Source organism: Prunus mume, linkage group LG1 (genome assembly GCF_029339155.1).
Source record: "Prunus mume cultivar Tortuosa linkage group LG1, ASM2933915v1, whole genome shotgun sequence".
NCBI lineage: Eukaryota > Viridiplantae > Streptophyta > Magnoliopsida > Rosales > Rosaceae > Prunus > Prunus mume.
In genome coordinates, this window is record NC_142698.1 from 30,098,581 (window position 1) to 30,168,593 (window position 70,013).

Consider the following 70,013-nt stretch of genomic DNA (forward strand, 5'->3'; position numbering starts at 1 on the left):
TATATATAGTATAGCCGCACGGCTATACCCTGGTTTTCAAATTTATTTTTAAAAAATTGTATTAGCCGCGCAGCGGTACTCAGTTATATTAATGTTTCTTTTAAAAATAGTATAGCCGATCGGCTATACGTATTTTGACACGTGGCACCTAACTGTAGGCGGGTCATCTCTTGTTTTGTTTTGATAAATAGAATAGCCGTGCGGCGACACCCGTTTTTCCTATTTTATTTTTAAAAAGAATTTAAAATGAAAAATTACGCCTCCATAGACCTGTAACGACGAACTTTCGTTGGGAGAGTTTTTTATTTTTATTTTTATAATTTTGAAAACAAAAAATTAGTTTCTTTACTTTTTTTTTGGGCCAACTTCTTTAATTTAATATATATAATTAAGTATTATCTTAGGCTTTTTAAATTTTAATTAGTAATTATGTTTTAATTATTATTTCTTTAGTGAATATTTAAATATGTTAAAGATAATTAAATTTCTCCATAGGCCAGGAGCCATGTGGCTATATTCTATATATATATATATATATAGTTGGATTCTTTTTTTCCCCGATTACTCGAGTCTCTATTGTCCCCTTTTGATTTTTTATTTTTCTAGAGTTATTGCCACATAAATATTTTAGTACTTTCACGTTTAATAATGTATTATATACGTATATACGTATTTTTCAATAATACATCCGTGTTCTGCAAACGTCTTAAAGACTCTGTAAAGTTCACATTTTTTAAAAAGCAAACATACAATACTCATATTATATAAGTACGCACGTATTTTTCATGTTTAATACACATATTTTTTAACATGGCAAATGGCCAGGGAATTCTTTCTTTCAAAGTCTCACCACCTTGTTAACCTCCGCACCCAAGCCACTTTCCCCACCTCAAGGCCCCCAATTCCCCAAGTCACACCCACCACCTCAACTCCAATCCACCCCGCCCCAAATCTCTCTCTCTCTCTCTCTCTCTCTCTCTCTCAAGAACAATCCATACCCACAACCAGCTCCCAACAACATCTTCCCCAACCCAAGAATTCCCTGGCCATTTTGCCCCATCCCCAAGGATTATGGGCTGCCCTTCAGAATTAGCCGGGTTTTCAGATGGGTGACATGGGTTGGACTTTGATAGAATTTTTGGTTGGTGTGAGGATTAATCAGATATTCAATCTTTTCAGAAACCATTTTCAAGGGAATGATCATAGTGTTACCGTGATTTAAAGGCAAGTGGGCATATATTCTTAATTATTGGTCTGGAAACTGTTTTTTCCTACACGAAGGGACTCGCGACTTCTTAGTTTATAGGTCTTATAGAGATATTTTGTGTACGTTTGAGGAACCAGAAGATCTGGTTGTGTTGTAATCTTAGATTAATGTATCTAGTGTTGAGTCATTGGAAAAATAAATAAATAAAAATCAGATGGGACCTTTTTCATGCGGTCAAGTGATCTTCATGTATATGCTTTTTTCTTTTGTTTTCTTTCCATGATCAGCTTAGACCTCTACTTTCACGAATGTTGGATTCTCAATGGAAAAAGAAAAAGAAAGTATTCACACCGAGTGAGTGAGATCTGCAAAGTGGAATGTTGTATTTTCTTTAGTATTTAGATGATCTCTAAATATCATGATTGTGAGATCTATTTTTTATCATTTCTTTTTAGTAGTGAACTATTTGTGCATATATTCGGATCTATTTGTCTTGAATTTATAACGTTTGAACTTTGTATGCATACATGCCTTTCAATGATGAGATGAGTTGTATATCTAGCTTTTTTGAAAACAAGCGATAGTCTAAACTACAAGGAGTAGGGGTGTTACTAAGATGTCATAAGAGTTTAAACTTAAAACCACTTATCAGCAAGTCAATGTCTTTTTTCACCAGGTTAGACTCCATTAGCATTGCATATATCTAGCTTTTGGTTGAAAGCTTGGAAGTTCTTATGTAGCATTGATCGGCCATAGTGTCTTAGAGCCCAAAAAGGTCAATTGACTTGATGAAAACCCTTAGCAGAAAAATATTTTAAATGTAGAAGAAGACTGTGAAGAATGGGTTCTTAGGCCTAGTTTGGGATTGTTGTCACTTTTAAAAAAAGTTGTTTCTGCTGTGCTTTAAAAATAATTAGCTGTAAAGTAAAGCAGCTCTATGTTTAGTAAACACTATTTTTAAAGTGCTGTTAGTACAAAAACAGTGTTAAAACCGTTTGATAAATTTTAATATAAAATTATTGTAACTGTGAATAATGACTAAAATAGACATGATGTTAAAAGTGTTATGCACTAATCATGTGGTGGTAGTGGTAGTGATAGTGATGGAGTGGAGTTGAATGGTGGAGATGAAGGCGAAGTTGATGGTTGTGGTGGTGGGGATGGCAGTTGTGGAGGTGGTGGTGGTGGTGGTGGTGGTGGCGGTGGCGGCGGTGGTGGTGAATGAGGAGGAGGTGATGTTGGAGGTGGTGGTGGCGGAGGATGAGGAGGAGTAGGATGTGGTGGTTGTGGTGGTGGTGGTGGCGGTGGTTGTGGAGGTAGTAAATGTGGTGGTGCAAGTGGTGGAGTTGGATGTAAAAGTGGAGGTGGTGTCATTTTTTTAAAATAAATGATGATATTTTGAGAATTAAAAAAATTCATTAAATGTTTATCTCTCTTCTTTTGAAAGCAGCTTTAAAAGTCACAAAAGGTCATTGCTTTTAAAATAATCGGGATATTTTAATTTTACCAAACACCTTAAACTGCTTAACTTTAAAGTTAAGCAGGTTTTTGGCCAAAAAAAGCAATCCCAAACGGGGCCTTATAACCCTGGAAATAAGTTGGAAAATAGGAATTTAGATAGATGGTTTTTGAATAAAAGAGTAATTTAAAGGGGCAAGCCCAAAAATTTACGCAAGAGAATGAAAGTATGGTAAGGATACAATCGAGCAAGAAAATAAAAGAATTAACCAAACAAAGAAATAAAAGTCAAATAAATAATAAACACTCGATGAGTGGTGATTGAGATAATTGACAGGAATTAAACAAAGAGCCTTCAACTCAAATTTGAAACTCAAACTCAAATTCAAATTCTGCAATTTGAGAGTAGGAAAAAAAAAACTAAATATCAACTCCTATATTAATTTAATTATCCCCCTCTTTATTAAAATTTAAAAAAAACTTAATTGCAACAAATTGATAAGATCATAAATTTTTTAGGAAACCCAACTCAAATTATATTTCGCTTGGGAGACACTCCAAAATTAGTTACCTATTTTTTTGATAGAAATTTATTTACCTATTTTAGCATTTTAGTTACCTTACACATGAATCCATTCTCATAAAATTGTTTCCAATTATGAATTAATATTGTAGATAATTGTTCCAATCGAATATTAATGAAGGATAGCGTGTTGACTTGGGAGACAATCCAAAGAAAAGGAAACCAGCATTGACAGGGCACTTAAGAATTTGTATGTACATATGGTCACAACCTATTTTTCAGCACTGTTATTTATTCATTTTATTTAGAGGAAATCGAACCCTCTGTCTATCTTATTTCCCCAGTTTATAATGGGGAAAAGGAAGATCGACATCAAGAAAATAAACAACAAGAACTACCTAAAGGCCACTTTCTCAAAGCGGCGCAAGGGACTCTTCCGCAAAGCCACTGACCTTTGCTGCTTGTCTGGTGCCCAGATTGCGATTATCACCTTTTCGCCTGGTAACAAGCCCTTCATCTTTGGACACCCCTCCGCGGAAACTGTCATTGATCGATTTCTTGGCGAACAAGCTTCATGTACAACGGATGGATGATGATGATGATGATGATGATGAGGGCATTGGACCCGTTGAGGGTGAGGATGGTCATGAAGATTTAGAAGCCAATCATGATGAAGAGGATATTGGATCCGTTGATGCTGAGGATAGCCATGAAGATTCAGAAGCCCATCAAGAAGAAGAGAAAGAAGAAGAGGCTGGTGGGGATGGAGAAAAGGTCAGTGTATGGTGGGATGAGCCTATTGATGAAAATTTAGAACTACATGAACTTAAAAAGTACAAGGGTTTGCTAGAATGTTTGAAAGAGAATGTGGCTAGTAAGTTAGATGAGATGAATAAAAGAGAATTTTACACCAAGGATTATTTGGCTATGCTTAATTCAGAGATCGGTTCTACTTCTACTACTTGCCAAGAAAGAGATCTATGTGATTAGTTTTGTTAGTTTTGTTTTTGTTAGGAAACTCTAAATCATCAACCCTTGTGTTCTTGAATAGAGAATTTTGTATTTACTCTTGAAGCCTTTGATTTCATTTAATTTTGTAATATTGTTCTTTCATCTTCTAGTTCTAAGGTAATTTAAATTGTTAGGATTCTGATAGTTCCTGTCCTTTTGTTGTTGAAGAAATTAATAGTACTAGGTCCCGGTTTGGGATTGTATTTTTTGGTCAAAAACCTGCTTCACTTTAAAATTCAGTAGTTTAAGATGTTTGGTTAAAATATTCTGTTGCTTTTCAAAAGAAAAGAAGCAGAGATGAGCCTTTAATAAAAAAATTTAATTCCCAAAATACCATCATTAATTTTTTTAAATGACACCACTTCCACATCCAACGCGACCACCACCACCACCACCACCACCACCACCACCACCTCCACCGCCGTCACCACCACCACCACCGCCGTTGCCACCTCCACCATCACATCCTCCTCCACCACCACCACAACCACCACATTCTCCTCCTCCACCACCAACAACACCACCACCACGCTGTTACCGCCACTGCCACCTCTTCCTCAACCTCCACCACCTCTACCATCACCACCACGCAATAAGTTGCAGGTTGTCTTAGTTTTAAATTTAGTTGATTTCCAATGACCACACAATAAGCTGAAAAACGCCATTGATGCCCCAACGCTGATGCACGAAGATCTTCTACATTGAACATATGGAAATTTGAAACTTTAAAATTCCTTGGGAAAGGAATCTCGTCTATGTATGCAAGATAAGGTTTCCGATAAGTTGGCCTTTGTTCCAACTCCAGCTTGATCATTAAGCATAAGTTGCTTAAGGCCCTCAATTTCATTTTTGCATAGCCAAATTAGGATTTGCTGCTGGGGTGGGAACGATAGCAGCTATTGGAGGATCAGGCCTTGCTTCTTCTTCATCATCTGAATCCTAATTAGGCTCATGTTGTAGTGCATTGTTCCTTCTGCCTCTTTCATTGCCTCTATTATTGTCATTATTGTGCGCATTAAGGACATTGAAACCTGCAGGTTGTCTCCATCTTTCAGCATTTATATTTCTTCTTGGTGGTTCTAGAGGTAAAGCAACTTCACCAGTCTTTGACGCCTAATACCTTGAGGGTAGTGCAGCAGCCGTTGTACCAAGAGCTACGAGTTGGTTGTTATTTACTTGTTCACCTGTATTAGTCGCCACTTGTGTAGTTGGAATGAAGATCGGGTCCATAGTTGCTGGCTGAACCGGTGGTGCAGGCACCTCAAATGGGCCTTTGATCACTAAATCTAGTGATGAAGAATTAGTGTGACCACTAGTTTGCCCTAGAATGTGTCATGCTGCTCCTATTGGCATTATGATCTTTCTTGATGCCATTTCCAAGCTTCGGGGAGTTTTGACCTCTGGAACGGCTTGTATAACTTGCTATGTTAATTGCCCCAGATATGCTCTAGTTTCACTACCTTACAGGTTGGTGTTCAAGTGTCCTCTGTCAACACTTTGTGTAATGTTGTGAGACATTTGTGCCATCTCAGTTACTGCTTTGAAGCCTTCTCTCATGGTTCTTTCAAAATGATTGAAGGAACCTTTAGAAGAAATTTCTGGCAAGCATGCGTTGGCCATTCCTTTATTCCTATCTTTTGGACTTGATATGAAGTTTACCATGTAGACCTTTCGTCTGGTTTCTCTAACCATACACAATTGAAAGTCCCACTGGGCATGCCATAAATATGTTAATGTCTTTTTCCAACAGACGTGTAGATTTTGCAACACCAATGCCCTGAGTGTGTTTGTACATTGACACCGCTAGTTTTGGCAGTGAGTGAGCCTCCAAATGATCCAATTGAAAGTTGAATCGGGCTTGAACGAGAGAAACAGGCTCGACCTTGTTGGAGAGTGAGAATCAAGCTACTTCTCTAGGTTCTGAGTTGTTGGATTGCGTAGGTGTGCCATTATTTGGATTGAAAACAACCCCATAGAAATGTGTGTATTTGCATGATTATGTGTTGGATTTGTGCCAATCTTGACTTCTAATCAAACCATTGTGCTCCAAGGGGGGTACTGACTTGGATTAGTTCTTTTCTATGCCTCAATTAAGAGGACTTTAACATTCTTTCACTTGTGAGTTGACAGTATGATAGGCATATGACATACCTAATCAAACAGAAAAACCATGTTGGTCAGAGAATCCCTCGATCGGGCTCAATAATCTTGATCGGACATAAAGAACCTTTACAGTAGGCTTGTTTATGCTGATACTAGTCATGATAGTATTAACCAGACATTAATTACCCTTTATCGGGCAATATGTATTTTGACCGGGCAAGAGGAAAACCCCTGATTAGGCAAAGTATTGTTTATTGGACAAGAAGAAAACCCTTGACCAGGTTGGCCTTGTCGGATAAACCCTATATGCCCTTGATAGAATTTCAAGTAAATACTAAAATAAATTGCTTTCTAAACGTAAATAACTAAATACTTGGAAATGAAAACTTCTTAATTCAATTCTAGTACAACATGAAATGAATGAAGACGCAAGATCACTTGTCTTAATATAATACAATTACAAATAAAAGGAAATGAAAGTTGTAGATGTCTTCATCCAATTTGAATGTTTAGCTATTTGAGAAATATGAGTAGTGATGCTAATGAATCATACCAAGTATTTGGCAAAGCAGCAAAGAAGATGATCGCAGGAATTGTCGACTGGATGATATTTGGGGGTGAGATTGGTTTAAATTAAGAACTCAATTTAAGATAAGGTATTGATTGGGTTGAAGTCTGTAGTGTTTAAAGACGTTGTATCTAATTTGGAGAGAGAGTCCTCGAATGTTGCTGCATAGCTTTCTATTTATAGGTTGAATATTTAAACCCGATGATGATGAACATATAATAGAATTCTGGGTTCAAATAGCATCATTACGAATTCTCTCTTTTTGTTAATTAATCTCAAGTGGAGAAGAAAATGCAAAAATAACGGATAAAGCACCACTGAAAGCTCACGTTTAAGCCTTGTTTAAATCTTGATCGGACGGACCTAACTGCCTTGCTTTTGCTCCAAGTGCTGAGAAAAATAGTTTGTTTTGGTCTCCTCTCTAATCAGCACGTGCCACCTGTGAAAAGACCGTTGCCTTTTAACTTATTGAGAGGTCAAAGTGCTAAGAAAAATAGTTTATTTTGGTCTCTTCTCGAATCAGCATGTGCCACCTGTGAAAAGACCGTTGCCTTTTAACTTCTTGACAGGTCAAAGTCAGATATGGATACGAATAATGGACTTGAGAATTAAACCAAATTATGGGCCAATTATGAAGTGAAGAAGCCCTATACTGCGAAGACATAAATGCTTCGGTCCGGGCATTTTTGAGAAAATAAATTAGGGCATGTTTAGTATTCAACTTAAATTCAACTTTTTAAATCAAAAACAGAATTTGAGTCAAAATCAAAGAAAACCAGTTTGATAGCCCTATTTTTAAAAATTCAAACTCAAGAACAACTAAAAAACACCATAATTATTAAAAAAATATGTATATGTTTTTTCAGTTTTTTTTCTAATAACTCACAAGTTCTCAAATTTTTAAGATTTGAAAACAATTTTCAAGTTGTATACCAAACAAGTTTTTGAATCTTAAAAATAGATTTAAGAACTCCTTGTTCTTAAGAAAAATCAAAGTTTTTTAGTTCCATATTTGAATAGGATACCAAACACCCCCTTAAGTTCCTCAAATTAAACACTTATTGCTCTTTTTTCCATTTTTGGTACAAACAGCAACAAATGAACTACTAAGGTCAATCCAAACATACAGAACTGCTTCCTCATAATCTTTACATAATTTGTACTTTTTCTAGTGGAATATTATTAATCAAACACAATAATAATAGCAGACTACTTGCACATGTAGGGTCAACTACTATCATACCATGTTTCAATAATTGTGTTTTGAGCCATTCTTTAAAAACAATTTCAAAATCGCCCCTGCCATGTCTTGACCATAAGTTGACCATGTTGGGGAGTGTTTTGACCGAGTGTTCGACACTCCGACACTTCAGCTAATTGGTGTCCGTGCAACACATAGGACAATAGTTGCTATAACTATTTGTCTCATCTCTTAAGTGACAAAATATCGAACACATTTTGATGAGGCAAATATTTGAGGTAAATTGCCTCATCTCTTGGAGATGCCAGGAATACCATAGAAAAACTTGTGAAACAGATTTGTGAAGGGTTCAATTCCTGCAGCCAACTATTTGGTAGCATATCAATAAGCTCTCCCACGCCTCGACATAGGAAACCACGAAGGACTAATGTTTTTATATTTTTGGACTTGATGTTATGTTGTACTATTTTTCACTGGCTCATACTTCCCAAAAAAATGGAACGCAGAGACATACAACATGCAGATTATCAAACACATATACATACATACAGATGCACCTAAGGAGATTAAGATGTACCACTTCTTGTCTGGTTCATAGATCACTCCCTTGAATGTCACATTGAGTAATTGAAGAATTTCAGGACGTAGCTATTTCACTGTATTTATAGCCACCTAACCCAGATGGATTGACATCCACCCAAACCTCATTCACACGCCCAATAACTCGGAATGGGGAGCTGTACTGCGCGATTGAATAAGCATAGCTGCTTTCTTCTGATGTAGAATTTGCCCATGGAGACCTGCTCAAGCTGGTAGCAAGCTTCTCTGCCTCTTGCACTATGTTAGTATCTCTTGCAAATCCAGAGAACTTCCTGACGGCAACGTAATGACTGTCCCAGGTATAGGGTTCCAAGCCGAGTTCAGGGAGAGGTGTGGGTGGAGTAGTTTGGAACTTTGAAGGCAAGTAGAAACTAACAAAATAGGCCGATGAGTGAAGGGGGCCAGCTCCTGGGACTATGCTTGTCAGCACGGGAGCTGTCATTGCAATTCGAGAGAAATTCAAATTGGCACCTTGGATGTACTGGAACAGCCTGTGAGTTAATCAGGAAACTATTAGCATAGACCAACGACATCTAAGTTTAAAATTGAAATAACCCAGGCAAAGTGCAGACGGTAGCCATCGGTTGAACAAAGTTAAGAAAGGCATATCATGCATAGCCAAGTTTATCATTAGCAAAAGCATATCCAACTGAGTTTGTATAATATGTGCCCCTGAAGCTCTGCCATAATATAATGTTCACAAGAAAACTACATATATTTGCAGTGAGTGAGTCTCTATTTTGACGAAACAGTACACGTAAAAGCTTTGTTTTGGACAGTCACCCATGAATTAAGTGGCTGTCAGCCATTGATGTACACCAGACTCGCAAGAGGATCCACATATATCAACTTCTTACACCAACCGGCACATATCGGAGACTGTCCAACAGATTCATCTACATGTAGAAGGCAATGTATCTATTGCTAAAAGATGTCGCAGGTGATTGTGATGATGATTTCAGGACATCAGCGAATCGGCAAACATAACCAAGCTAATTGAACCCAAGAAAGGGGCATCCTAGAACTATAATTTTGAAGAAATGATTCACCATAGCATGCTTTCTATTGAAATATCAAAACCATCTCAATTAACTTTGCATTCTTTCAGCACCTCTCAGATTTTTTCCTATTTATCCATAAAAAACTTATTGTTTCAGAAAACTACACCCATATTCCCAGAAAGCTATCAATAACATCATCTGCTACGATTTCCTGTTTATCTTATATCAATGAGGAAACACATGGGGCAAAAGATTGGATTTTTCTACTCAATCAGGAGGTAATTGGTGGGTTCAGAGAGAAACCCATGGTGGGTATTTCACAATTTTTGTTCCAAACAATTAGAAAACCATCACAATGATGGGGTATTAGACTCAAATAAAGAACCAAATTCAAAGATACAAAATTTCATGGTGGTAATTCATAATTGTTTGATGAAACTAAAAGCCCAGAAGATAAAATCAAAAGCTAAGGTGAGTATATAAGTGGAAGTACCTGTGGAAGCCATTTCTGGTGGCCTTCTCAAAGGAGATGTCTTTAACAGGAGCAGACATCCATGAGGTCTCTCTGTAAAGTCTGATATCAAAGTCTGATTCTGAGTGAACCACCGAGTACTGTGGTGACTCAATCGCGTTGCATACACATAGAAAATTTGGCAGAACCACTATTGCTAGCAGCGCCATTGACACCCTTGGCCTCTTCGTCATCTCTGCAGCTTCTGAAAAGCCTTTGATCTAAAATGTCTACGGCTCTACGTTTAATAATTTTATAACCCCTTCATTATAATTCTGCAATCCAATACAATAATAATTATGCACTGAATCGGACGGCTATCAAGGACTCTTCATTATAACCTCTCGTTGCATCCAAAGCTGTGGTCTTGAGTTTGACTTGTATATAAAAAATAAAAAACTACACTTACTCATGCATATGAGGTCTTAATTCGATTTCCATTACTCAATTATATATAAGTAGATATATATATATATATATATATGCCTTTGAGTCTCAAATCCATCTTTCCCCAAGACTGCTCTATGGACCGAACTCGAATCAACTACTTAGTCCAAAAATTAAAAGGGAGCTTCACTAATATACTCAAAATAGGAGTTGAAATTATAAAAAAACCTTATATGAAATGCACTTTAGAAACACACCTAAAATCCATTTACTACATAAAAAATGAGTGTTGAAGTTCCTATAAATTACATGGTTGCCATTAATAAACTTAAAACCAGCCCAACACAAAAAACTCAAAAAAAACCCAAATAAGCCCAGCAAGCCCGAAGTACATTGTTAATACCATATCATAAAAGTACATTGTTAATACCATGTCATAAAAGTACATTATTAATATCATATCATAGAAGTACATTATTAATATCATGTCATAGAAGTACATTGTTAATACCATTTCTTACAAAAAATTCAAAAAAAATTTTAAAAAATCTAACAAGACATTCGATATCCTTTGTAGAAACCACCTCCAATTGTCCATAGTTTCACCAGAAACAATCACAAAGGCAAAAGGAAATACCTCTATAAAAAAAAAAAAATGCACTGTTAATACTATGTCATAGAACTATATTCCTAGTAAGAATCACATTTTGCATATCATAAACTTCAAGTGCACAGCTATATATACAGCAAAATATAAAGCATGCTTTGTTACTGCAAATATGTTAATATTATCTCATAGAAGTACACTGTTAATATTATGTTATAGAAATCAACTCAATTGAATAGGATGAAAAATATAACAACTGTTCATACCACTTACTGGAAGTTAACAACTACATCATTTTATTTGCATAATAGGTACGATAAATGTTTACAACTCCATACCACTCAAAATCAACTACATCATTTCAAAATCAACTACCAAGTGGCTAAGGCTTCTATAAATTCCTTGGTGCTACCCTTGCAATGGTACTAAGGTTGTTCACCAAATCTGACAACAAGAAATAAGAACAAAATAATTAAGCATAATAAAATAATTGGAACAACATAGATAACAATCATAAGCCCAAAGCGCATAACTGATAAGGTGAAATAGTATATAGAATTTCATTAGTCTACTATTTCACTACAAACTACAGGGATAATATGAAATCATTCACTCCCCGCATCAAAATTTCAATAGATATATGCTGAACCAATAAGAGAATGACATAGATTTTCTAAATTGAACTAAGAAATCCATATTCATAATTCAACGGGGCAGAAAAAGCAAAGAAACTCCATATAGTAGATCAATAAAGGAAAATAAAAAGAGGATATCTTGTTTTTCATTCAATAGTAAGCTCTGTGGGTTAAGTTGTAGAGCATTGCGCTACACTCGGGTTAGAGATGCATATTTAGCAAGCATTTCATATTGAAAATAGTCAATTTGATCATCCAATAAATTAATATAGGTCTTTGGAGTCATCAAATAAGTTCATGTGTATAACAAATTCTAGAAACTTATTGCTTCAAATGAGAAATTGGTTTGGTTTCAAAACGCAGAAAACAATTCCTTATAGCTAAATCTTACAGCCAAATCAAAATGACTAGTGCTACTACATCAAACATGAAACAGCCTCACACACTTGGGTACAAGCTCTTGTAGGGATTAAATTGAACAACTACAGACGAGAGACAACAATGCATGAATTTTCTGCCAACACATATGACCAATTCAAAATCAACCAACACCAAATAGCAAACTAAAGTTCAGAAAATATCTACAAATTGTTTTTTTAATCAATTTTCCACATTTAAACTAGAGATAGAGAAAAAGAGAAAAATCAAACCAAATAGGCAATGCTCCACTGCCACCTCTGCAGTTGTAACCTCTGTTACCACCACCGCGACTTCCACAAGACTGAGCTTCGTTGACGGTGATGTTTGGACCGTCGAGGTTTTGGTCATTCATGCCTTCGATTGCATCTCTCATGGTCTTCTCATTGCTGAAGGTGACGAAGCCAAAGCTGAAGCCCTTAGACCTCTAGATCTCATGGTTGTTGATATTCTGGAAACACAAAAAGAAACCAAATCAAATCAGATCCGTCCATCAAAACCAAAACGTTGGAGTATAATCAAACAAATACACAATAATAATAAAAAAGGAAAAGGAATCGATCGATCTATCTTCAATTTTTGGGAGAGAAAGATCAAGTAACATAGAGAAACAGAAGATCAAGTAGGAGATAGAGAACATGCGTCAAACGGCCCTTCGATTCGATGATCTCATCGAACGGAGAAAAGGCTCTCTCCAGCGCATTATTGTCTGTGGCCCAGGCGAGCCCTCTGACGAAACTTAGAATGATGAAGTTGAACAAAAACTGAGGTGGAAGAACAAAAACTGAAAATTGGGGTTGAAGATGAAGATGAAAGACTGGAGGTCGTGAAATGAATTCTGATATGGTGTTGATTAGAATTCCAATTTTATGTTAAAAGGGTAATAAAGGTACTTCCTCTTAATAATTAAATTAAAAAATATACAGCTGTTGATTTTTGGGTTTATTTTGGGTGTGTCTCTATATTTTAAATAGTGTAGGGTATATTTATAGTTTCATGTCTAGAAGTGGGTGTTTCACTAATTTTGTAAAATTAAAACTCTAATTAAACTACACATTTATGAAACCCTAAACTTGTACCTCAATTTTGAATATATACATTTGTTCAATACATCCAACAAAATTTGAAAACATTTGAAAACTAATCCTTTAAGTTGGTGGAGACCATGTACACCTTCCTTTACATTTTATTTTTCGATTTAAAAAGTTTTAGTTTTAAATGTTTAAGTTTCGTTCTTTCTTGCCCTTTCACAAGGAGATAAAAACTTGTCATGGGACAAATTCAGCACCAAACAAGAAAAAAATAGTTGCCATTAAACTACAGATGCGCTGATCAATTCCTTGGGTGTATAAAACAAAAATCGTTAAAGTAGCTTCCCTATGTAAGGGACTCGTAACTACTTGAATATTTATTCCGGCACTTGAAATCCTCAATTTGATTCTTCTCTTCTAATATCGCTTGTAAAAACAAAAAACAAAAAACTGCCCTCCCTTGCTGCTCCTAGGCGTGTCCATAAATTTGTTTCATGATGGGCCGAGCCAATCAGGCCGGACACTGTCCCAAAGTCCAAGTCAGTCGGGCTCCACAAATTATCCGATGGTACTTTCAAACAGTGGCACTACTCGAAAATTTGATCAACCGAAGGGCCATTTCCGTCATAGGAACCAAATAATATAAAGGCGTAGGAGATGCAAGCGCGGGAAAACGCTTTGATCCCTCTAAAACCCTCTCTCTTCTCTCTCAGTCTCAAAGTCTGAGAGCAAATCTCAGACGGATTTCCATTTCACAGGCCAAACACAATGAGCGGCTTCCAGAGCCGAAAACGGGACCGTGGAAGCTCATGGAGCTCCAAGAAGCAGAAGGTTATGCGCAGCGCTGAGGAAGAGCTCGAGTCGAAGCTAGGGTTCGATCTGTTCTCCGAAGGCGATAAGCGGCTCGGATGGCTGCTCACTTTCGCATCCGTAAGTTGATTCTGTACCAATCAATTTTTGCCCATTTGTTCTTCCATTTTAGAAATCTGCGTTTTTTCTTGGTCTGTTTGGTTACTGAGATAGCGAAGGAAAAAGGGGGAATATGGGATTTTGAAGGCTTAAGCTGTGTTTGGAGCCATTTTGTAATGGAAAGTTGGATAAAATTACTTGAATTTTGTTATTATTCTTGGGCTATGTGAGTGAGAATTTTTGCTGACTTTTGAAATATCTCTATCTTGGTATTAGATATTTTGTGCAATTTATTCTATGCTTCATATAAAGCCTAGCCACTGTCATTCTTTGAATAGTTTGCTTACTGGTGTAATATTCACCTTCTAGGACACAAAAACAATATACTGCAAACAATTGAAAAACTCAACTTTGTTTACCCTACTCAGTTGCATTATACTTCATTTCTTTTTTATGAAAAGGAAAAAACTTACATAGGAGATCTCCTTGGGACCCAATAGTACATCAAAGTAGATTTTAATTGTCACATTAGTAGGAAAATTGGAAAACCAAACACAAGGTTGTGAATACTTATGTTCTATATTTGATAAGGAATCTGTAACCATGTTAGCTTTTTGGAAAACTTGATGAAAGTCAAAATGCTCTGTTTTAGAAGAAGTCTTCGAATATCTCTAACCTATGATAAAATACTCCAAGGAATATTAGTAGTACCAGAATTTAAAATATCAACTAAAACGTTAGAATCCGCTTCTATAATAATTTTTATTTATTTTATAATTTAACCAAATGTAAACCATACTTTAAGGCTGCAATATCAGTTTGAAGGACCGAACCGTAACCAATAGTAAGTGCCACCAATCTTAACATTTCCTTTGAAGTTTCTAATTACAAATCCTGCTGCTGCTTGACTAGAGCTTCTAAATGAACCATCAAATTTGAAGTTTTATTATTCTTTATTGTTGTTGTTGTTGATGTTTTTGTTTTTCTTTGTTAATTTTTGATATGGTATAACCACTTGGTGGTAAGTTTGAGTTCAAATACCTTAATGATTGGCATTTATAAATGATGGATGCTTCCTTATACATTTGCAGTCATCTTGGGAGGATCAAGACACCCGTAAGGTTTATAGTTGCGTCGATTTGTATTTTGTTTCACAGGTAAGATATTCTATAAAAATGTTTAACATAATCAGTTTTATTTTATGGTGATTAATTATGTACCTATTTTCTAATTTAATTGCAGGATGGTTCTGCTTTCAAGTCAAAATACAAGTTCCGCCCTTATTTCTATGCAGCCTCAAAGGTCTCAATCAATCTTATATGTTTAATTCTGAAATTTTTCCTTCAACCATCAGTTACCTTCACAGTGATGATGACTATTTTATTTTAGGAGAAAACGGAAATGGATGTTGAAGCATATTTGAGACGACGATATGAAAATCAAATTGCTGATATTGAAATAGTGGAGAAAGAAGACCTTGATCTGGTAAGTACCTTCCTCCATCACCAGCTTTATACAGTCACTCTACCTCCTAAAATTTGGCAATGTTTGTTAATCCTCGGCAGTTATTTTCCCTTATTAACTCTTTTCATGTTCCATTCTACAATTCCAAGTTAAATCAAGATATGCCTGGTTGGGCCACATGTTTTACTTTACACCCGTAAACCAAGAAACATTTTTTTATAGTCATTTTCTATTCAAAGGTGTCTTTTCATTCCTATTTTTTAGCAAGTATTTTCTTGAACAGTAATTATTTGTACCCATGAGAAATTTCGTCTTTTTATTTAGAACTTTTCCATTTTATGATATGCACCCTTGGCCTATTTCCTTTCAATTCAAGTTTTTCTGACAATTGGATCACCAATTTGACATAAAAGCTTTTACTATTCAGTCAAATGCGGAAAAACTTGCTTTCATGCCGACATAATCGTGTCTTACTTCTTCATTTCTTGATATGGGTAGGTGGCTCATTTTCTAACAACTTCACTTGAGCATGAAATTATCTTTTCCTAGACTGTTTCCAAACTTGCCTCAAGCATTGGACATGACTTTGACTTTGACTAGTGTGTTGCTTCTAAATCTCTTAACATGGACCTTCCAAAAGTTACTTTGATGAACTTCATACATAAACATGGACCCAATTAGAATATTTTGAGCTACTTTGCCACACCAGATTGTTTGATATCAAGTGTGATGGAAAGATTTCAATCAGTGGATTTCCATTCTTGACGTGATATGTTTGAGCAGTTATGTTCTCTCTAGTTTCTTGCACTTAAGCTTAACTATATTCTTGCCTAGCGTCAGGACTATTGTCTCATCTTCCAACATTAACTAGATGTTTTGACAACCTAATTTTCTATTGCCATTTTTAGAAGTGATTTCTACAGACTCATCTAAAGAAATTGCATCTGATTAGTTGTCTTTATATTTTTATTTTTTTGTGTGGCTATCGGCAAACTCTGTAATTGCTAGCAAGATTTTGAGATACATTCATTTAACTGGAAATTTTTTTAGTTATGGTTTGTTCATCCTTTACACTTTTTATATATTAGAATGGTATCATGAAAGTGCGGTAGTGGTGAGATGTCTAACACCATCTAATTTAAATTCAAGATTGAACATCCTATAATTAAGTATGTTGTTTCATATATTATGAATATAGTGGGTTTACTTAGATTTGCTGTTCAGTTTTCCAATCTTTGCTGATATTATAATGATTGTGGTGCTTTATTTGATTGCTTATTCAATTATATCTCCCAATGCGTGCTTTCTAATATCCTTCTGTACTCCCTGACAGAAAAACCATTTGTCTGGCCTACGCAAGTCCTACCTAAAGCTATCATTTGATAATGTTCAACAACTAATGAATGTCAAGAGTGACCTATTACACGTTGTCGAAAGAAACCATGCCAAATTTGATGTTGCAGACGCTTACGAGTCAATAGTAATAGGAAAACGGTGAGGTTATGTTATTGATTCTTGTTCCTTTTGGATTGCCTGTAGATAGCTTATTTGGTTAACAGGTACCTTGTGTTGGTCTGCTGTTGCGTTGAACTGTAAATTGTATTTGTTTCCTGATCCTGATACTCTTTTGTTGCTTGATTTGTAGAGAACAAAGGCCTCAGGATTTTCTAGATTGTATTATTGATCTTCGTGAATTTGATGTTCCCTACCATGTCCGCTTTGCCATTGACAATGGTGATTTACACTACATCTGGCCGCTTTCTAGACCTTTATCTTTTGTTTTGAATTTCTGAATTTGAAAAAGTTGAACCCCTTTCAAATTGTTTTGCTACTCAGATGTAAGATGTGGCCAGTGGTATGATGTTAGTGTATCCAGTACTGGTGTTATGCTTGAGATGAGGACAGATCTTCTGCAGCGCGCTGAAGTTCATGTTTGTGCATTTGATATTGAGACGACTAAGCTACCTTTGAAATTTCCAGATGCTGAATATGATTTAATAATGATGATTTCGTACATGGTTGATGGACAAGGTCACCTGATTATTAACAGAGAGGTAGGATTCATGTCCTTCTAGTAATTTCTTACCTTGTTCAAATTTAGCTTTTGAGATTCGTCTTGTATGTTGCCAAATAAGTATGCATAGTTTTAATAAATGTTTGCAGCAGATATGTTTAGTTGTTTAGATGCTCCATTTTAAAGTCCTTGGTTTTGGGACCTTTTGAGTTAATTACCTTCAACTTTATCCAACAAACTGGTTGCATTCTCATTTAGCAAGGATGTGAAAGAATTTTATAAAATTTTATTTGAAAAAGATGCCAAGGTCCTGTCTTTATTTTCCTTTACTGGGAAGCTTAGTAATTGTTCATTTGTTTTGCATCTATTTAAGCCTATTGTTGCAAACTTGTATTTTCATGCTAGACGTGCTATTTTGTTGCTTTCTTCACCGTCAATATTTTATTTATTGCACATCTAAGTTAAATGTACGTATTAAATTTGAAATTTGAAGGGTTAATAGGTTTAAATTTCATATAAAACCATAAAAAGAAGTTAAATGTATGTATTGATATGTTTATGTATTGATATGTTTAATTTCCTTTTTAGCTGCAATAGGTTTAAGTTTCCTATAAAAAAAAATGTATGTATTGATAGGTTTACTTTCTTGTATCTGCAGTGTGTTGGGGATGATATAGAGGATCTGGAGTACACTCCCAAACCAGAATTTGAAGGGTTTTTCAAGGTGACAAATGTGAAGAATGAGGTATTGACATCCATAGAAACTCCAGCCTCACCCCCATACACACACAAAACACATCCCAGCCCGCCAGATACGATATTTTGATTAGTTTAGTTTGTACAAGGGGTTTTGGAATGCTAATTACTTGTTACTTTTGCAAATTATATGGCCATTGTTGCAGGTAGAGCTTCTAAGACACTGGTTTGCTCATATGCGGGAGGTGAAGCCTGGAATTTATGTCACATACAATGGTGATTATTTCGACTGGCCTTTCCTGGAAACCAGAGCTGCATATCATGGGTTAAAAATGAGTGATGTATGTTGCTAATTCTGCAAGTTACATTTACTTAAACAACAATGTGTTCCCAGACTTCTAGGTTGTAAGTCTTAAATAACTACCAAAAAGACTGGAACTTAAACATTATCATCTTCACTGCTTATGGAAGTTTCTTATTCCTTTAATATTAAGTAAATAATACTAATGCCATTTGTTCATTAATGTTTATTGATTGACATACAGGGGGCTCTGAATATTATTGTTGATCTAGAGTTGGTTATCGGGAGCTGTTATTGGCACCCAAAAAATTCATCCTGCACTCCTCTGTAAAACCATGAGGGTCTACAGGATGCCTTTTTTGGAGTGCCAACAACAGTTTACTTTTCTTAATAGATTTAAAGCATTAACTGCGCGTGACATGTATATGAAGCTTTTTACCCTTTGTTTTATTCAGGGTCATGTGCATCATCATTATAACTTTTGTGTACATGTGTAATTTATCTTTCTGCATTCGCATCATGTATAAATATTGCAATATAAGCAGTGGAGACATAATGAAATATCACCCAGTTTAGATTATTTTAGGTATAGTGATGACATGAAAATATTGAATTAACTCTCAAAAATGTTGTTATCTATATATTTGTACTTCCTACCACTTAAAAAATTTCACACACAAAGGGATTGTGTGACACTGATATTGTCGTTCTACTGGAAATTGCAAAATGTAATTTTTGTTTTTTGTGTCTGCATGATCTCAGAGATATTCTCATTTTAGTTTTGCACTAATTTTTGCTCTTCTTTTACCTCCCCCCCTGCTCTTGACCTTGCAGGAGGTTGGATTTCAATGTGACAAGAACCAGGGGGAATGCCGGGCTAAATTTGCTTGCCATCTTGATTGTTTTGCTTGGGTCAAACGTGATAGTTATCTTCCTCAGGGGAGCCAAGGCCTTAAGGTTTGATTGTCCAATTCAAGCTCATTGTTTTCTTCTTCTTCTTCTTCTAATTGGTGTTTGCTGTTGTTGTTACTCTTTTAGAAATTTTTGTTGTTCCATATTAATTTCTCATGGTTAACCTCTTATTCTTTATTACGGTTTCACAACAGATGGAGCAATTAATTTATATTGTTGTACACTAATTTCTCAAGGTCTTTTTGTCACTGCTGTATCAGAAGACCCTTAAAGATCTCCTGAAAGCAGAATTGCCAAAAAAATAATCTTGTACCATTATAGACTGTTGAAATCTTTTACTTAACATAGCTCTATAAGGAAACAAATGCTACACGTTCCTAATTATAGTTTGGTTGTATTGGGTTTAATAACTTTACCTTCAATTATGCTTGTGTAAACCAGATGAAAAAGAAGTATGTTCATTTGTTTCCTAGTATTTGTTATGTAGATGAAAGCATAATATTATTATATATATAATCTTATTTCAGGCTGTTACAAAGGCAAAGTTAGGTTATCATCCCCTGGAGGTGAATCCGGAGGATATGGTTCGCTTTGCAATGGAAAAACCTCAGGTATGGATGAGTGGAAATGATTTTTCAGTTGTTTGCAGGAATGCTTTGGCATGGGGCACTAAGATAGAAAAGGTTAATAATTGATAAGGGAGACATGATATATGAACTGGCAACTACATTAAGTACTGTAGAGACTACTGCAGCTTACATGCCCATGTTCATTGATTTGGCAATGTTTCCTTTTTGTCTCAGTGTCGATTTTGCCCCTTTCAGTGAAGGATGAAGTAGGGTATAGAGTTACTAGCTTGATTGAGATTAGCATGTGAACCATGCTTAATGTATGCAGAGAGGCTAATTGAGTAGTGGATGTATAAACCAACTGTGGGGTTGGAGAAACATACTCGTGTGGGGCACTGTTTAACCTTCAAAATTCAATACTGAACCTTAGACTATCTCAATAGATTGATACGAAGATGATCGTACAACTGTAAAAAGTCCACAGAAGAAAATTCTTTGTTTAATCAAATTATGGGTGTGTTTGTCCGTATTGTGATTACTGTTACTTTATGTCTGATGGGGCACTATGATGGTATCTGGTTGCCATACCAAGAGCTGGGTAGAGCGACTCTTTTTTATGAATTTGGATTGTCTTAAATTTTGACTTTGTGAACATACATGCTAGTGCGTCTGAATATTGAGGTTGTGTTTGCTTTTGTACATTCTTTTGCAAGAACAGTTCTGACAATCTTTTTCTATTTGGTTGAATATGTAATCACAGATGATGGCATCATATTCTGTCTCTGATGCTGTTGCAACTTATTACTTGTATATGACCTATGTTCATCCATTCATTTTCTCTCTTGCAACTATTATTCCAATGTCTCCGGATGAGGTTTTGCGCAAGGGTAGTGGAACCCTTTGTGAAATGCTTCTCATGGTCCAGGTGTGTTGTCATACACTCATGCTGATGCTTTTTTGTGTCTGTTTGAAGAAAACTCCTCTACAGTTCTCTTACTAAAAAAACTAGTCTTGATTTTCAATTTCAACAATTAACTTAATGAATAGTTCTGTTTCTTACAAGAAAAAAAAAACAGATATTTCAGCTCTTAAGTTTCTCCGGGTTTCACATTTAATTTTGCATTTTATGCAGGCATACAAGGCAAATGTTATCTGCCCTAACAAACACCAATCTGACCCTGAAAAGTTCTATAAAAATCACCTTTTAGAGAGTGAGACTTATATAGGTGGCCATGTTGAATGCCTTGAAAGTGGTGTGTTTAGATCTGATCTTCCAACCAGTTTTAAGCTTGATGCCTCTGCCTATGAGGTATGCTTTTCATCATCTTTTATCACTACCAATGTTTATTTCTATTGTTTTAAATCGACTGGTTGTTCTGTTTTGATCGATTGGCATACCATCATTTCTAAATTTTTACTGTGGACTATCATTCTTTTGACATCACTTCTAATTAAAGATTGGTGCGTCATCTCTGTATATTGATGGATTGCATATGACTAGAAGCTCATATTTTCAATGTTAGTTATTCTCTATAACATCCATAACCACATTAACATCTACTGAATTTGATTTATTTTCACTGACTCAATTTGTCTGAAACACATTATAACATTTTTAATGGTCATTTTCTATGGTGCCATGCCATACTGGATTTGTCTTTAGAACACAAAGATCAATTACATTTCTTTTTCAGAATTTGATTTTTGCTCTATGAACAAGTGGCTCATTGCTACAAATTATTTAGTCCACTAACAGAGAAGTGGTTGTATTGTGCATAATCTGTGATCTCAGCCTGTAAATTTGGTAGTAGTGAGTGTATAATGGGCTGAATCCAATTGATCCTCTCAAAATTTATATCCTAATTTCAGTAATTTGTTTGTGTATATCTGTAGGATAACTTCTTGTCAATTCCATTGCTATTTGTAATATTTCCTGAAAGTCATGCAAAATTCCCCATGGTGATCCTAGCAATGCTACTCAACTACAAATGCTAAATATCGCATTATATTGTATACTTAATTTGAGAATTCTGATTTCCAGCAATTGATCAACAACCTTGATCGAGATCTTCAATATGCTATAAGAGTAGAGGGTAAGATGGACTTGGAATCCGTGTCCAATTATGAAGAAGTGAAGAGTTCTATATTGGAAAAGGTGCTGATCATTTGTATTTTCAAGCGGATCTGTTATTTTTTTCATTCTTGTATGTTTAAGTATTTATTTATTTTTAATATGATTTATATGATTTATCAAGTCCAAAAAGTTGCAGGTTATTTTGGTGATTGATGTAAACTTCCTTGGGGATGTTCATCGGTTCGAAACTGTTAATCTGTATTCTGTAGCCAATTTTCATCCATTCGAAACTGTTCTGTATTCTGTAGCCAATTTTCATCCGATCCAATGTAGATTGGATTGTAGGTTGTACAAACCAATCCAATCTGAGGTTAGGATGTGATCTAATGCGATTCAATCCAATTGACATTGAGCCAACTACATATCGCATTGGATTTTCACTGGAACATCCGTCATGCGGTCCAATCATGTTGGATTTTGATTTTAGGGATCCAATCCCTGATTCTCATCGGTCAAATTCATTGAAACCGATCAAATTTGATTGGATTTGATAATGAACATCCCTCTTCCTATTGCGTTGGATTTAAATCTTTTACTATTTAGTTATTCACTTAGTTTTCAAGAGGTAATGTTCATTTAAATCTGAATAAGGTCATGAATATTTTTTTTGAACTTTATTCATTAGTGATTTCCTTTCCTTGTTTGTAGCTTGTGAGGCTGCGAGATGAACCTATACGTGAAGAAAGCCCCCTTATTTATCATCTGGATGTTGCTGCAATGTATCCCAACATTATTTTAACAAATAGGCTTCAGGTGTGTTGGTTAATAAATTATGTTCAGTAATTGCAGATATCGATTTTATACTACTCATGTATTTCATCTTTCTTTTTTCTTTTTTTTCAGTTTATAACTGCCATTTGCTTTTTATATTCATAGAAAAGTGTCCATTAAAAGGGTTGTTGATCTAGGTGGATAATAGTGCTTCTGGTTGTCTTGTTTCTATTGGAGTCATGTTAACCAATCAAAGTTTTATAGAAAATTTTATAGTCTAACTGTAATGGTCAGCACCAATATTTTCAGCAAGAATGTACTCTTCCCCATTTGCATTGTCAGATTGTCGTTGGGGCTGTTCTGTTTGCTCATTTGAAGATTCCATGAATGTATATCATAACAACTGTTGTTATTTCCAGCCATCCTCAATAGTTACAGATGAGATCTGCACTGCTTGTGATTTCAACCGTCCAGGAAAAACTTGTCTTCGCAAACTTGAATGGGTTTGGCGTGGAGAAATATTCATGGCAAAGAAAAGGTGTAGTTTAATAATCTTTCCCTTTTCCTCTTTTCCCCTTCTGTCTATACTTCTTCGGTCTATACTTCTGGTCTGTTATCAACAGACTTATTAATTATTGTGTATGGACATCATTTTGCTCAATTTCAGTGACTATTATCATTTGAAGAAGCAAATTGAGTCTGAATTTGTTGATGGTTCCAATTCCAAGCTGTCAAAATCTTTTCTTGAGTTGCCTAAAATGGAGCAGCAATCGAGGCTCAAAGAGCGTCTAAAAAAATACTGTCAGAAGGTATTTTCTACACTATATTTGATCAAATATTTTCTCAGAGTAATGCCTAACATTCTAATTTTGGTTCTCTTTGACAGGCATATAGACGAGTAGTGGACAAGCCAGTCACTGAACTTCGGGAAGCTGGGATTTGCATGAGGGAAAATTCATTCTATGTTGACACAGTTCGCAGGTGAGAAGTTTGCATGTTCATCTGAATAAGGGCAGTCATAACTAAGAACAAGTAGAAAAATCCTTTGGAATGGAAATATATAGATTTTACTCATGAAATTTTTGTAACATAATTGTTATTAGAAAATGTCTTTGTGACGACATGGTGATTACTTGTTTCCTTTTGTTTCTGCTCTCTTTTCTCTTTTGTGCTGAATCATATGTTCTATTGATGTGCTTCAAGCTTTCGAGATAGAAGGTATGAGTACAAAGGGCTTAATAAGGTTTGGAAGGGGAAGTTGTCTGAAGCCAAGGCTAGTGGGAATTCTATAAAAATCCAGGAAGCACAAGTATGAATTTTTTTAAACCTCTCTCTCTGTGTATCAATTTTGTTGTGTTTTTTTAAGACAATTATTTAAAGGAAATAAGCTTGTTGAACACTTTTTTGTATTATTCTTACCAACAGTCTCCTGTTTCTAATGTCTTTGTTTATTGATGTTTGCAGGATATGGTAGTGCTTTACGATTCATTACAACTTGCACATAAGTGTATACTTAATTCCTTTTATGGATATGTCATGCGCAAGTAAGTTTAATGACTTTCGTCTTTGAATTCTTGTAAGATAGATTCTGTTGTTCATGTGATATCTTCTAGTTACCTTTTTGTGATGCTTTTGCATGTTAATCCAGGGGTGCAAGGTGGTATTCAATGGAAATGGCTGGAGTAGTTACATATACTGGAGCTAAAATTATTCAGAATGCTCGCTTGTTGGTTGAGAAAATTGGAAAACCTCTTGAATTAGACACAGATGGTATCTGGTGTGCGCTCCCTGGATCTTTTCCGGAGAACTTTACATTCAAAACAAAGTATGATTTTCATCTTAATAATTCACTTGGTTACATGTATACCATAATGACAGCCAGATTGCTATTTGTATGACCACTGATTTTACTTAAACAACAACAGTCTATGTTTCATATGCAATGCTACTTTCCATTCTAATAGGTAAGTCTATGTTTCATATGCAATGCTACCTTCCACTCTAATTTATGGGAAACTCATATTCAGAGACTTGAAGAAGAAGCTGACTATCTCATATCCATGTGTTATGCTTAACGTTGATGTAGCAAGGACCAATACAAATGATCAATACCAGGTCAGCTTGGAACATTTTTCTAAATTGTTTATTTCCATTGCACTGGGAACGACTCTGGCAGAATGCATTGTATACTGCAATTTGGTTTGTCTTATTTGCACAACTTTGCCTTTCCTTCCAAATTCTCAACACCATTTTTACCAGACTCTTACAGATCCTATTGGAAATACTTACACAACTCATAGTGAATGTTCTATTGAATTTGAAGTGGATGGACCCTACAAGGTAACACAGTGATATGTTTTTATTTTATTTTGACTAGTGCTTTCATGTAATTTGATAACAAACTATTTCTCTCATGTAGGCAATGATTCTTCCGGCTTCTAAAGAAGAAGGAATTCTAATTAAGAAGCGATATGCTGTTTTCAATGATGATGGGACCCTTGCTGAACTTAAAGGTTTTGAGATCAAGCGTAGAGGTGAGCTGAAGCTCATCAAAGTTTTCCAGGTATCCCTTTTTCTTGTAAATTGTAATATTTCCACAAATATGTAGTGGACAATCAAAACCTAAAAAAAGGACAAAAAAGTCTTGAACTTAACCGTCCAATAGAGGTGCCTGATGGATAGCATTCCAGTTCTTCAATTGTTATCAGACTGACTCCTAACTTGTTGAAGCTATTCTGAGTGAAAATGATCACTTGGAAGTGGACATTTTATGTGCTAAATGCTTAATTGTTGACGTTCTTCAATTGTTATCAGACTGACTCCTTGTTATATGTTTGTGCTTCTTGAAAATTCGAGACAATGCTTGTCGTTCCCACGCATGAAATACCTTTCTTGTTTGCAGGCCGAGCTTTTTGATAAGTTCCTTCACGGTTCTACTTTAGAGGAATGCTATTCAGCAGTCGCTTCTGTCGCCAATCGCTGGCTTGATCTCCTTGATGTATGTCAATGTTTAATGTATTGTCTCATCGCAATTGCTTTGTTTAGAATATTTCCCAGCATGTACTTGAGGGACTTTCGTTGTCATATTGTCTTACTCAAGGATGTTAAAAGTTGTTGGTTAAGTGAAGATTCAAAGAGATGCTTATTTGAAATTTCATTGTTTTTTATCCCCCATTCTCTCAGAATCAAGGAAAGGATGTTGCAGACAGTGAGTTGCTTGAATATATATCAGAGTCAAGCACAATGAGCAAGTCTTTAGCAGACTATGGAGAGCAAAAGTCATGTGCAGTGACCACTGCAAGACGTCTTGCTAATTTTCTCGGTGATTCAATGGTCAAAGATAAAGGACTGCGTTGCCAGTATATAGTTGCATGTGAACCAAAGGTAAATGGAAACTACTTTATTTGGATTATTATTTTCATTGTGAAATTGAGAGAACAGCGAGTAATGCATTTGGGTGGGTAAGGTATGCCCTAAGTTCAAGTATTGTGATAAGCGGAAGTTAAAGAAAAGAAAAAAAAGAAGAAAGAAAGAAAGTAGGAGAAAACAATTGAATCATGACATGGTTGTTTCCTCTTTATCTTCCTTATCTTCACCTTAATTCTTGGAGCTTAACCTTTACAGGGAATATGAATGATAGGGAGTTAAGAGAGTTTTCAAATTTATTTTCTCAGATTAATAGTATCTCGTTGAATCCAATCCATTCCGACACCTAGGGGTCTTCTTTTAATTTATTTTTTCATTATCCAAGTGTCCCTTGTTTAGTAACTACATAATATGATCTGAAAGACTGGTACACCTACTAAAGTTAAAATTCTTGTTTGGTTGGTTGTACATGATGCACCTATTGGTCTGTTTTGTGATGTGGGGGTGAATGTTGATCATAATTTGCTGCACTTCTCCTTCTCATGATAATTTAATTTGCTTATTATGGACTTCTTATTCATCCTTTCTTGCATCCTATCTATAATTTTTCAATAAAAGGTTTTCTGGACTAGTATTTTGCAACAGTGAAAGTTGTGACTCTCTTGCAATTTGGTTTTCTGTGTTTGTGGTCTCTGTTAGCCATCTTAGATAGGTCACCCAAATGACTTAGAAAAAGAAAATGGCATCACCTTTCTAATGGTTTTTGAATTTCTTTTCAACTCTGGTCATCTGAATCTGAATTTTTTATTTTTGTGGTGTTGACTTGAGTAGGGCACACCTGTAAGTGAGCGTGCTGTTCCAGTTGCAATATTTGAAACAGATGCGGGTAACATTCAGCCATTATTTTTGTTGTAGGGAGCTGGTATTTACACTCCAAAGTAGTCATCCTGCAATCCTCTCTTGTTTCTTTACAAGGGAAAAATGTAACTCCCTTAATCTTTTTACAAAAGAAGACTGCATGATGACTATTGCGAAGTGTCAACAACAGCTCCCTTTTCATTTTCTTGTTTGTATTCTAAAGAGAGATTGTTTTTCAACTCATCAGAAATCATGAAGTTTTATGTACGGAAGTGGTGCAAGGTTTCATCAGATGTCGGCATTCGATCCATTATTGACTGGTCCTATTACAAGCAACGTCTTGGTTCAGCAATTCAGAAAATTGTCACCATTCCGGCTGCAATGCAAAAGGTTCTTTTGCTTGTGAACTGTTGTTTGTTGCATCTCTTTTTCTGTCTTTCTCTAGCTGTACATGAAATCAGTTGAATTTTTTTCAGGTCGCAAATCCTGTTCCTAGGGTAGCTCATCCTGATTGGCTGCATAAGAAGGTTCGTGAGAAGGACGACAAATTTCGACAGCGCAAATTGGTTGATATGTTCAGGTCATTGAACAGGGATCATTTGCTGGAAAAGAACAGTGATGCTATGGGCTCTAATCATGCGATTGATGAAGAGATTGTTGAAGATTTGGAAGACTTCAACAGAAAAAGCAGTTCCATAAATGGACCCAGACCAATTGTCCGATGTTATGAAGTTAATAACAAGAAAAATTCAGTTGAGACAGCTGGTCAAATAGATTCACAGCAACAACAAACTAATAATAAAGAAAATGAGCTTCAAGAGCAAAATGCCGTCTCGTCTGAAACTATTGATAGAAATGTAGATTATCATGGCTGGCTTCAAATAAAGAAGAGGAAATGGAAAGATACTCTTGACAGGAGGAAGAAGCAAAGGTACTTTTCTTTACCTACATATATATGGCCTAGGGAGCTTACTTGTGCAGATTGACATGTGCTAAAAGTTCACAAAATTCTAGAAATCTGCCTAATACCTCCCTGGTATTAAGATAGATATCTCACTTAACAGAAGACAGCAAAAGTCAAAAGTATTTCCAGAGCAAATCAATATGCTGTGTGTATATATGAATGGACCCTATGGTTTCATTGAGGCTTTGGAGTATATTTGACAAAAAAATTTTGCTTTGTAGTATAACAAGTACCTAGATCGCTTCTTTTTCATCCCATATTATCCATAGGATCTCGTAAGGGTCAATTGTGTTTGTCAGTCTCTATGGTCTGGGAAGGCTAAAAATTGAATGCCAAGTCAGGACCTGTATGTTATACACGTTTGTAATAGGTTGTGAACAAATGCATGATTCCGAATGGGAAATTCAATGGGAGTAATCAAGATAAAATAGTCTATATAATCTTTAAATCCGATCCTCTTCAATCAATTATGGAGTCACTTTAACCTCATCATCTCTGTTATCTGTCGATGATGTTATAGCACTTGTCAGTATGTGTTAATTTGTGTTCATAGGTATGAGTTGTACTTATGTTGAGCGCAGAACAGCTTTTCTTAATGGAGTCTATGAACTAACATTTAGGAAAATTGTTGTCCAATTTGACAGATTGAATAATGCGAGGTCTGCGCACCATGCTAATAATGAGGTGCTTGGTGGTGGTAGAAATCGTAAAGAACCACAGGGGAAAGGTGTTAATTCATATTTTAGGAGGAATGAAGAAGCCCTAACACGCTGTCACTGGCAGGTATTTTTCATTCAATTCATGTATTTCACTGGAAAGCCCCGGATAATTACCTTATCACTGCTTAACTTCTGTGGTTCAGATATTACAACTAGTTCCCAGTTCTCAGGGTGACCAATTTTCTGCTTGGGTTGTTGTGGAAGGAATCATGCTTAAGATTCCCGTTACCGTTCCAAGAGTTTTTTACATCAATTCTAAAGCACCTATAGAAAAACTATTTGAAAAAATGTCTGAAGAAAAACCTCAAGGAAAGAATGTCAACAAGACTCTTCCTCATGGAAGGCGTGCCTACAACCTGTATGAGGTACTTCTGGTTTTCCTGTTTTCAAGCTGTAATGTGGTTCTTAACCTTTTATTGTCAGAGAGGCTTCTGAGGTTTAATATTCATTTTTCTTTTTTTCCTGACTGTGAATAGGCTATAATAGATGAGGGTCGGTTTAAGACAATAAGCAAAAAGCTTGCAGCTCTTCTTGGCGATCCAGAAGTTGAGGTCAGTACATAATTTCATATGAACCATCCCACTGACACTTTTTCTTTAGCTACCGATACTTTGCTATTGGTCATGATATACTTTTTTAATGAGTTGGATTTCTTGGTTTTCCTTTTCAGTCTGGTTAACCAAAGTTTGATGAAGATTTATCTTCTACAGTTCTGAATTGGTCTTATGACTTTGCCTTCCAACCAAATTTGCTTAAGATTTCTCTTCTATAGTTCTGAATTAGCATCCCTCTTCTGGGAAATAAATTGCAGCATAGAGCTATGCATTTTAACCGTTCTTGAACAATCATTTTTTGTGGTATTACTTGATTTGTTTCAATGCAATCGTTTAGTGAACTTTAGCATTCTTGCAAAATCATTTACTGCTGTATTTCACTGATTTTTCAAAATTTTATCTTGATACATATAAATCTTGTTATTGGTGATGATTTTGAAAGAAGTTTGGAAAGATAGTTAGAATCATTACTTCTTGGTTTTTTTTTTTTTTTGTTGTTGTTGAGATGAGGAGGAAGAACTTGCATATTCAATAAATGATTCATTTTTTTAAATAAGAGCTATGTTATAGTGATTACTTGATACATTTCAGCTTGATTCAAATTCTTTGTTCAGGGAATATATGAAACAAAGGTGCCTTTGGAGTTCAATGCAATTGTTCAGATTGGTTGTGTCTGTAAAGTGGATAAAACTGCTAAGAAGAGAAACGTCCAGGATGGTTGGAGTGTGAGTGAACTGCAAATGAAGACAACTACTGAGTGCACATATCTGGACGAATCGATCTCTTTCTTTTACTTGTACCAGAGGTAATTTTTTTTTGTATGTTACCTGTAAATTGTGGCTCCTTGATTGTATGAAGTTATGAAGCATTTTTTCCATGCTGAACTTTGGCTTAGGAAACAATTTTTTACAGTTTTCACATGCAACATAGCATACATTTCTGCAGCGCTAATAACGCAACTTCTTTTTCTTTTTCTTGTTAAGTTATCCCTACAAAAATTTATCTGATATTGGAATGAGTAGTAAATTAATAAATTTAATTTGTTGATCATTTCGATAGTCTCTTAGCCTTCACATGAGACATATAGCCATTAATGTTAATGTTTTTAATGTCAGCACATCTGAAGGGCGAGCTATATTTATTGCCTATTTTCCTGCGTCAAGAACAATAACTGTTGTGGTGGTAAATCCTTATCAAAATAAAGATTTGTCAGCATCTTTTCTTGAGAAACAATTTCGTGAAGCTTGCCAAGCGTTATCAATTCAGCCACCCCCGAGGAATGGTATCATTATTAAGGTGAACTTGTTTTTTGGGGTGAAAATTTCCTGCTGTTTTTTCCACTTTCAATGGCTCATATATTTGTCCTCTTTTTCTTATGTACTAATTTTAGGTTGACTATGTTGGATTTCCCAAGGATGCTGAAATGATTTTGCACCGTGCAATTAATGAGCACAGGTTTGATTCCATATTGGTTATCATTGTTGCAATGCTTTTCAAAAAAAATTGTCGCTGTGCTATTTAAAGTGCAATTCTTTTTTCTTTTTTTTAATCCAAGATAGTTGCCTCCTATTGAAGTTTCTGCCTGATGCACAAGGATAGGTTTTGCGGGCACTATAAATTTGAAATATTTTCTGATTTGGCCCGAAGTAACTGTATACTGCCCCTGACAAAGTGAAGGGCTAATATTAGTTATGTTTACAATGTTGCTAATGCACCGTTGTTTGTGGGTGTAGGCTTGTCTTCACAAGTCATTTGTTAATTATGTTTTAAAGCTGCATGTAAGATAGTGTTCTATTGATCAGAGAATGCACTAGTTTTCTCATTGTTTCAGAGCATTTGTAAATTATCTTTCACGTACTATTTAAAAGTCGTTTTTCAAGATTTCCACTTGGAGCTATATTTATATGTATTCAACTGGGTAGGTTGCAAATTTTCTTGCAGTGTATTATGGAAATAACGCCCTTTATTGTTTAGATGCTTGGTTAATTCCTTATATGGTTTTGATGCCTGACAGACATGAACATCATGGACCTACAGTTGCTGTTATTGAATGCCCAAATTTTCAGTTGATGAAGTCGAGTATAGGAGCTCTTGATGATTTTCCTTGTGTGAGCATTCCCTCTAATGCTCGCGATAGTAACTATCAGGTAGTCTATTTAGACCTAATAGACCTTCACTCTTCACATGCATTTTCTATTTTTATTAAGCATCTGATTCAAAATATTTTACTGCTTCGTACAGGTTCTTGGGTGGCAACAAGTGGCAGCAAAAATTGGAATGCAACGTTGTGCTGCATCACCTCAGTGGTTGAGGGAGAGAATTTCCCTCTCAAGATATGCCCATGTATTAACTTTGTTTCCATGCCAACAATATTTTTCTGTTAATCTGTTTGTTAATAGTAAATAAATCAATTTCTCAAATTTATTGGTGCAGGTACCATTGGGTAATTTTGAACTTGACTGGCTTATACATGCAGCAGATATCTTCTTTTCAAGAGCACTACGGGATCAGCAACAGGTTTTTCTTTCAGCTAATATCTTGTACATCTTTGAGTTTTCAGATGTAAGTAGTATCATAGCAGTAGGACTGAAGCTCTTATGTTGTTTGGATGGTTTAATCAGTCGAGGCCATGTATTCTTTTTCACTGGAGGGTTATTTAGATCTGTCCAAGATAAGACCATTGGTTTAGATCTTTGTTAGCTTGATATACATCATTGACTTATTCCCTAGCAACTTAAGCTTTTGGGATCCCATAGTTGAATTAAGATGGTATCAACACTGTGCTTTGTCAGAGCTTCGGGATTCTAAACCTCCATGCCAATTTTCCATTCCTTTTTTTCTTGTTGTTTTCATTTTAAGGTGCAGGGTGGGGCTGTACCTTCCTTTCCATGTGCCGGATGGTGCTGTACATGAGAGTGTGCTAGTGTAATAAATATTGGCTTTTGAGAGTGTTAGTTTCTGGAGTCTTGTTGATGTAGTACAGCCCATAGGTATTAGATTAAGCACTCAAACACTAGAACAGAGAAGAATATAAAGAGACCGAGGAGAAGAAATAGAGATCGAAAAGACGAGATAAAGGACAGAAGCAGTAGAACAAAGAAGAATATCGGAGATCGAGGAGAAGAAATATAGATCGAAGGGACGAAATCAGAGAGTTCTAGGAAAAGGTTTACTCAACATTAAAGTATAGTAGACGACGGTCTGTTCAGCGGAATTGCGACAAAGTTGGAGGGACAAAAACGAGGTGCTTGTTGTCCAAGTTGAATCTTTCCTTGGTTCCTCTCAAGAGAAACCTTTTCCAAGGGAATGGCGGGAAGAAGTGGGAACGTGCTGATTATGGAGGTTTCGATAAGGCAAGGAACGGTTGTGGGGATCCCGTAGTTGTTTAATGAAGATCATAAGTTGGAATGTCAAGGGGCTTGGAAGCAGGTCTAAGAGGTTGGCGTTGAAAAGTGAGTTGAGGCGTCTTAAGCCGGATATTGTTATTCTGCTTGAATCGAAAAAAATAGGGGTTGATCGGAAGTTGGCCGCCTCAGTTTGGGGGACTAAATTTAGATAGTGGGTTTTTTCCCCTTCATGGGGAAGTTCAGGGTGCATCGTTGTCTTGGAATTCGCAAAAGTGTCGGTGGTGAATTCAGTTGTGGGTGTGTTTTCGGTTTCAATCCAAGTTGAGGAAAGAGAAGGGAATTGTTGGTGACTTTCAGGTATTTATGGTCCTTATAAGCAGAGGGACAGAAGAAGCTTTTGGGAAGAGTTGGCGGACCTTTATGGTCTGTGCGGAGACAATTGGTGTTTGGGAGGGGACTTCAACGTCGTTAGGTTTAATTCTGAGAAATCTAATGGTGGAAGAGAAACTGCGAGTATGCGCGATTTTAATGGTTTTATTCAGGATACCAGTTTGTGCGATCCTCATTTTCTAAATGCCTCTTTCACTTGGTCCAAACTCAGAGCGGAGTTGTTTGCAGGAGGTTAGACCGTTTTTAATTTTCGGAAGGTTGGGAGAATTCTTTTCCCTCGGTTCGGTACAAGGCTCTACCTAGGATTTTTTCGAATCACTGCCCTATCAAATTGGATACTTCTAAGCTCAAATGGGGTCCGGGGCCTTTCCGGTTCGAGAACTCTTGGTTGCAGCATCCGGACTTCAAGAGATTACTTAAAGATTGGTGGAAGGAAGATCAAACTTTTGGCTGGGAAGGCTACCAATTTATGACTAGACTCAAGTTACTTAAAACTAAGTTGAATCTTTGGAGCAAGGAGGCAATCGGAAATTTGGAGATTGCTAAGAAGGAGGCTGAAGGTAGATTGGCGGACATTGATGCGCAGGAGGGGCGGGAAGGTTTGGATGATGAGCTGAGGAAAGAGAGGAAGGAGCTTCAATTTTTGGTGGGGGATATCATTTACAAAGAAGAAGTGAAGTGGAGGCAGAGAGGCAAAGTTAAGTGGGCTAGGGATGGGGATGGTAATACCAAATTCTTTCACATGATGGCCTCGGGTTTCAGGAAAAGAAACTACATCGAGCGGTTGGAGAAGGAGGACGGTGTTATTATTGAGAATGATAACGAGATTGAGTCGGAGGCTATTAAGTTTTTCAAGAATCTTTATAGCAGCAATGACGAAGCGGGGTGGGGAGTGGAGGGTCTAAACTGGTGCCCCATAAGCTCTGTGAGGGCAGCTTGGGTTGAGAGGCCTTTCAAAGAGTTAGAGGTTCGTAATGCAGTTTTCGATTGTGGGAAATATAAGTCTCCTGGAGCGGATGGGTTTACTTTATTTTTCTTCCAATCTTGCTGGGATATTGTCAAAGGTGACCTCATGAAGGTTATGGAGGAGTTCTATAATTCCGGAATTATCAACGCAATTACTAATGAAACCTTAATCTGTCTGATCCCCAAAAGGAAAGATTCTGCCAACCTTAGGGACTTTAGGCCTATAAGTTTGGTGACGAGCTTATATAAAGTGGTTTCTAAAGTTCTAGCTTCACGTTTGAGAGGTGCTGGAGGAAACTATCTCTGCTTCTCAGGGTGCCTTCGTGAAAAATAGGCAGATTTTGGACGCTGTTTTAGTTGCAAATGAGGTTGTTCAGGAAGCTGTGAAGCGGAATAAGGTGGGCTCGGTTTTTAAGATTGATTTTGACCATGCTTATGATCGTGGAGAATGGAGAATGGTTGATGAGGTTTTGGAAAGGAAGGGTTTTGGTGGAAGATGGAGGAGCTGGATTAGGGGCTGTTTACACTGTCAGTTTTTCTGTCATGATCAATGGCCGGCCGAGGGGCAAATTTTCGGCTACTAGAGGGGTGAGACAAGGGGATCCGTTATCCCCCTTCTTATTCACTTTAGTTATTGACGTTTTGAGTAGGCTAATGGAGAAGGCTCAAGTGTGTAATTTGATTCATGGCATGTACACTGGGAGGGACAATGTGGAGGTTTCTCACCTCCAGTTCGCAGATGATACTATTTTTCTAATTGGGGATAAAGAGGAATACTGGTTTAACCTGTTGGATTTATTGGATTTTTTCTGCCTTATTTCCGGCATGAAAATCAACAAATCTAAGTGTTCTCTTGTGGGGTTTGGGCATAGCCCTTCTTTCATCAATAGTCTAGCTAGCGGTTGGGGGTATGCTGTGGGGGACTGGCCTATGATGTACTTGGGTCTCCCTCTTGGTGGTAATCCTAGATCTATTGGTTTTTGGGATCCGGTGCTCGAGAAGGTTCAAAGGAGACTTCAAAAGTGGAAAAGAGCGTTTCTCTCTAGAGGGGGAAGGTTAACATTGATTCAAGCTGTGTTGAGTAGCAGCATCCCTACTTATTATATGTCGTCGTTTAAAATGCCGGTCAGTGTTATTAATAAATTGGAGAAGCTTATGAGATCCTTTCTTTGGGAAGGAGTGGAGGAAGGAAAGAGGGACCATTTGGTTAAATGGGAGAGGGTGGCCAATTCTAAGGAGGAAGGTGGGCTTGGTGTGGGTTCTTTGAGGGAAAAGAACGAAGCTTTGCGAGCTAAATGGTTATGGCGCCTTCCTAGGGAACCTAATTCCCTATGGGCTAGGGTGGTTAAAAGCAAGTATGGGTCAGCTTCTAATGGGTGGGATGCTATTCCCGCCACTTCGGTTACTTCTCTTAACCCTTAGAAGGATATTTCGGCAGGTTATCAATCCTTTTTACAGTGCTGCAGATTTGAGGTGGGAAATGGGAATAGGGTTAGGTTTTGGGAGGATAGTTGGGTGAAGGAGGGGTTGTTGAAGGACTCTTTTCCGCGCTTGTTTGCGTTGTCTTCAAAGCAGTCCTTAAGCATTAACCATTTTGTTGATTCTCACGTTTTTCCTCATAATTGGGACTTTGGGTTTAGGAGAAATCTGAATGATAGGGAGATTGCCGAGGTGATTAAATTGCTGGAAGTTCTGGAAGGTTTCAGATTGTGTGCTTCTAAAAGGGATAGGAGAAGGTGGGATCTTGAGGTGTCGGGTTTTTTCACCTGCAAGTCCTTTCAATCCTTTTTACGCAACAAGGGGAGTGTTGTGACCTTTCTTCCTTTCTCTAGTATGTGGAAGGCCAAGTCCCCCTCTAAGGTCAAAGTATTTGTTTGGTTGGTGGCGCTTGGGAAAGTTAACACTTCGGATCTTGTCCAAAGGAAAAGACCTTTCATGTATTTGTCTCCTCAGTGGTGTGTGTTATGTAAGCTTGGTGAGGAGAGTGTGGACCACCTTTTCTTACATTGCCCCTTTTCCTTAAGTCTTTGGGGGCTTTTGTGGAGGGAGGTTGGGACCGTTTGGGTGATTCCAAAAGGGTGCGCTGATTTCCTTTGTTCTGATTTTGAGGTGTGGGGTTCGGGGAAGCGCGCCTCAACCTTGTGGGCTTGTCTGGTTCACTCTGTTTTCTGGAACATTTGGATGGAGCATAATAGGAGAATTTTTGAAGACTACAAGGGAGTGGGAGTGAATGATTTGTGGGATAGAGTTAAGTACTGGGCAGTTTTGTGGGCTTCTGTTACTGAAGATTTTAAAGATTATTCTGTTTCTACTATTTTGAGGGATATGGCAGCAGTGGTTATGTGAGGGTTGGGGGGTGTGTTGTTTCAGTGGTTTTTTGGCTTTGTTCCTCCCTGTTAGTTTGGGAGGGGTTGGTGTTGTTTGTTTCTTTTTGTGTTGGTGTTGTTCTTCGGTTGTGGTTGCCTTATCCACGTCCGTGTTCTTTTGCTTTATAAATTTCGTTTCTTCTCAAAAAAAAAACATTCAAATCTGAATTTTAAAGAATTACATGGGGTTATTTATAGAAAACTAAAACCTAGACATAATAGGATAAAAATCCCTTGCTTAAACTGAAATCCTAACCCAAATAAAATAGGAAACTTAAAACTAGAAATCTGGAAATCTGGAAAAGTAGAAATCCTACTAGAATTGGGAAAACTAGAGAATCTAGAAAACTAACAAATACATTAGGAAGCAATAAATTTCGGTCCTATGCGTCCTGCATCACTTGTGGTTGTGTAACACTTGTAAATGTTAGGTTTTCGATTATATAATGCATTACATGGTTCATTGCAACTTTCCCTCGTCCTTGAGTCTTGAATGTTGATTCTTACAGGTGCTTTGGATATCTGATGATGGTGTTCCAGATCTAGGAGGCATTAATGATGAAGATACATGTTTTGCCGATGAGGTTAGTCTCAAACTAACAACTAAATATACAAGGGCATTAAGGTGTTAAGAAAAGAAATTGGGATCCATCTCTTCTAATCATGGAATTAACTAATTCAAGTATTAAATGTCTCTCAATAAGCAAATTTTAATTTTATGTTCATTTTACTTATGAGTGCCTTTTATGGAACAGGTCTATCAACATGACTTTTCTTTCCCGGGAGCATATAGGAAGGTCACTGTGGAGCTAAAGGTTCTGAATATTGTCAACCAATTATTTCCTGAGTTTGTATAATTTGACAATTGTATTAAAATTTGCATCATGCTTCTATGTAGATACATCATCTGGCTGTAAATGCTCTTCTGAAAAGCAACCAGGTGAATGAAATGGAAGGAGGTGCTTTGCTAGGATTTGAATCAGATGTGAACTCAGGAGTACATACGTCTGATCTACATGTTGGCTTTGATGAAGCTACCTCATGTGCACCTACCCTCCGTGTCTTGAAACAGTTGATCCAGAGGTGTCTTGCAAATGCAGTAACATCTGGAAATGTGTATGCTGATGCACTATTGCAGCATCTATATCGATGGCTTTGCAGGTTGCTGTCTCCTGTTTTGTCTCATATAATTACTGCTGTACCTCCTATAAAAAAAAAATAACTGCTTCCCACTTTACTGGATATACCTTCTTGTTTTCAACCCGAAGGCCGTTTCCCATCTCTTGTTAAATGCACCTCTAATTTTGACTCATATACTTGTTGGTTCCTTCATAATGCAGCCCCCAGTCTAAACTTCATGATCCAGCTCTTCACCGCATACTCCACAAGGTAACAGTTTTTTTATAACATCACTTTTTTTTTTTTGTAAACATTGTATAGATATTTTAGGATCAAATTAGGGTTGCAATGCAAGATATGTCGTTTACCTAAATAATATTAGCCTTTTCACAATAGTTAAGTGGCCTAGTGATAGTTCTTATTCTTTTCAAAGTTTGATGATTAGACACATATATCTATTTTGTGTTTGAAAATGGGCCTAATCAACTGGTTTTTGGTTTCTTTCTGTTAAATTTCAATAGGTCATGTCAAAGGTGCTTGCAATTTTAATGATCGAGTTCCGCAAATTGGGTGCCAAGATTATATTTGCAAATTTCTACAAGGTTATTATAGACACAGGAAAGTTTGATCTGTCAGGAGCCAAAGCTTATTGTGATAGCTTGCTTAAAACACTGCAAGCAAGGTTGGTTTTCATTTAGGAGTTGTATCTGTAGGGGTGTGCGTGTGTACAGGTAATGTTTTCTTCCCAAACTGTGAACCTGGAGCACAATAACAATCAACTTATTCAGTGGTCCAGATTCACAATCTGGCAACATAAGCATCTTATGTTGTGAAATTGTCTGGGAAGTGAACATTTGTTTGTATACTTTTTCTTCTTTCTTGTTGAAATCCCTTGTGTTTGATATGCAGAGAACTATTTGAGTGGATTGAGCTTGAACCATTGCAATTCTGGCATTCCCTGCTTTTCATGGATCAGGTTTGGTCGTTGTTCTCTCTTCGTCTCCTTCTTGTTTACACAAACACACACTCACACTTTAATTTGATTAATTTTGTAAAGCTTTTGGAAGTAAATGTTTAGCAATTATAATTACAAATTACTTAAACAGAAGGATATATATAAAACTTTTTGGTTGCAAACCAAGGGATATTTGAATTGGAAGGAAAACTATCAATTTTTGTAATTTACTTGAAAGCTTCAAGTGTGGATGCTTGCATTTAAGAAAAGTGCAAACATCCTGTCTCTAGCATGCAATCAAATGATCAGAACTATCCATTTTTTAGGTTCTCCTTGAAAGACAATCCATGTGATAGAAAATTGTCATATAATTTCATTTTGATGTGACCGACTCTGTTGGTCGGCACAATGTAGATGACCTAGTAGTTTCTGATGTGGCTGATCTTTCATGATTGGCCCTTGAAAGACCTAAAGAAGACAGTTCTGACTTTTGAACTGCATTGTGACTTAGTCCTAGGAGGATGTTCGCATTCTGTTTTGAATGAGTGCATCCTCACTTGAAAATTCTCCATTAATCTACATAAGGTTAATGATACTCATTACTAATAAATAATTTACGTAACTGACACGAATTTCCATTATTAGGGGGCATTCTATTTTTTTGGGGGCTGTTAACACCTCATAAATTGTGTGTCATGTTGACAGATAAATCTGGAATTACTATGGAAACCATTAAATATACTTCGGGATATTAAAGTATTGAACATTTAATGCAACTAGATCACTCTAAGTTTCCTAGATAGCTTAATTTTATTAATTTAAAGCTTCAAGTAACAAGTTTGAACCATTTTGTAGTCACCTTACCTTTCTTCTTTTTATTTAATCTGAGTTTCCATGGCTTTCTATGATAGTATAACTATGGTGGAATTCCGGCAAGAGCTGATGGAAGCATGCATGGTGAAGCTCAAATGGATATTGTATCAAGCTGGAATATCGCTGAATACTTACCCAAGAAAATTCAGGTTAGAATATAAATCTGCCAAAATTTGCGTGCTTAAGGAACATAACTATAATTATAATCACACTTTAGATTTTAATTCAGGCAGTAATCATGATGGCTGCATGATCTTCCAGGTTTCTAATATTTTCTATCATCTTTCTGGTATTTTGCAGGACCATTTTGTTTATATTGTCTCTCAGTTTTTATATGTTCCCTGGGATTATGAACAAAAGCAGGCAGCAGTTAGAACATCTTTACAGAATGACAGCAATTGCACGCCATCAATCACTGTTGCAGCTGCTGAGACTTTTGAGTCTCATATGATAGATTTTCTTAAAGGACAGGTATGATTGATGATAATATTTGGCAATTCTTGTACAACTTATTGTTTTCTTCTCTTATGTTAGTACTTGATCTGATTTATGGAGTTCCGGTTTATGTTCCACAGATCAGCTCATACTTTACAGATAAACTTCTGGGAATTGTTCATGATACCATACTTCACATGAAGGAGCTGAACAAATCTGAGGATGGCCATCACACATCTCCTGGGCTGCCACAACTTGCTGGTGATATCCACAAAGGGGATGCAGCGCTGGAGTTCATTAAGCATGTCTGCGGTGTTTTCTCCCTTGACCAAAATGTTCACCATGACGTTATGGTATTTACTTGTCCTTCTGAATCATATGCCATGTAGTCTTAGTGACATTTGCACAACAATTGGATTCTTTAATCTTAGGGAAATTCTTTTCGCATCTATTTACTGAAAAGACAAACTTTCCCCTCGTCTTACCCACCCACCCACCCACCCACCCACCCACACACACACACACACTCTAACACGAGACCTTATACTCATCTTTTTTGATCCACTGACTTGTCTTTTTCAACCCACTCTTGCCTTAATTTTGACCAACCTTAGGTATGTTTTGGTGTTCAATATTAGTTCTTGTCAGCGAGTAATGCTTTTGCTCCTATGTCTTAATTCTACAGGTTATGAGAAGGAATCTGTTGAAATATTTGCGTGTGAGGGAGTTTGCACCTGAAGCCGAGTTTCGTGATCCCTGTGCATTCTTCACCTTACCAAATGTCATTTGCAGGTACAAAAGTAAAAAAACAATGGCCTATAATATTTTACAGGGGGTATTTTACAGAGGGCACTGTTAATTTGGTTTCTAATAGGTCTCATGCATTGCCTAGTCATAAAACTTGTTAAGAATTTTAAAAAGTGCTTCTGAGTTTTCTTTGATTTCCTGCATCCCATTAATAATATCAAAATTTTCAAGCCACTTGCTACCTTTTTTCTTTTCTTACTGCAGCTACTGCAACGATTGTAGAGACCTGGACGTGTGCCGTGACTCAGCTCTACTAGCTGGGGAGTGGCGCTGTGTTGTGCCGCAATGCGGGCAGCCTTATGACAGAGAGGTCATGGAGAATGCCCTTCTTCAGATTGTACGGCAGAGAGAGCGCCTCTACCATCTACAGGATCTGGTATGCCTTAGGTGTAAGCAAGTGAAAGCTGCACACTTAGCGGATCAATGTGTATGTGCTGGCTCATATAAATGCAGGGAGGATGCAACGAAATTCCATAGCAAGATGGAGTTAATTTGGAAGATTGCCATTCATCAGAAATTCCAACTTCTCCAAGAGTGCACTGAATGGATTTTAGAAGTTGATCACTCTTAATCTGAGCTTTTCAGTTCATTTTAGTGGGCCGCTAAAATTTCTTGCTGTTTGAAGTTGCCTTGTAATGCATGAAGCAGAAGTGATTATCATTCAGTGAGATATGTGGAAGCAATTTGTGGTGAGGTACTAAACCCAATAGAGGATTTCCATATCTATTTATCACAAACTGATAGATTATTTGCGGTTGCCATTGAAGGACGGGCAAAGGGAAGGGAAAGCCATCATTTCACTTGTACATAATACGTGTAATTGATTATATTGTAAATGGTAAAAATAATGTGAAAATTCAAATCAACTCTACTGTCAACCAAGCCTTGTATTTCTCTACTTTCCCTCTCTGTACATCTAAACGATTTATGTTGTCTTTACAAGGCTACGAATGTATTAATTTCAGGTATATTTATAAATGTGCATATAGTAATTTTTCTTATTAACATCTATTTGCATAACTCTTTTAATTTTGTTTAGGGTTAAATACTTTTTTGGTCACTAGATGTTACACAAAAATTTAAATTTGGTCATTGGGAAAAAAATTTAGCCAAATTGATCACTGTGTTTTCTGAAGTTTACAATTTATAGATATTCGAGTGACTAAAAAGGTATTTAACCCTTTTGTTTATTCTGTTTTATATCTTTAAATTGGTTTTATAAATGTACTCCATGTCTACCTAGTAAATGTATCTGTTATTTATGTATAGTATTTGCATGTACAAATTTAAAGTAAAAATAGATATTCCAGTGACCAAAATACGTATTCCATGTCTAACAATTTATAGATATTCCAGTGACCAAAAAGGTATTTAACCCCTTTGGTTATTTATGTTTCCCATTATGCATGTACATCTTGATTCTTGTCCACTACATAATATGTATTTCGTTGATACTTAAACGAAATTCAGTTAAAGGAAAAATAAAGAGACATTGGGTGAAAACGTGATCAAATTGGTATCATCATGATAGCCTTCCCAACACTTCATTCGGGTGCAAAGATTGAGAACCCTGCTAGTGATAAAATCAAATTTCCAATTACACTGATGTCGCTAATATAACCCGGCCATTCGCATCTTCATTGTGGTTTTTAAAGAGACACAAAACACGATACATTATGCAGCAAATCACCGAAGAGCTCAGATTTTCTCGAAAGTAATGCATCCTTCAAAAATTCATGGAAGGAAAGTCGAAACTGAGTATATCATTAAACTACGTCCCAAACCATATCAGGCATATGGATGGGTCCATTTCCACACACGCAGCATGACACTTGACCAGAAGAACCATATTACTAAAGTGACATGCCCAGCGAGCTAGTCCTTTTTCCTGGTCTCCATTCCCTGCTTCAAGGACTCCAACCTTTTCCTGCACAGAAACTGATGCAGGTCAAAGATCACAAGCAAAAATTGCAATGCGATGGAGGATGGAGGATGGAGGATGAAGGTCCATGCATAAGTTAAAGATAAACAGATAATGGCTTATCAAATATGAATCAATTAGGCAGGAATAATTTCCAGTTTTAGTTAAAAGGAAAACAAAAAGAAAATTTGGAAAACTGCATGACTAACGGATTATATTTCATAAAATACAAATCTATGTCAATCTGATTATCTGCAATTTTTTACATGTAAGAAAGAAAAAGGAAATCTAGAAAACTTCTAGTAGAGTGGAGGGACATCAGGTGGCAGTTAAAGCTTGGAGGGCCATCGCAGTTTCCACACTACCCAGTTTTCAAATGTACCTATAAACTAGAAGAGTTGCTATATAGTTTCTGGTAGTACTGATACAAATCTGTCTTAATTTATTTAAATAAACCAAATAAGTGGTTTACCACCCTAATATTCTGGATGCTTCCAGTAGAGAGCAATCAAGTCTTGGGAATCAATAAAAAAGCATTTCAATTTCAAGTTTGCTCATGAAAATGCAATTATTTGCAAGATAACATACTTGGTATCTGTAAGGCGACCGTGCAAACTCCATCTCTGCCGAAAACCTTCTATGCCTTCAAGTCCACTAGCAAGAATCAAGCGCCTATAGAAGCAGAATGATTTTCAACGATAATTAATGATTATGCATCATATATTGAAAGCAAGATACCAAAGCAATTATGGTTCTAATAACCAAAAAGACAACAATACAAATCACCCATAACACTGGGTGACCAAAAGACTCTTTAGGATTTCAAACATTACATTGGCAAGGTACTTATGCAACTTTTAGGTCATTATGTCTCCACAATGCTTGTCCACAAAACTTGGAGAAAGCTACATATTAGGCAGACAATCAGGACAATAATATTTGGAACTAAAAGTTGCAGAGAACTCTAGTTTGAAATTTTTTGTGAACCCCTAAAACATGACTGCAGCAAAAACAGTGCACCAAGTGATCAAACTAACCATGAAAATTACATAACTATAAACCTGTCGGCATATGTACGGTGCCAACCTCCACAAGCATGTAATGACAATGAATCAAGGGACCATAATTAAGAACTGAACTCTAGACTTGGTAGAGGCAATAAGAAGGTATATGATGCAATCAACTAAGATATTTTCAAGTAGAAGAAAAATACAATATTGGAAGACTACTAACAACAAAAACTAAGGCTGAAAGGCTGAATGGAGCTTCAGTTAATAACTACTTCTACCACATGACTAATCATTTCAGAACATACCTATCTAATGATGTGACCTCTTTTTCGAGCTGAGAAGCTCTTTCCTTTGCTTCATTTAAAGGCATTGATAACCCCAGTTTGAGCTCACTGTCCTGAAGTCGTTTCCTTAGTTCCCTATCCTGCAATTCAGTGCAAACAAAACCAAAACGGCAGAAATCAAATACTTGGTCATACCTCGATACAAGAAATAAGCATTGGCGAGATGCAAAAAGGAAAATCAAAGTAAACATATCACCCTTTTTTCAGCGCACTGTTTATACATAACAAGCTCATCTTGACAGAATGGCTCAATATCATTGATTTGCAGACCTGCAGTACATAGAAAAATCACTACAATACACTGCCTACCAACAAAAATTTATGGTTCAAGCACACAGGATAAGATCTACAAGTTATGGCAGAATTGTTCTAACTAAAAAGTACTTTATCATCAAAGAAATCTCTGACAATTTTTCTAACAGTCAAAAACTGATTCAGCTTATGTTTCCTTTTAGATCTTAGGGCATAAAAGGGGAATACACCACAAGTTCGAATCAACATTTAGCATGGTCATGTGTATATCTCCTTTGACATAGACTGGAAAGAAGCAGTTGATTCATATGTACTGAATTTTGGAGTTATGACAAGAACAACAAATATCCCCAATTCCAGTTATTAACACAGGGATGGCCTACACAGTATACACTACGCATTTGAAATACTTTCTCCTGGAATTTTGAAAAAAAAATAAGATTCCTCAAAATCCCTTTACAGAAATAATAGCACAGAACTTACACAAAAATAGATTCCTCAATATCCCATCACACATATCAACACCTTCAAGCACATGAGAAGCAATTTCTGGTGGAATAACTGGTGATGGTGGGCCTGTCATTAGATCATCGCCTACCAAAATAGTTTCCTCCATAGTTGGCTGTGAATCAACTGGAGACCAAAAAGTAATAACAAAGCATTATAACTCAGTTGCAAATTCAGACAATATATCTTTGGGTTGAATAATGTTTGTCATTCTCATCAACAGAAAACAGAAGAAAAAATATAAAGTGAAAAGTTAGGACATGAAGAATTTAAATCTCAATAGATTAAGCTGTAAATCTCAAATTAAGAGCTTGTTGCTAATTGAGAATAATCACTAATCAGATAGTGGTAAAGACGTTATCAATTAGCTGATTCTGGGCATATGAATTCAAAAACTCTTCATCAGTTCATAACTTAATATTGTAACAAGCCCTTGTAGATGTATATTCCTAAGAGTTCCTTTCTTTTTGTTTTTAAATTTTTTTTTTTTGGGCTCTTCAACACTTATTTCCAAGCCGCAAGAACCAAATTCTGTAAGCATCACATAAGCCATGTAAACTGAAGTCTCAACATATTGCTACTTATACAGGTAATAAGGTTGAAACCATCTTGATTGTAAAAAAAACTGAGACAACGTGGGGGAAATCAGACCGTTACCGCAGTATATTAAGGTTTAAGTTTCATCAACAAAACACATAAGTAAAAATTTCAGAACGAACGCACATAAACGCAAAAGCAAGGAAGCAGTTTTTTACACATACCATCCATGGCTGCTTTCTTGTTTTTAACCTTCCTCGACGAAAACCCAAAACAGACTTAAGTGCTGAAGTCAGTCGAACCTGGAAATCATCGAAGAAAAGCAAAAATAAGATGAAAGAAAATTGGGTTTCAGTATTTCTGTGAAGGGTGATTCAAATGCGGCATTTCGTCAAACGCATGGAGGGCATTGTCCGAACCCAATTGAAAGAGAGACATGGGAATATTTGGCTTCAACAAAATGGGTAAAGTAGAAAGACTCTACTGTTAAACAAATTTAAATTTTAGGCATTTCAGTATCATGTGCATAATTTCATATGCTGTTAATAGAGTGTGAGAAAAGAACCGTTTCCAGCAGAAAAAAATTGGCAGCACAGATGATCAAGCTACCAGTCGAGTGCTGGAATGACTAGTAGAGACTAGTTTTTTTTTTATGATACGATATATTAATTGAGTTCAATTGTTTTGCCTTATTTGAATTTTGGTCACCGTCATTTTATATTTTATTTTTCTTAAGTTGGTTATTGTGTTTAATTCTATACGCAATTTAAAAATAAATTTCAATTTTTTTTCTAATTAGTTTTAAATCACAATAAAAACTCGTTTAAAGTCATGAATATTGCTCAAGGGTTGTTAAAAATCATGTCTATAACCTTGAATTGGACCTCAAACAAGAAATCCAAAGCTTAGTAAAAATCTGAAAAAAAAATTGAGACAGAATTTCTCTATCAAATAGGTACGAAAATAACCTAGGTCTTTTTCATTTGGCTAGACCAATTGATAAAAATAAAATTAGTTTATAAAACAATTTTTCAATCCCCGCAACATTTTTCTCGATACTAAATTATTGTATTTTATAAATTGAAAATTTGAATTCTATCTAATTAATTACCACAATGATCAAAAATGACTTACATAACAAAATTGAGAAAAAAATAAGTTATAGAGACCAATAATGAAATACACAATGACCGAAATGCATTTTATCCTTTTCTTTAATGTAACTAGACTGTCCCATCCCATAGAACAAGGAAAGTTTTAAGCACTCTTATCATTATCTCTCTCCTCACATAACCATTACGCGTCACCCTAATCTCTATGTACGGGCGGACACATAGCAGGAGTTAGGGTCCCCACGTGTTGACGGAAATGTCTGAATGAAAGCACGCCAGGTGCTGCGCATCCTCAGGCTCAGGTGGAGCGAGCAAAACTGGCAGTAAGTATTTGTTTGATTAATTTCACCACACAAGACAAGTGTTTACAAACTACATTAATGCTCAATATGTATATGAGAAGTTTTTTCTTTGTTTTGGAGAAAACCATTGAAAAGACTGCAGCTGGTATAGCACCTGTCCTAGCTGCTTGCTCAGTTCTGATTCTCCGCCAGCATTCACTGGATATATTCTTACTATATTTGTTTCCCTTGCCAAATTAGCATTTGACCATTGCTCATGGAACCCTTCTCAGATATTTGAAGTTATTGAACTGGTTATTTGGTTGAATTAGAAACAGAATTCCTTCATAAGATGTATACCTAATTAGTCTTATGTTGTTGGGTTTGTAGGATGCCAGAGACCAAGAGAGCTTCAACAATGTTGAGCAGTGGTTGAATGAAATCGAACGATATGCAAGGGAAATTTGAGAACATTGACCTCCTTGAAAAAAACAAAAAAAGGGCCAGATTATATCACTTTACGTGATGAGAAAGATAGAAACAAGATTACAATGCACCAGCAATACAGTAAGTGGGTGTGATGAGTGCATGCAAGAAAGCATGGCAGTATCACTCGTGTGTAAAAGAAAGCATGACATAGGTGGAGTGAGTTCAAATGTTTTTTTTTGGGTTGGGAATGATAACAATTATATCACCGTCAAGAGCGTTTAAATCAAGCAATATAAAGAGGCCTAACGGGTTGGGGAATGAATGCCAACTCAAAGTGACCCATCTTTATCTTACCCCGTTAACCAACGGTTTACAAATCCTGAGAACCAATCGCCGATCCAGGTGATCCAGTTCAGTTCAGTTTATTCATTGATTTAATTAAAAAAAAAAAGAACACCAAGCCGAACCGAACTGACCACTTCAGTTCAGCCGGTTTGGCCAGTTTTTCAGTCCAGACGCCGCATACTGAGGTAAGCTTCCCGTCTAAGACACCGAAAGTAGTTTACAAAACATTCAAGAAACAATGGGAACTTTGCCTTGGCTAAACCTAACATCTTAGCAACCTCTCGGACGCCCTACAGAAAAAGCTTCTGCCAGAAAGAACAGAAGTGAAATCACAATTCTACATGTTGGAGAGCTCCATTTTTGTACTTCACATGCTTGGGACTATGTCACGTTCAGTTACATTTTCAGGAAACTTTTGCAGTTAGCAACAAGCAAACTGAACCAGAGTAAATTAGAGATGTTAGACTCGACAATTTTGCATTTAGGAGTCTTGTGGTTGCAAATGACAAAAATCAAACGAAATTATTTTAAAAGAAGAAACAAAACAGTGCAAAATAAATGGAGTAAACTGACTTAAATCAATCAAAAACTTGCTCAGTTTTCAAACACCACATACAGAAGTCGACAACAATACCTTGCACTGAGAAACGTAATTCATACCAATGAAACTGAAGCATGTCCAAAAGCCACACCCATTCTCTTCCTCGAAACATTTATTCTGCACCTCTCCAAAACTACTTGTTATCTTAACATGCGGTGGAACCATTTCATAAGACTGCATCACATCATACAGTACATTAAAAAATAAAAATAAAAATAAAAATAAACTGTAAAAGTTTTCAATTTACAATCTCCCTATCAGTTTATAATCCAAGCAAAGATGCAAGGATGGCTCCATGCAATTTTTGAAGAACCCAAAACAACAGCCAATCAGTAATATACAAAGTTTAGTGGAAGAAACTCACTCAGTGCCTGACCTTATTCAAAATCTCTGGTGGACGCTTCTGACAAACTCAATTGACAAGGATGACATATGGATCTTCAGCGGGTCCATTAACACGATCTACAGAGCATATCACAACTAACTCCAGGACGTAACAATTCGCCAAAATAATAATAAATAATTTCCACAATTATATTCACAAAGAAACACAAACATAAGACAGTCCAAGTACTATAAAGAATGATCAACTTGTTTAAAACCATCCAATTAGAATTAGTACACAAAAATGCTTCATCACTGTGGCCGTACAGTTCAGACCAGAAAACAAGATTAAAATCCAGAAGTGTAAAACACTTTACAGACACAAAGAGCAAACCACGTCTTACAAATTTTATTATCTGGAGAAAGATTAGTTACATTATTGGCATGCAAACAGCTCACTGCAAATACAATCATGCCTCTAAAACAGCTTATTGCTGCAACTAGCATCATAATCATCCCCATCCATCTCCAAAATAGAAAGATAATGAACAGCTATAAATCAGAATCCTCTTATTGGTCCCTCAATCACTTTTTACTGAACACAACTAAAGAACCCACGAAATAGTTCTCCTATGAACTGAACCAGACACCTAACTGCCATGCACTCATAAGTAAAAGTGCTAGAATGGGAATCAAAATAAACATAAAATTTGACAAACAAGAATAAAATTAAAATTAAAATGAATAAAACACAATAAAGAACTTACAACAGGATGTCCTCTGTAAATGCAGTAATACCAATCTCCAAAAGACAGTCCATAAATTCCTAGATTCTCCCAGCTAAAGAAGGAATGCATAAGGCATTTAAATAGTTAAATGATAAAGAATGTCAGTTCTACTGAAACTAGCAATCAAAATCTGGATAAACAACCGCTGTGATGATCAAGGGTCCTTGACATTAGCATAACAGCCAAAAGTACACAACTCAAGTTGCTTCCATAAAGTTCCATTGAAATGGTACATTACTGTTGGAACTTATCTTAGTTTTGTGTTCATCCACACCATGCAATTCAACATAAACACACCTTTGAAACTACCTCCTGCATAAAACTTTCTAGTCCAATGCGTGCAGCATACATAGTATGCTTGTATGTCAGTCATCTGGCACATTATTAAAACATGCTGAAACAAAAAATTGCAAGGCTGAATCAGCCTACTTCATTAAGTGCATTCAAACAATTTATTATCAATTCTGGATCAAAATTAAACTTGCATTCTGTCCATACGGACATTGGAAACAAGGTAAATATCACAAAATCGATAAACTTGAGATGATAATGTGAAAACAGACTAAATTAACTCCTCCTATCTGACTTTGACCCAAAAAAAAAAAAATCCACGTATCTGACTACATGTGGCCAAACAGCTATGAATTCCTAAAGCTACAAAACATCTTGGCAGTGGTCTTGCAGCCAATAGATTGTGAAGCATCTGTAGATGGCCATCAAACTATCTCATTAAGGGCCTCTTGTGCCCGAATGTTTCAATCGAGATGCCGCTAGGGCCAAATTAAGAGAATAGGACGCAACAAAACCACGGGCCTCCATCAGCCCATGAAACCTATGAGCATCCTGCTTAAACCCGCCATTTATAAGCCCATTTATAATCCTCTCAAACTCACCTGAACCCAATTGCTCCTTCTTAGCTTCCAATACTCCCAGAGCTTGTAGGGCCTTTTTCTCAACTCCAGCCTTAGCATACATTTCAAAAAGGCTTACATGAACTTTAAGTGGAGGAGTCTCACCCTGCTCGGCAATTTTTCCCAATAGTTGCTCAGCCTCATCAACTAGCTGCAATTTACCCAGCCAATCTATAAGAACAGAGTAAGTGGCAACTCCAGGCTCAAATCCATCCTTTTCAAGCTGCATCAACAGATTCAACGCCTTATCAAGTAAATTTTTTTTTTCATAAGCTGCAAGCATGCTTGCAGTGCACCTGTCATCAGGTCTGTGCCCAACTTTCATCATGTAATCAAAGTTGCTCCTTGCATGATCAGGGTCACCAGCCTTCCCGTATGCCTCAACAAGCAATGTACAAGACTCCAATGTTGGCTGGAACCCTGCAAACTGCATAATGTTGGCAATTCTTCCAGCTCCGCCAATATCACCACTTTGTGAAAATGACTGAAGTAATGCCATGAAAATTTCTTTTGTGGGTTTGATGTCTCTTGCTTCCATCTCTCTCATCAACGACTCAGCCAATTTGGGTTCGCCAGCATTTACATATGCCATGATCATCGAATTGTACACCTTAATGTCTGGTTTGAAGCCCTGGCCCCTCAAACTTTCAAATGCTTTTTTGGCACCATCAAGATTGCCTACCTTGCTGTACATGTGAACCAAACTAGTAGCCGTTAAGATATCAGGTTGGATACCATTTTCATTCATCTTCTTCAAAATTCTCTCAGCATCTTCTAGGTGGTTCTGTTTGGCATGGGCATCAAAAAGCATAGAGTAGTCACGGATGTTCGCCTGGAAGGATTTCTCATTCAATACAAGTTCTGCCACCTGCAAACAATTTTTTCAGCATCAACTACATCGAAAAGGCCAATATAAGATAAATGGCAACGCTATCACAAGCTACATAACCTTTGGATTCATATACACTCAACAGCTAAAACCCAAATCTAAAACTTTAAGCCCACATACATGCATAAACCTCTCAACTCACCACACCATAAACATATTTTCATACAAACAATATATGAACTCTTACATAAGTTATACAAAACTCATAAATAAGCAGTAGATACTAAAAACCAACATTTTGAAAAAGGATCTAACTAATAGAGCAATGATATCCAATGAAGGAGAACAGAAAAGAGTGATGTACCTTAAAGTATAAGCCAGTGTTCTGCTTTCTCAATCTATCAAGAAAATTGAGCCAATCAATCTTACTAGGTTGAAGCAGTTCTACCCATTCAGCCAAAAGTGGAGACAGGTCATCTGCCACATTTGATTGAATAATTCTCTCCGTAACCAATTTGCATTTCCCAGTTATGGGTTTTGGTTCCTGGGGCCAAATAATTTCCTCTGCCTCATGAATTTTATCAGCCACATCTACCCACTTGGAGTCAGATAGATCAAGACCATAAATGTTATATCTTATCTTCCCTCGCCTCTTGGGGAGAGAAACAACCTTAGATTTCTCCTCTTCCACTGTGGTTTCAGCTTGCATTCCCTCTGCTGCCTCCCCTTCTTCTTGGGATTTTCTGTCCTCTTCTCTAAGACGCTCCAAGCTCTGATAAAACTCAGTTTCCTCCATCTTCTCGCGAGCCCACTTGAACCTGAGCTCTCTAAGCATATCCCCTCGAATACCAACTTCACCAGCAAATCTACACATCTCCTTAACTTCTTCTTCTTGCAGAAACCCCTTCATTTTTTCCTTCTTGACTTCCTTCTTCATGTCCTCCAAAACCATACTGCTCACCTCCCACACTGTCTTCCACAAATCCTCACTAAAATCCTGCAATGGAGTGGACTGCGATTCACTAAGTACCTGCTCAATCCCGCCCTTTTCCATCTCTGAAACAACTTTCTGGACAATAATCATGAGCATTCCATCAATGGTTTCTTTATCGCAATCTGGGTAAGCTTCATTGAGCTTCTGGCGTATGATCCATACAAATCGGGACAAGAACTCGTTAATGACTCCATCTTCCTCCTCATCTGAAACCTCAGAATCAAGTTTAGGGTCACCCGCTTGAGCTTGAGCAGAGTGAATATATCTATTAAATGAAGAAATGGGTTTGGGGCATTTAGGGTTTTTCAGAGGTTTAGAGCCATCCTGACTTGGGGAATGAAATGAAAGAGGTACCGGGTCTGCTGCCATGGTTGTGAAACCGTAGGCATATCGCAACCTTGCACTGATTTTTGACGCATTGGTTACTGCTTGCCTAGAAACTAAGTGCCTCAAATTCATGTCTCAGAGAAAGAGTAAAGATAGTACGATAACCTATCAAGCAGATGCTGAGACTTCGAAATGTGAGAGAGAGAGAGAGAGAGAGAGAGAGAGAGAGAGAGAGAGAGATGAAACTGAGGTTGAGGTTGGAGTGAAGAGATGGTGCTAGCATCAATTGGGTTTGGGACTGTGTTGCTGAGAGACGAAGAGGAAGAGGTGTGTGCTGGTTGGTTTTTTTTTTTTTTTTTGCCTTTTCTTTTTTTAATCCATGGTTTTAACCTTTTTAATGGCTGTTCTATTATAATTAGGGTTTTGCCCTCTTCTAATTATAATGTGTCGTCAAATATTCTATATGACATTGGTAAAAAAAAAATTCAATATGACATTGTTTTTATGAACCACCAGATTTTAATGTTTTAATCCGACGATTCATAATAAGTTTTGAGAAAAAAAAAAAACCAAAAAGGAAAAAGAGAATATTCCCATATATGAGGTTGAGAAGAAATATGAGGTAGCCACTCATTTTCCCAATTGTTGACTTTGGGGTTATTTTGGGTTTGTTTCTATGTTTAAATAGTGTTTGGTTTTTTTATAAATCATGTCTAAATGATTTATTTATAAATTTGAAGAAATATTTGTGTTCGGTGAGTGAATAACATAAGAGTATCTACAATCACAGTCCTTAATTTTTAGTTAAAATTTAGGAAAAAAAACACTCTAGAAATCTATTTTAATTTCAACTACAATAATTAGTTTAGGGAGTTATGAATATTTTATTTCTCTATTAATTCAATTTTTTAATAAAATAAAGGCAAAAGAATAACAACAAATAATAGTTAGTATTAAATAAATTATAAAGATAATATGAAAATAAGAGTGCTTATTCCCCATCCACCTTATATTCAAAATTTTAAGCGTTAGTTACAATTTTGATCATTAGAGATTAAACCCATAATCAATTTTAGCACTGTGATTTTAATTTTCCTGATTTCGTCACTGTTCTTCAAGTCATTAACAAATCAAGTCCAAGCCTTTAATTCCGTCAATTTGGCAAAGGCTTTATTGTCATTTAGTCTCAACCCACCATCAGAAGAGTGTAAAAACTCAAATCCTTGTGTAAAGATTTCAAATTGGGGATTATACATTCATCACGTGTAGTTAAGCCCACTAAATATGGTGGGTGAATAGTTTAAGCTAGAAAAAGGTTGTGCCTTTAACCTGTGGTGTTGTCTAGTTCCAGCCAAAAAAGGGTGTTATCTTGTGGTGCTTTAGGAATGTAATATGAGTACAGTATGTGGTAACTTTTCACACTAAAAACTAGTGTTGTCTGGTTGTACATATACAATACCCATCCTTCATAAATTCATTGTTTACCACCATTTTGTCATATATAAGCTGCAAAGATATGTTAATGTATTGCTTATATTATACTAATCATGTGAATATGTTTTTATATTATTGTTTTTATATTTCAATATTTTGATTAGGTTGGTTCATCACCAAAATACAAATGGTACTACCGGCCTACCTGAACCAACCTAATTCAAACTTATGGTTAACCAATCAAATGGTTAAAGGATTTAATGGTTGGTTAACATAAGAGAAATTAGTCTACCAAAAGATTTGGTACAGTTAACGGAAGAAGTCTCTACTGTTCCATACTCACCCGCACCCACCCTTAGTTACTTCACTTTGGAGTTAAGATATGCCGGGAAGTTTGTCAACAATGAAATGTCTTATGAGGGAGGTATGACAAATATTTATGACAACGTAGATCCAGATAGGTTTTCCCCAATCATGTTGGGGCTAAACTCAAATTTCCACTTTTCAAAATACAACTATTCATGTATTTTTAGGACTCAAAATTTTATTTTTCCTCAAACCTTTTAGACTCATAATTTGAGTCCGCAATATTCATTAAATTGTTCAAGAATGATTAACCCCTAAATTTTTGTTCTCATTAATTTTTTCTTGACATTATTTTTGTTTCAACATTCATGATTTAATTTTCTAAACATTTTAACCTAAAAAAATTAAAATTCCAAAACATAATAGAATTTCACTTAAAAATAAAAACAAGTACAACAACATTTTATTTCATGGAATTTGAAAGTAAAAATAAGTAGCACACGATTTATATTAACAACAACATTTTATTTCACATACGATTTATATTAAAAACAATGGAACCACACGATTTTTTAAAAAGCGGTAGCAATCCCTAGAGCTGCTACTTTTGGTATGCCCGAAATAATTCAAACCCTTCATTGAAGCCATTGGCATAATTGTCTTCCATTTTTACTTTTACTTTTACTTTATTGGATTCCTTTATCCTCATTCAATAATGTTATGAACTTTTGCCCACCTCCACTTGTGTTCTTCAATTATTTTCTTAACCCTTTCTCATTCCCTTATTGTCTTGTTTCAATCATGTTTTGAACCATTGCTCAGCTTTGTCCATCTCACTTTATTGGATTCCCTTATCTTTCCCTATCTTTTCCTATCTTCATTAAATTATTTTCTGAATTATTTCCCATCTCTTATTGTCTTGTTTCAATCATGTTTTGAACAATTGCTTATCTTTGTTCATCTCATTTTATTGGATTCCCTTATCTTTCCCTATGTGAAAGGCTTGGATAATAGTCTCCCGAGTTGTATTCTGGATTGTAGGAGGAACTTGTATTCATCCGGGTCTTAATAATTTCATCTTGCTTATTAACCTCAATACTTCTTCTTTATTGGAGTAAATTTGGATAGGTCCATGGACATTATCCTCTATTCATTGGCGTCATTATCTTGTTGGATTTGATAGACATGTTGCTCTTGTACAAGCTCTAACTGTTGCCTCCTATCCTCCCTTGCCTCATTTCCTTATTGAACCAATTTAGACAAGAACTTTCCACATTGGCCTTTGTCACATGCCTTCTATAGAGAACATTGTTGGTTGATGATCTTGAACCGAGAAGCAATAGCTTGTGATGATCGTACCCTTGCTTCGCTCATGCCCGAATAATTTTTCAAAAAATTTTGGTACACACACAACCAAAATGAGTCGTTTGATTGATTGGTGCCAATAGCCTCATCTTCAGAGATAGAAACCCACCCTTTGCGCAATGCCTCATCTTCTTATGGTTTCCAATTTACACCTCTTTGGGTTTTGGGGCCATTCTCAACATGAATGAAAGTAGAATGATAAAATATAACAAAGGGAGAAAGGAAAAAATGATTTTTTGTGGATTATTTACCAAATGAATGGCTATTTATAGAATTTGGAATAAGTTTTAGGGTTGGATCTGATTTAAATAAATTATAAATATTATTTTGACCGTTGGATTTAAATGTGAGCCTTTGGATGTTAAATTTTACCTTTCGGATTGCCTAAAATTAATCCTGATCGTTGATGTAAAATATAGCCGTTGGAATAAATAAATAAATAAAACACGGTTTTGAATTTAGCCGTTGGAATGGAGCTACCAGCTGTGTCCATCAAATTTGTTGGCCAGACAGCAAAGCTGTCACGCGGGGCCCAACAACTTTTCTTCTTCACATAGGCTTCCAAGCAAAGTTTGGGTTCCACATAAAATACCAGTCTAGACAAAACTTGGACTGGAATTCCACCCAATTTTGACATTTCTCAAATTTCCACCCCCCAAAATACATGGGTTGGAGAAGAATTTTGAACTCAAAACTGAAAATTTGGGTTTCCACCCCTATGGTTGGAGATGATCTTATGAATGAATGTGGGATTAAAAACTACATGGGGTTTTATTATACATTTTCTGGAAATGGAGCACATGAAAGGCTATTAGGGTTGAATTTTGATTCAGAAATATTAGCTATGTTATCTTTCATCCCTGGCAATAAGCATATAGTGGTGTATGTAGATCATGATGTTGACGTGTCTGATGTTATTGAGGAGGTTTACACCTAATCACTTGGTACACAATATGAAGAATTTTTCATTGATATCCCAAATGAGTGGCTTTAATCAAGTTGATGAGAATGTTGTTAAGACACAAGGTAATACGCCTCATCATACATATACCCTCAAAAGGCCAATGATCATAATGAGTATATTGTTGTTAATGATGATGAGACTGATGATGGTAATGGGGAAGCTGTTGAGGGTGATGGGGAAGTTGCTGAGGGTAATGGTAAGGCTTCACTTCATAATGTTCCTATTTATGAAGACGATGATGATGAACCTGACAAAGAGATATATGATGAGGAGAATGATGCAGCTCTTGAGGATAACCATTGGTTTCAGAACAATGTTGAGATTCCTAAGGTACATGTATTTGTAGATAAAAAGAAGTAAAAGAAGGAGCTTGTATTTATGGGGGAAAAAAAAAGGATGAGCCTTTTATACCTAAAGGTAACTGATAGGCTTTTTAATTGGTTAAAACTCCTACAAAACTTGCAAGAATGACAAGGTTATTGTAGTATAAATGATTCTGCAAGATTATTAAATAACTCGTAGCAACCAAATTCTAATTAATTATTGATGTTTGATTTGAAGCAATATGCAAAATTAAAGCTAAGAGCAAAAGAAAGCTTGTGTTTTTAGAAATCAAATTAAGAAAACACTAGGGATCCGCCATCACCTAAACAATTCTATATAGTTCCCCAATTACTTATGGTATTCCTAATATATGCCTACTTGGACAACATAGAGTATATCACATGCAATCCGTCGTGGTATTGGATCAAATCTAAACATACATGACTCATTAAGTTCTATGAAACCGTTTGAAAACCATGGCGTGGTATTCATCCTAAGTGAACTTGACGACCAAAACTGCATCAAATTACTTTTCTAAACATCCTAATGGTGATCAAGCATCAAGACACTTAGATAGTTTAACCCAGTGATGAATAATTCGAAAACCTGCAAATTGGACAGAAACTACATATTCTTGCTAAGGCTCGTGGCCTCACCCTAGCAAAAGAGAGTTAGTTACGCATGTTGACAATAAAAATAATCAAGTTCTTCATTAAAATAATAAAGATGAAAACACCTTGAAGTATAAGTTCTTCCAAAATCCTAGCAAAAGTGAGAGAAGTAACCTTTAAATTGCTTGAAAAGGGCTTAAATACCTAAAACCTAGCTGCCCAATCCCACAAGGAAACTAGGTTAAAATAAGATAATACTAGGATATAAAATCCAAATTGATTAGGAGAATCTGCCCAAATCTGCCCAGCCACGTTTTGGTCTCAAATCTCCTCCAAATCTGGCCAAGATAGCTCGTTTTAAAGATAAAACGTTCGAACACTTCTCCAGAAGGCCACGAACCCATCTGAGGTCAGCTCCAAAACACAATAAAAGCCCAAATCGTCATTAAGAACTGCTCCTTTATTTTATCGAGAAAATAACCACTGGTAGAAAAGTAAATTTTGATTCAAGCCAAGTGACTCACGAACGTCCTCCAACTGGAATTACTCCAAAATTCGTCCATTTGATTATGTTTTGCTCCAGAGGAATCGAAAGCCCTATATTGGAAATATAATTCAAAGTATCAAAATTCTTCCAAAATATTAACCAAACTATATTAAAAATGGGGTTAAATATATAATATAAAATAGCATCAGTAACATGAATGATAATTTGCCTGAGGAGAGCTATCACTTAGATGGCTTTAATAGTCCACCTTAACTCTCATGACGAAAGACACATGCGCAGGAGAAGCTGCGCTATTTCAAATTATGATGTCATACAGGGTTATGAAGTGAAAGTGACTAAAAATGATGCGAAAAAGATGCAAGCAAAGTGTCCTGAAATGCAAGTGGAATTTATGGGCTTCTTTCATGGAAGAAAGAACTTCGTAAATTAGGAGTATGACAGACCGGCACACTTGTAGCAAAAGTTATAGCAACCCTCAAGTTAGTTCGACTTTTCTTGCAAGGAAATATATTGATGTAATTAGAGATCAGCCCAAGATAAGTTTGAGGACACTCCATGCTCATGTTAAGAGGGACACAGGTTTGGATATCAGCTTCAGTATAATTGGTAGGGCTAGGCAGAAGGCAGTTGAAATAATTGAGGGAACTTATGCTTCACAGTACTTTAAGTTGTGGGAGTATTGTGAAAAGGTTAAGCAAACCAATGTGGGTAGCATTATAATGATGAAGCTTAAACCCCTTATTTTTCAAAAGATGTATGTATACTTGGATGGCTGTAAAAAAAGGATTTCTAGCTAGTTGTGTTGATGGATGCCATTTGAAAGGCACATTCCAAGGCATGTGCTTGTCTTATAGTTTAGCGTATGTCTTATATCTTTATAGTTTAGCATATGTCTTATATATTTCAAGGTATGTGTTTATACTAATCATGTGAATTTGTTTATGCAATTTTTGATAGGGCAATTACTTGTGGCAATGGGCATTGATCCAAATGAGAATATGTACCCTATCGTCTATGTTGTGGCTAAGTTGGAGACCAAATAAACATGGTGTTGGTTCCTAGATTTGACCAAATGATATTAGTAAAATGCAACCTGTTGTTGTTTCAAATGAACGTGGCATTGCCACTGTATTGCCTCCCTAGCACCTTTTTTCCAAATGCGTGTTTGAATGAAATTATAGTGGGATTATATGGTTTTTGTTATTATTTTAATTTAATTTTTGATTCAGTTTCATTCAAATTTTGGAATTTAGGGCAGAGATTCAGGTATTTGAATTGGACATAAAAAGATGCATTAATTCAAACAATTATGTCTTGTGTATTGCCCTTGTATTAGCATTGTATTGCCTCCTTAGTGCTCCAATATTGATATCGTATTGCCTTTTTTTTTTTTTAAAGTCTGCATGGGAATGAAATTATAATACAGTTTTTGTATTGCCTTTGTATTACTATCGTACTGCTACGGTATTGCTCCTATATTGCCATGGTATTGCCTTTTTTTAAATTAAAAAAAAAATTTATTTTTAAAACTCTGTCTAGGAATGAAATTATAATGCAGTTTTTGTATTGCCTTTGTATTGATGTTTTATAGAACTCAATTTTCATATTTTTGCCTTTATTCAAACACAAACTTGAAAAAAGGGTGCTAGGAAGGCAATATAGTGGCAATACAAGTTCATCTGAAACAACAACAGATTGCATTTTACTAATGTCATTTGGTCAAATAGGAATAATACCAACTTATGCTGAGATTGCATGTGGTTCCTAAAGTAATAATGGCAATTTCATCATCTCCCAGCTTAAAACACGAGGAACCAACATCGATTCCATCGTAGCAGCACCAACCCTCATCATTGAAGATGCTCCAACTCAAGCATTATTCAACACTTTATTTATTTATTATTATGGTGCAATTCAATTTTCCCTATAAAACACACGTTCTTTAAAATTTTCACACCACTAATATCATTCACCACATTTATTTATTTTTGCTTAATTTTTCACTCATAATTTTTTTTTTATAATTGTTGGCGTTGTTTTTTGGTAATCTCTCAACATCCCGAAGTTTTCCAAGCAACACAGACAGCTCGGTATTCCTCTTCTCCTCTTCCTCCACCCTGTGTCGCTCCAGCTCTTCTTCTACCTTGGCCTTTTCTCCTATCGCTCGGCTTCATCATTGCTCGTCCTTTCTGCCCGGTCCAAACCCCGATGAGCCACCACGTTTTAGGTTGCGACGAAGAGCTTCAAGGTCGCCTGGAGAGTCGATCAGCCACTACAAACATCAACCACATATCTAATTGCTAATCGATGCAAGCCCAGGGAGAGATTTTTACCTTGATTTGGTCCTCCAGGGCTGCCATGGTCATACCACTTTACCCCATCTCCTCGGTAAACATACCCTCTACAATCTCCATCTTTAGCACCCGTTTGGTGGCCTCGTGGTACGACTTCAGCACTAGCTCCCGTCCACCCATGATTCCAATGGCTCACTTAGCGGTTCCACGCTCGTCCTCCTTGCCCCTTCTGCGGTCGAAGAGCCTATTGGCCTCTTCCCCAGATCTCGCCTCAGCTCCTCCTCCACTTGCCTCTTCCCTGCATCTCGCGGCAATTGCTCATCAGCCACCTCTTCGAGTTCCCGAGCAGGCTCAAGGTCGATGCCGCCTGCGAGCCATCGACATATGGGGAGCCTCCCACCCAAACTAGTTGCGACCCTGCAGCCGACCCACCATTTGAACCCTTGGCTAGCTTCACTAGCCTCGCCTGCATCGCAGGGTCATTCCAACTCGGCTTCATCACTAAAATAACACACATCATTTAGACTACTTATAATGGTGGCATGTACCACAGATTGGATTGGTACTTACCTACAGAGTTGACTAAACCTTCACCGGCAAGCAGCCTATCTGTGGCTCTCTCGGTACTAGGCAAGGCGAGCACCATGACCACTTGTTCTTGCTCGACGGCAGAGAGCTCGGCTCGGTCCAACTCAACTGCAAGAACCACCGGACCTATTAGATAGCACTTACTCTTCGCCAAAAAAGAAAAAAAGAAAAAGAGAAAGACAGAAAGAAATAGACACCAACAACCAACAGCAATATAAGAGACACACAAGGGGAAGGGCACGACAAAGAAACAGGGGAGAACACAGGGAGTATAGCACGACCATGTAGTCATGGGTGCCCTAAGCAAATTAATAGACCACCAGACTGGCATTCTAAAGCGCCTCTGTACCTAAATCGCCTCGACTCCACCCCTTCAAAAACTCCCATGCACCGAGGCGAGAACCAGTGATTTCCACGCCTTCTACGAGACGGGTTACTTTCAATGATCTTCCCAACCGCGCTCTGGATGTAACAAAAGCCGACTTAGTGCGAGCTCCTCTTTAGCAGGAAGCAATGTAACATCTAGTTTATTGTCGGCTCGGAATTATGTACTCGCCGCCACAACGCCTGCACGCTTAGCATCGTCCTTTACACATTGGGGTTCATTTGGTAGAGGGCTACTCCGAGCCAACTCATCCACTCCTATATAAAGGGTGATAATGGTAGTCGAACCCCTTGCTTTAGCATATCTGCACACAAAGTTACCCACCCTAAGGGGTTTGTGCTCGGTCTTTCATCCCTGGTCGGCACCCTTAGTATGACGTTGTTCGGTATCACATACTCTGACCGCAACCGATCTAATTTTTATTGGGTCATGCTGCTCGGATGCTCGTCGTTTGACCACCACTTCTCCTCCGATTCGAAGTGTGATCACGACCCTTCACCCGACCCCGAGCTGGTCACTGGTTCGCCCTATTCACCTCGGGCACTACCCTCGCCACTTTGATATGTACCCTCTGCCTCCTCACTCCTACTCCCTCTCCTACATCCTCGGTACTCAAAGTTCCCACTAAGACCCACATGCATTTCTTCACCTATCTGGTCAGCTGCATCGAACATCTGCTATACTACCTCAACATCGTCCCTGTCATCATCCCTAAAGGCTGATCCACTACTCCCCGTGTTTTGCGAGTCAGACATCTCTGATAGGCTCGACATCTCCCACAACCCGCTCCTACACGCTTCAAACACCACTAAGGGGGGACAGGTTGAAGCTAAGGATCAAAATATACCAAAATAAGAAAATCTAGGCGACAACACACACCCCAATCAGAAACCCAAACGACAGCCTATGACAGTTATAACTCTAAGGGAAGGAAAGAAAATAAGGAAGAGGAAGGAAAGAAAAAAAGGAAGATGAAGGAATGAAAACAAGAGGGATGAAGTCAGAGATAAACCTTTTTTCTCTCTCTCTCATCTGCAAACCAGGGACGTGAGAACACTTGACGCTGCTCAAATCCTCGCAAATGCAACAATGGCGGAAAATGGAATTCTTTTGGCTCTTCTCCTCTTATACCCCTTGATTGAGTATACCTGCCGTCCATATCTCCATTGCTCATGCTCGGATGCTTCCATGTGGAGCCATCCCAGCACGCATCAATCGAAACGACAGGACATGACTTGACGCGACCCCTTGCATGCCTCGACGCCACACCATTAATACGCCGCCTGCTATGCCAACCACCTCGTGCCACATCATGCCTACTCGAGTACCTGCATTTCAAAAATCCTAGCGCCATTGACTCAACGAGGACCTTCTCGGCAGAGGACTTGGGGGCTGACCACATACGACGTGCCATTCATAACAGGATCGGCTAGGAGTGGGCATTGGAACTGCAAAACCAAATTGGTACTATTCACTGGACCTTCTCGGCTGAGATGAGGCATTAAATGTAACCCTGAAGAGAAGAAAAGATCTATTCCCATAAGTATCTTGACCTCCCATTTTTCCTCCTATAAATACCCCTCATCTATCTCCAGACAAAGGTAATAAATATTCTCACTGTGTAAACCTTACATCCATTATTCTCCTTCCCTACTTGAGTTGCTCACTGACATAACCATCGTAGGGGTCTGAGCTGGGATTGCCCCAAGTCTTTATTCTGATATTGTCCTAAAGTGTGCAGATCCGAAGGGATTACCCATCTACATAGGAGATTGCAGGCTTGGTTTCTAGCCAGGGACCCGAGTCCCTACCCGAGAAGGATACACGGTTAACAAATGTGTTGAATTTCAACCCTTCTAAACTGGTTCATGATTCTCTTGCAGAAACTTTCACACATACTTGAAGCTTCACTTTCTTCTGGAATTGAATGTTTACTAAATGAGGTTGCGCATCATCCGATCTGCAAATGAAGCTGGCCATTGTGAGGTTTACAACAAGACATATAGGTGGACATCATGAAAACTCCAATATACCCCTCACAACAAGAGCACGTGTCATTCACATGTTCAAACTCGACGGATTCTGTTACGGCATGACTCAATTGGGACTATTTATCGAGTTAAATGATGTAATTGCCTAAAAAAAAAAATTCACAGATCCAATTGCAATTGAGGGCAAAGTTTAGGGACGTCTATAATAAATATCCCAAAAATTAAATAAAATAAAAAAGCCATTCACTTCAATGGACTTCCCGGTAAACCCTACATTTCTCATTCTCTCCTCCATCTCGCTCTTTCACAGACTGAATTCGACTAGAGCACCATCGCATCCAATCCCTTTTCAGTTTTAAGGTTCAAATCTCTCTCTCTCTCTCTCTCTCTCTCTCTGTTATAGATTTCATTAACTTAATTAACAATTTTATGCTATGTTGTTTTTATTTGATTTAGCTTACTAGCCTGCTATGTTTGTGTTTCGTTTTGAAAATTTAAACATTTTTTTGGTTATTTCTTCAATTTAAGGGAATTCATGAACTGGGTTTGTTTTTTTTAGTGAGTCATTCTGATTAGGTAGAGAGGTTTTAGTTGCTCTTGCTGGGTTGTTAGCTCAGTTAGCAGCATATAAGCAGAAATTAGTATTAGCTCTGACAATCTTGTTACTTGGATTTGTTTTTAGATTTTGGATTATGAATCAGCTTCAAGCTTCAATTTTTTCTCATATTATTACATGCAAGTAGATATTTTTTTTTTGTGTGATCTGAATATCATTGAGCTATATATCTGTTCCATAACTTCTATGTTGCACCGATACACCACTTTTTGGGGGTATTCGAGTATCGTATATCGATACGGCATTGATACGTATTCGATACGCCACGTGGCATATCGTGGACTTTTATGGCATGTTGACTTCCGATATGAATCGATACGTCCTAGATACGGTCCTGATACAGTCTCGATACGGCGCCGATACGTCTGGGGGTAAAAATGAAAATATTAGCAAACTTTGGGGGTGATTTTGAAAGTTTCTAAACATTTGGGGTTAAAATGTAAAAACCAAAAATATAATTTCAGATTGCTATGTTGAGAGGCTAGGTTTTTGGGGTTTCATTTAGACAGAACATACGCCAAACAAAAGAGAAGAAGAATGACCTAGCCGCTCGCTGGTGAAGGTTTCTTCTTCGCAGCTCAAGGTTTCTCTTTACTCTTTGAATAATCTGATGTTGTTAACTTATATGGGTTTGGAACTTGGGTATTGTTGGAACTTGAAACTTGGGTATTGTTGTATGGTTGGAACTTGGAATTGTAGTTAATTTGATTTGTTGATGCTTTTTTTGGGAGGTCAACTTAGATAGAGATGGAGTGGTAGATTATGGGTGAAGGTGAGGACCTTCAACATGTGTGTGAAGATTTGGGCAAGCGATAAATATAAAAAATATGAGATATACGTGGTTCGCCCTTAATGAATAGGCTACGTCTACGGAGAAGTATGTTCTCATTATGATAATGTATGATTATATTTGTACATGGGGGTGACCCAAATATAAAGATAAGAAAGGAGAAGCCCAGGGGTCAAGATCCAAGACCCTCTTCTAAGTGGAGAGTGGTCTTCTTTTATAGGTGAGGGGGAGTCTTCACTTCTTGTAGTTTTCTGATGTGGGACTCCTCTTGCTTTGCTTAAAGTTGTGACTTGTGGTAATGCTTATTTGGTTAAGGTGATGAACTCTCAAAGCATGACACGTGGATGATCTAGCCTAGCTAGTTGCTCGGTCAGTTACAGTACCAACAGTAGTCCCCCAAGTTCGCGAGTAAGAAGGTATTTCTTGATTGGGGACTTGTAATTTTAAGTGCACTGGCCGAACAACACCATAGTTCATCTTCCAAGTTGTATAGTGCACTGCCCATAGTCCCCCAAGTCTCCGGGTAAGAAGGACATTTGGAAGGGAGAGAACTTGGTACGAGGGTTGTCAAAGGCACAAAGTTCTATGTCGCAGGGTGATGTGGCTGGGTACCAAGGTGCCAAAGGCATAAGAATTGCATGTTGCAAAACGATAGGCCTAGGCACGAGGGTGTCGAAGGTGATACAAAGCTTGCATGTTTGCAAGGTGATGTGCTAGGCACGGGGGTACCGAAGGCGACATGGAGATTGCATGTCGCAAAGCAATGTGGCTAGGTACTGAGGTGCCAAAGGCGACACAAAGCTTGCGTGTCGCAGAGCGATGTGGCTAGGCATGAAGGTGCCGAAGGCAACACAAAAGCTCGCATGTCGCAAGGCGATGTGGCTAGGCATGAGGGTGCCGAAGGCGACACAAAGCTCGCATGTCGCAAAGCGATGTGGCTAGGCACGGGGGTGCCTCGTGCCGAAGGTGACATAAAGCTTGCATGTCGCAAGGCAATGTGGCTAGGCGCTGGGGTGCCGAAGGCGACACAAAACTTACATGTCGTAGAGCGATGTGGCTAGGCACGAGGGTGCCAAAGGCGACACAAAGCTTGTATGTCGCAAGGCGATATGGCTAGGTACGAGGGTGCCGAATGCGACACAAAGTTGCATGTCGCAAGGCAATGTGGCTAGGCACTGGGGTGCTGAAGGCAACACAAAACTTGCATGTAGTAAGACAATATGGCTAGGCACGGGGGTGCCGAAGTTGGCAATCTAGAAGTTGCGTCAACACTTGGATGGTGTGGTAAAAGCTGCATGAGCCTCTGGAACTGTTGGTAGCTAGGTACCTTTGAGAGAAAAGTGGACTTGAGCCTTTCAACTTCGGTAAGCAAATTTACTAGCCCTTAGTACTTACGACCCGGGTTCTGCCATTTCGGCAAGGAGGCTAGACCTGGCAAACGGGTTGTATTAATGGGTTTCGGGTTGTGTTCATGTCAACCCGTTAAGTTAACGGGTTAACATGACACGACCCGTTAAGTTAACGAGTGACAAATACTATACCCAAACACGACCCGTTACAATTCACGAATATCTAACACAACCCGTTAACCCATTAAGAATAAACCACCAAAAAAAAAAAAAAACTATCACACTTCTCTACCGACACGCCTTCTCTGTTTTTCCCCCCAAACCCCAACCCTAACTTTTCTTCCCTCTTTCCCTCTTCATTTTAGTCTACCCACCCCAAAACATATATATATATATATATATATCTCACAGATATCTTAAAAACCCAACAACTACATAAATTGAGGAAGAAAGAAAATTCAAAATTAATTGAGAGAACCAAACCAACAACTCTAGAATCAATCACCCTCTGTGCACCAACCCAGATACCTCCTCCTTGATCTCTGGTGGTTGGGCTGAGTCTGTTGAGTGGAGATAAGAAGAGCATAAGAGAATCTTAACAAAAAAATAGTATAAGAGAAGAACAGAGAAGAAAAAAAGAAGAGAAGAACGAGAGGAAGAAGAAAAGGAAAAAAGGAAAGAAGAAAAAGACAAAAAGGAAAGAAGAAAAGTAAAAAAAAGGAAAGAGGAAAAAGACACGGAAAGGAAGAAAGAAAAGGGGAAGAAGAAAAAAATATATATATTATGCAAAATTACAAAATTAACCTCCTTAACGGGTGGCTAACGGGTTAACTCGTTTTCGACTGACACGACCCGTTAGCTTAACGGGTGGCTAACGGTTCACCTGCGTTTTTAACCCGACCTAATAAGCTCAACCCAAATAATGATAATTTCGTGCGAATTCGTATTGTGTTAACGGGTTGCGTGCAATATTACCATGTCTAAAGGAGGCTGAGTCATAGCTTTGGCTCGAGCATCTTTGGTAACCAAGTGATGGCTTTGGGCAGCAAGGGCTTGGGTCCCAAAAGATTGGGCTGAAGCTTGAAGGAGAAAAGAGTGTGGGCTTCAATTTTCTTTTTATAGCCCTTTGCCGTTCGGCTTTTTTTTGTTTTGTTTTTTGTTTTTTTGTTTTGGACCTCTAGTAAAGTTGGCATGGTCTTTGAAGTCGGGCCTCCAGTGCTTCTAACAAGGTCCCTGCCGTTCGGCCTGGGCAAGATGCTATATTTGGGGTTCGGCAAGATGCCATAGATGAGAGATAAGAGCTTAGGGAACTGGAGCTGGGCTCAGATTTGGGGCTTAGCCTTAGTTGGGCTTTGGTGAGGGCAAAGAGGCATGGCCTAGGGTTTTTAGAAGGTGAGAGAGCAGAGTCTCTTTATCAGACCTGCCGTTCAGCAGTTTTGAGTTGGCTTGGGGATATTTTAGTCCTTGGTTCGGCAAGGTCTTAAGAAGAGAGGAGATTTTCATGGGTCTGGCCATTTTTCAGTAAGGGTGCTGATCGGTAGGGGCTGACTGAACTTTTTGGAGCCTGCAGTGGCTTCAGCAAGAGGGTCAGTTACGGTACCAACAGGTTCTCTTTTCTTTTTTTTAATAAGCTGCTGCCTATTGTTGTTAATTTGATTTGGGTTCTCTTTTGTTTCTAATAAGCTGCTGCCTATTGTTGTTATATGAGTTGGGCACCGTATTAGTTAATAAGTTTTGTCTGGTAGGAATTGTTGTTGATTTGGATATATAATTTAATTGGTTTGTGAAGTCATAATTTTTGTTAATTAGATTATAGCTGCCTGCCTACAAATTTTGTATATGTATTAATTTGGAAAATGCCGGAGTGCTTGAGATTGCAAACCTCTCTCTTGATGAACCGGACTTAGAAGGCATCATATTTACCCAAGATGAATGAAGTTAGAGCTTTGAGAAGTGATTTCTAATGTTTTAATTTGTGCTTTGTTTATGGATACTTGTATTTTGTATGTTTTGTTTAATTTTTGCTTTGTTTATGGAGATTTGAATGAAGTTATTTGTTTGGTTAATGTTTTGAACTTATTATGGATGAAATATCAATTTTCAAATTTTCATTTATATTATTTTTAAATATATATTATTTTAATCGCCGTATTGGTGCCGTACCCGTATCCTACTTTTTGGAGATTTGCCATATTGGCGTATCGTGTCGTATCGTACTGCCGTACCCGTATCCGTATCGGTGCAACATAGCATAACTTGACTCGAATTTGGAGTTACGCTGAGAAATATGATACAGAACTAATTACCATTTAAAATTATGTGTGTGCTAGTCTGATTGCATAGTTTAAGGCTAAGTCTGATAATATAGTTTTGGGCTAAGTCTAATTTGACCCGATTCTAAGTCTGATTATATGTTGGATGTGAGACTCTCAGGAAGGTACCCAAGGCCAGGGTTAAGTGGTAAGCTGTTGTTCATATTAGAGTTTGAGCGAGATGAAGGCGGTTGTGGGGATGGTAGTTTCCAATAAGATGCAGAAGTCGGTGGTGGTGGCGGTGGACAGGCTGTTCCATCACAAGCTCTACAACCGGTACGTGAAGAGGACCTCCAAGTTCATGGCCCATGACGAGCAGAATCTGTGCAACATCGGAGACCGAGTATGTCTCTTTCTATTTCTCTCTCTTTCTCCTTCTCTTTATTTATTTGATCACTTTTAACTGTGTTTTAAGCAAATTATTTCATCAGGTGCGGTTGGACCCATCAAGGCCTTTGAGCAAGCGTAAGCATTGGGTTGTGGCTGAAATCCTCACCAAAGCACGCATCTATCAGCCTACTTTACCATCTGATTCACCTTCAGCTTCACCTCATTCTACTTCTTAAGGTTTTTGCTTTCATTCCAACTACCGTTATATTTACTCTTTCAACAATGACATTTTTTTAGAAAAAAAAAAATCCTAGTTTTTGAGATTTATAAGTCATATAATATAACAATTGCAATACTCATTTTCTAAATCCTAATAAGTAAGGCAACCAAATGATGTTTTGGCTGGAAACCTAGAATCCTAAAGGATGTAATTCTTCATAAAACGTTGTAAAAGCCATAATAGGTCTTGGTGCGACAGTTTTGTACACAGGATCACAAGTTTTCTAAGAAGTTGGTTCAAATGCCCTATAGTCATGTATGTTTTTCTGCTTGTCTTTGCATTTTTGTTTTAATAAATTCTTGTTTGTTTCTAGTCATTTGCAATGACAAGACTCCTAAATGTTGTAAGTTTTCGAGTCTAACATCGGTAATAAACTGTGGTCAGTTTATTTGGCAGTGGACATGGCATTGGCATGCATAGTCACAATCGTATGCGAGACTAAAATGAAAATTTTCAGCATGTAGAATTGTGATTTCAATTTCATTCTTTCTGGCAGGTGAATCTTTTTGAAAGGCATCCAAGGGAGTGACAAAACATTAGATTTAGCCATAGAAAAGTTTCCGTTGTTTCTTGAATATTTTTCTTGTATGGTTGAATGTTTCTCTTATAATCTAAAGCCTAAAATAGGGGTGATTTGTACCTCCAATTCGTTAGTATGTGTAATGCAATTGAATGTGCATGAAAATGTTGTGGCAAAGTTTTCTTATATGCGATTTAAGCTTAAAGTGATTGGAAAATATCTATCTTTCTGAAACTAGATGCCTTGGATACCCAAAATAGTTCACAAACCTTTTGTTTTACATAGTTACATATTCATGTTCCATGACAATTGTATATAAATGCACCAGTACTCTAACTAAAGAAAAAAGTTTGTTTTGGTCCCGGTGCTGTATAGAAAAGTATGACAAGATCATTGGAGTGAGAACTTCATGCACGCCTGTATTCATCTCCGCAGTCACCAATCACTTTAAGAAGATTCTTACCTTTCTTTGTGACTTCTTGTATACTGCTTATATCATCCTCATCAAGAGCAAGTGAAAACACAGCATTGGAGTCTTGGATGTGTTCTGACAACCCAAGTCTAACACCTATCATCGATCCTGCCACAGCTTGCTGCAATTTTTACAAGATGAACAAAACCGAAATACGCATATTATGACTTAGTAAATAAGTTTCTGAGGTTTAAAAATCCTATAATTTCCGACATAATAGTTGAACTTGCTCTACCTGATCTAATATGTATTTCACGGCAACATTGGGGATTGTGGCTCCATGTTTTGAAGCAATTCCTTTGAGTGTCTGAAGCAGAGCTTGAAAGAGACTCCATCCTCCCCAGGCATCGACCATCTGCCACACATTACAAAT

General features: G+C 37.2%; 6 protein-coding genes and 1 pseudogene across 10 annotated transcripts in view; 3 read left to right on the top strand and 4 right to left on the bottom strand.

Moving 5' to 3' along the window:
- Positions 1-3,510: 3,510 nt before the first annotated feature.
- On the top strand, positions 3,511-4,294 carry LOC103327839 (agamous-like MADS-box protein AGL62; annotated as a pseudogene).
- A 4,184-nt stretch (positions 4,295-8,478) lies between these two features.
- LOC103327014 (uncharacterized) lies at positions 8,479-10,451 on the bottom strand. Its single transcript, XM_008229284.3, has 2 exons — positions 10,166-10,451; positions 8,479-9,162 (listed from the first exon to the last, which is right to left on the bottom strand). Exons 1-2 carry the CDS (start codon positions 10,375-10,377, stop codon positions 8,709-8,711), a joined length of 666 nt encoding a protein of 221 aa, XP_008227506.2. The 5' UTR covers positions 10,378-10,451; the 3' UTR covers positions 8,479-8,708.
- Positions 10,452-13,916: 3,465 nt separating this feature from the next.
- LOC103327021 (DNA polymerase epsilon catalytic subunit A-like) lies at positions 13,917-41,694 on the top strand. 2 transcript variants are annotated; one of them, XM_089053751.1, is made up of 49 exons: positions 13,917-14,190; positions 15,261-15,326; positions 15,412-15,471; positions 15,559-15,654; positions 16,967-17,127; positions 17,279-17,367; positions 17,470-17,687; positions 18,306-18,392; positions 18,550-18,684; positions 19,479-19,601; positions 20,084-20,167; positions 20,886-21,050; positions 21,258-21,434; positions 22,167-22,280; positions 22,908-23,012; positions 23,390-23,508; positions 23,638-23,779; positions 23,857-23,951; positions 24,174-24,279; positions 24,435-24,514; positions 24,619-24,795; positions 24,998-25,085; positions 25,230-25,310; positions 25,390-25,533; positions 25,873-25,968; positions 26,154-26,354; positions 27,168-27,222; positions 27,442-27,584; positions 27,671-28,125; positions 28,803-28,941; positions 29,021-29,242; positions 29,354-29,428; positions 30,046-30,236; positions 30,547-30,727; positions 30,822-30,886; positions 31,446-31,578; positions 31,673-31,774; positions 31,865-31,948; positions 37,010-37,084; positions 37,256-37,315; positions 37,399-37,661; positions 37,841-37,889; positions 38,141-38,301; positions 38,529-38,595; positions 39,486-39,596; positions 39,748-39,918; positions 40,023-40,235; positions 40,568-40,674; positions 40,894-41,694. In XM_089053751.1, the coding sequence occupies exons 1-49, from the start codon at positions 14,029-14,031 to the stop codon at positions 41,258-41,260; spliced, it is 6,660 nt and encodes a 2,219-aa protein (XP_088909877.1). In that variant the 5' UTR covers positions 13,917-14,028; the 3' UTR covers positions 41,261-41,694. The 2 variants fall into 2 exon arrangements, with proteins under 2 accessions (XP_088909877.1, XP_088909883.1); XM_089053757.1 differs by lacking the exons at positions 13,917-14,190; positions 15,261-15,326; positions 15,412-15,471; ... (2 more) ...; positions 17,279-17,367; positions 17,470-17,687 and having other exon boundaries at positions 18,317-18,392; positions 18,550-18,619.
- A 305-nt stretch (positions 41,695-41,999) lies between these two features.
- LOC103327030 (uncharacterized) lies at positions 42,000-45,966 on the bottom strand. 2 transcript variants are annotated; one of them, XM_008229302.2, is made up of 7 exons: positions 45,826-45,966; positions 45,485-45,562; positions 44,700-44,849; positions 44,161-44,234; positions 43,926-44,044; positions 43,199-43,282; positions 42,000-42,616 (listed from the first exon to the last, which is right to left on the bottom strand). In XM_008229302.2, the coding sequence occupies exons 2-7, from the start codon at positions 45,489-45,491 to the stop codon at positions 42,565-42,567; spliced, it is 486 nt and encodes a 161-aa protein (XP_008227524.1). In that variant the 5' UTR covers positions 45,492-45,562; positions 45,826-45,966; the 3' UTR covers positions 42,000-42,564. The 2 variants fall into 2 exon arrangements, with proteins under 2 accessions (XP_008227524.1, XP_088908872.1); XM_089052746.1 differs by having other exon boundaries at positions 42,364-42,627.
- A 3,581-nt stretch (positions 45,967-49,547) lies between these two features.
- NFD5 (pentatricopeptide (PPR) repeat-containing protein) lies at positions 49,548-52,500 on the bottom strand. The gene is made up of 2 exons (XM_008229314.2): positions 51,245-52,500; positions 49,548-50,919 (listed from the first exon to the last, which is right to left on the bottom strand). Exons 1-2 carry the CDS (start codon positions 52,331-52,333, stop codon positions 49,870-49,872), a joined length of 2,139 nt encoding a protein of 712 aa, XP_008227536.2. The 5' UTR covers positions 52,334-52,500; the 3' UTR covers positions 49,548-49,869.
- Positions 52,501-67,138: 14,638 nt separating this feature from the next.
- Positions 67,139-69,385, top strand: LOC107881807 (uncharacterized). Of its 3 annotated transcripts, none has more exons than XM_016796613.2 (4): positions 67,139-67,322; positions 68,160-68,381; positions 68,470-68,605; positions 69,145-69,385. In XM_016796613.2, exons 2-3 carry the CDS (start codon positions 68,220-68,222, stop codon positions 68,602-68,604), a joined length of 297 nt encoding a protein of 98 aa, XP_016652099.2. In that variant the 5' UTR covers positions 67,139-67,322; positions 68,160-68,219; the 3' UTR covers position 68,605; positions 69,145-69,385. The 3 variants fall into 3 exon arrangements, with proteins under 3 accessions (XP_016652099.2, XP_016652103.2, XP_016652095.2); XM_016796617.2 differs by having other exon boundaries at positions 67,139-67,312; XM_016796609.2 differs by having other exon boundaries at positions 67,140-67,332.
- An 8-nt stretch (positions 69,386-69,393) lies between these two features.
- Positions 69,394-70,013, bottom strand: part of LOC103327065 (NAD(P)-linked oxidoreductase superfamily protein) — a 4,503-nt gene continuing 3,883 nt past the window's right edge. Inside the window, exons 8-9 of the mRNA XM_008229346.3 lie at positions 69,876-69,995; positions 69,394-69,761 (exon numbers count right to left, since the gene is read on the bottom strand). Of these exons, the coding sequence (XP_008227568.1) occupies positions 69,576-69,761; positions 69,876-69,995 (306 nt within the window). The 3' untranslated portion in view covers positions 69,394-69,575. The remainder of the gene's footprint in view (positions 69,762-69,875; positions 69,996-70,013) is intronic.

What these genes read in the sequence shown, in the direction of transcription:
- NFD5 (XM_008229314.2), bottom strand. Translation starts at nt 52,333, where the DNA reads ATGAATTTGAGGCACTTAGTTTCTAGGCAAGCAGTAACCAATGCGTCA. An exon ending in ACACTGGCTTATACTTTAAG is followed by an intron (nt 50,920 to 51,244) that starts GTACATCACTCT and finishes AATTGTTTGCAG; the next exon opens with GTGGCAGAACTTGTATTGAA.
- LOC103327014 (XM_008229284.3), bottom strand. Translation starts at nt 10,377, where the DNA reads ATGACGAAGAGGCCAAGGGTGTCAATGGCGCTGCTAGCAATAGTGGTT. An exon ending in ACCAGAAATGGCTTCCACAG is followed by an intron (nt 9,163 to 10,165) that starts GTACTTCCACTT and finishes ATTAACTCACAG; the next exon opens with GCTGTTCCAGTACATCCAAG.
- LOC107881807 (XM_016796613.2), top strand. Translation starts at nt 68,220, where the DNA reads ATGAAGGCGGTTGTGGGGATGGTAGTTTCCAATAAGATGCAGAAGTCG. An exon ending in TGTGCAACATCGGAGACCGA is followed by an intron (nt 68,382 to 68,469) that starts GTATGTCTCTTT and finishes TTATTTCATCAG; the next exon opens with GTGCGGTTGGACCCATCAAG.
- LOC103327021 (XM_089053751.1), top strand. Translation starts at nt 14,029, where the DNA reads ATGAGCGGCTTCCAGAGCCGAAAACGGGACCGTGGAAGCTCATGGAGC. An exon ending in AAATGCTTCTCATGGTCCAG is followed by an intron (nt 21,051 to 21,257) that starts GTGTGTTGTCAT and finishes CATTTTATGCAG; the next exon opens with GCATACAAGGCAAATGTTAT. An exon ending in TAGATTTTCTTAAAGGACAG is followed by an intron (nt 39,919 to 40,022) that starts GTATGATTGATG and finishes TATGTTCCACAG; the next exon opens with ATCAGCTCATACTTTACAGA.
- LOC103327030 (XM_008229302.2), bottom strand. An exon ending in ATTGAGGAATCTATTTTTGT is followed by an intron (nt 44,235 to 44,699) that starts GTAAGTTCTGTG and finishes TATGTACTGCAG; the next exon opens with GTCTGCAAATCAATGATATT. An exon ending in GAGGTCACATCATTAGATAG is followed by an intron (nt 43,283 to 43,925) that starts GTATGTTCTGAA and finishes CTGCTTCTATAG; the next exon opens with GCGCTTGATTCTTGCTAGTG.